General features: G+C 40.4%; 1 long non-coding RNA gene across 1 annotated transcript; it reads right to left on the bottom strand.

The window, feature by feature from the left end:
• Positions 1-42,809: 42,809 nt before the first annotated feature.
• LOC311606205 lies at positions 42,810-57,536 on the bottom strand. Its single transcript, XR_014782262.1, has 5 exons — positions 57,096-57,536; positions 48,479-48,705; positions 46,766-47,071; positions 45,897-45,989; positions 42,810-42,979 (listed from the first exon to the last, which is right to left on the bottom strand). It is a non-coding gene; the product is annotated as an uncharacterized lncRNA (long non-coding RNA).
• Between the last annotated feature and the right edge of the window lie 14,553 nt (positions 57,537-72,089).

The raw sequence follows: 72,089 nt of genomic DNA, 5'->3' as shown, positions 1-72,089 counted from the left end.
ATCCGGGTCTTTATCTCAGTCAAAGTTCAATGCTACACATCTGGATTACTGAGGAGACAGAATTAGGATAACTCAAAAAAAAAAAAAAAAAAAAGACTAAGTAGAGGAGCCGTCTGTTTTTGGAAATAGAGTAACAGAGCTGATTCCACAGATTCTTACACTGTTAACTTTGACTTTGGGTGGGAACTTGGGAGGTAACCCCAAAAACATGGAGACGACAAATGACAGCAATGCTTGAGAATGGCATTACTGAAGGGAGGACATTCATATAACCCCAACCCATGGGTGGTCTTCTTAAGGAAGAGCTCTAAAAACAAAAAGGATCAAAATAAACGCAAGGCAAGGAGCCTGTTGTTTACGGTGGCACTCTCATGGAGAGGTGGGGAAAGCAAAGAAGAAAGCTGGCCAGAAACTCCTCGCAGGGGTGAGCTAGCCTGGGATACTAAGTGCAGCAGCAGAAACAGGAAAGACCTTGCGTCAACAAGGTGGGAGGCTAGAACCAACTCTTGAAGAGTTATCTTCTGGCCTTCACACATGTGCACGTATGTATGTATGCACATGTATGTGTGTGTGTGTGCATGTGTGTATCTATGTATGTATGAGTGTGTGTTCCTGTGTGTGTGTGTGTGTGTGTGTGTGTGTGTGTGTGGGTCTGTGTGTTACTCTAAATGTGTGTATACATGTGTGTGCTCCTGTGTGTGTGTGAGTGTGTGTGCTTGTGCATGTGCACACATTTGAGTTCATAAGTGCATGGCAGGAGCAGAGGCAGATGTAGAGAATCTTTACGATTTTTCTACCTTATTACCTTGAGTCAGAGCTTGCTGTTTTGCCTGGCTTGCTCATCAATGAGCTTCTGCCTGACTCTGCCACCCTCACATATCAGTTTTCTCTTGCAGATTTAAAACTTCCTGCTTTGTGATGCATTTTGACAGTCATGAGTAATGGTAAACATTTCACCTGGTCACGAATCTACACTTTTTTTTGTTTCATTTTAATAAAAGGACGCCCATGTCTTGCCTAAAATTGGGGACACTTACTCCTATTATTCTACTGAGTAAATTCTCTATGCTCTTAAGCTTTTATTTCTCCCTCTCCAAGAGCTGACAAAGTGAGGATGCTAGGTCACTTTATAGACCCAGTGATCTCAAATACGCACTTTATTCTCCACTGTCTTCCTTTCCCTATCTGACAGAGATATCCCTGCAGAATGATGCTCACACCTCAGCATTCCTTCTCTCACTTGACCGCCTTCCAGAACTCCCACTCAGTCTTCCCTGGACTTCACTACATCTGTTCCACCACACTATCTCCGTTTGATTCCCGACTCTATCTCCTTGTTGTGTTTCTCATTTATATCCTGGATTGTTTAGCTATTTTAATTTAAATATTCATTCCCTACTCTTCTGGGCATCAGTCATCACTTTGAGTTCTTCAGCAAGAAATTCATCCTTACTATATGTCTGGAATGAGTCACTGGAGAGTTATGACTTTCAGAGACATGGCCTGTCTCCAACCTCGTGCACCTGGGATGCCCTTCTGTGGGGTGCGGCTTCCTCTCCTTCAGCAGTGTCAGTTGTCAAGCAATCTTGTGGGGTTTTCTGTAGATGCCCATCATGGCAAAAGGGTCTACCTAGCCTCCTTAGCTGTGCTTAGGGACTTTGTGCACAGTGTCAGGTGTGACAGGTGTCACTGAAGGTCACGCAAGAGGGAAGACAGTCCAGGAGGTCCAATGTAGATAACAGTATGGGGTGCATGTTGTGAGGCCATTCGTACAATGGGAGTGGTGACCCGCGTGATGTAATGGGGGTGTCTTCAAGCACTGTTGATGTTAGCCATGTCACTAATAGGTGTCTAATAGGTTCCATGATATTGAGAAGTTGAGTCACATGTCTGCTGAATAGACACTGGTGTGAACCCAGACTCTTCCCCAAGAAGCAGTTAGCAGGGTGGCAGCACCCCTCTAGTCTCCTACGCATTCTTATCTACACAGAAGGATGAGCTAAGGTCCAAGGCCCACAGAGAGGGATCTGTGTGAAAGTGATGGAAGTAGCAGTTTTACAAACTTCTCTCTGCTGCTATGGTAAGCTCCGCCTGTGACCTCAGCCAAAGATACAGCCAGTGTTGTGGCTGGAAAACTTTCTCTCAGGTATCATAGCTGATTCATACTTTAATGAGTAGGGCATGGGCTATACCTGTAGTCACGTGAAACTCCTCTTAGCTTAAGTGTAAGAAAAGGAGCCTATAGGTTGGCACCATGGAAAGTTTCTCTCCAGATGTGTTTAAACTATGTGCCCCATGGGCAAGGTGACAGTTACAATGTCTGTGGTACCCAAGAACACCGAACACTCTCTAATGAGTAAGAAAGCAATGGAATCAGAGAATTCCTCCCACACCTTGATGGAGAGGTGACATAGACATAATTCGGGAGGCGGGGGGCAGGCACAGTGGGAGCTACGTGAGTAATTGCCTTGAATAGGGCTCCGCTCTGAAACTAGCACAGTGGCTGGGCCCCTGGCCTCAAGTTTTGGTTTTTCTGATGATAGTGATAGGTTCTGATGCTAGGTCAATATCCAGTAGATCAAATTCCGCTCCTTTACATTGAAGCTTTACGTTGAAAGGTACATGTAAAAGTGGACCTTCTGGATTTATCTGTGCACTCACGGTGTCTCCAGTACTTAATTAAAAGAACAGGGGTTCCTTTAAGACAACAGTTTAAACAAACTTCCTTTTGCTTTGTCTATAATGACACAGCTACTCTTCCATTGTTGACAAGCATTGCCGGCTAGGTTATTTTAGGGTGCCGTCACCCCAAGCATGTTGTCTTAGTTTGGGTTTTTACTGCAGCAATGAAACACCATGGCGAAAGTAACTTGTGGAGAAAAGGGTTTATTTGCCTTACATGTCCACAGCACTATTCATGATCTAAGGAAGCCAGGATGAAAAACCAAACATGGAGGCAGGAGCTAACACAGAAGCCATTGAGGCATGCTGCGTATTGACTTGTTCCTCATGGCTTAGCCAGCCTGCTTCCTAGAACCCAGGACCATCAGCCAAGGGGTGGCACCACCCAAATGGACTGGGCCCTCCCCCAGCAATCACTAATTAGAAAAATGTCCCACAGGCTTGACTCCATCCAGATCTTAGAGAGGCATTTTTTTTTTGAAGCTCCCTCCCTTGGGATGACTTTAGCTTGTGTCAAGTTGACATAAAACTAGCCAGCACAATTGACCTTTGGTCATCTTGACACAAAAACACATCACCACTAAGCTACAGCTTTCTCTTTCTTATTCATCCCTAGGATCTCACAATAAAAAACATAAATAGCTTTTTAAAAAGTCCCACAGTCTTTACGCATTCAAACACATTAATGTTTTAAAATTATCAATAGGGCCTAATAATGTTTATTACTTTAGTATGCCCGGCTAGCCATCAATTAAGACACAGACACTTGTTATATTTTAAAATAGCCTTAGTTAACCTGGGCCAGGGCAGACATTAATCCTCTAAACCACTTCTCATAGTGGGGCAGGTACCCCATACCTGCCCTAAACCCATGTCGTCTGCTTCTGATAACTTCTACCAAGCTACCTCCCACCCATAATCCCAAATACTTGCTAATGTTCTTCATCTGGGCCAAATCCTCCATCCATACTGGTCAAGTGCTCCTCTTCCATCTAACTCATGGTTTTCTTTTCCTTTTCGTGTTCTCCTCCTCCTCCTTCTTCTTCCCAGGATTCCTCTCTCTCTCCCTGAGCCTGGGAAACTTAGCCACACCTATCTCATCTGCCCAGTCCAGATGGGATGGCTTTTTATTGATTAGCATAAAAATCCATCAGACCATCCCCCAACACATTAAAAGTTCAGTGCCTTAAAAATATCTCATCTTAAAAAAAGAAAAAAGAAAAAGAAAAAGAAAGCCCAAACTCTCTTTTAAAAGTCCAAAATCTGTCCACTGTGGGCCCCTACAAAAAGTAAAATACATTAAATGCTTCTCTACTTCAAAAGGGAAGAGTCAGGGCACAGTCACAATCAGATCAAAGCCAAACCAAACTTCCAACAGTATAAATAACACAGTGTCCAATGTCTGGGATCCACTCAGGACTGTTTGGGCTTCTTTAAAGAGCTGGCTTCATTTCTTCAGCACATACAGTCTGTCTTCTAGACTTTTGCATGCTCTACTCCCAGGCTGATGCTGTTTTTGGTGATCATGCCATGACACTGGCATCTCCAAAATGCTGGGGTCCATGCTGTGACTGGGCTGGACTTTTACCAATAACATCTCATAGGTTCTCTTCACGGTGCCAAGTCTCTACTTCTCCCCTTGAGCCCCCCTCAATCCTGGGCCCTCAACTGCTACTGAGGCTGCACCTTCACCGATATTCTCCCCTTGCCTCTCACAGTGCTAAGCCTCAGCGGCTCGCCGTGATTCCTTGATGCTTTCAAAGCAGTACTACCTATACTATGAAGTTCAGCTGTCATCATAAGGATCAGCCTAGACCTCATTTGGAACACAGGTTCTATGTGCTGACTCAAAAATGTGGTCTCTCTCTCTCTCTCTCTCTCTCTCTCTCTCTCTCTCTCTCTCTCTCTTTTTTTTTTTTTTTTGGTTTTTGGTTTTTGGTTTTTCGAGACAAGGCTTCTCTGTGTAGATTTGGCTGTCCTAGACTGACTTGGTAGACCAGGCTGGTCTTGAACTCACAGCGATCCATCTGCCTCTGCCTCCCAAGTGCTGGGATGAAAGGTGTGCGCCACCACCGCCCAGCTGTGGTCTCTTCTGAAACCTCATTATCAGGACCAAGAACATGTCGCTAGATAAGTTCATGAGCAGAAAACTGCTGCACTGGCACAGTATTAAACCGTGGCTTCTAATAACTTGTTGTTATACCCAATATGGTGGCTTGAATAAGAATGAATCCTAGAGGCTTTCATATTTAAATAACTGGTCCCCACCTGGAGGAACTGTTTAAGAAAGATGTTAGGAGGTACAGCTTTTTTGAAGGAGATGCATCACATAGCTGGACTTTGAGGCTTCAAATGCCTCCCACTCTCCGCAGTGTCTTCTCTATCTTCTTCTAACAGTTTAGAGATGTGAGCGCTCAGATACTACTGCCACCGTGCCATGCCTTCACTCCACAACCATGGATTCCACCCTCAGAAGTCATAAGCCCAAGCCAGCCAGACAAAATCCCAAACCCCACAGAGGTAGGAAAGCAAAAGAAAGCGTTGACTTTCTTTTATAAGTTACATTGGCCATTTTTTTAACACAACAATAGAAAAGTAGCCAATACACCTCTGAATATTCATCAGAGAAGTTTCTATTTGCAGTAAGTGATGATTAATACAGAGACCCCCCCACACACACACAACTGGTCAAGATGTAGCAAACAGGAGACTGTGGTGTGTTCATCCCTCAAAGGGATACCTAAAACACATACTCCTCCTCCCAAGCCTCAGGAACCATCACAAAGGAGGGACCAGAAAGACACAAGAGCCAGAGGCTGTGGAGAAGTACCACCAAATAGTGTTTTTTTTTTAAGATGCAACAGGATTTTACATATAAACTTACAGAGTTATGACATCACTCATAAGATCTTGCAGGCTCAAGCCAGCCAGACAAAATCCCAAACCCCACAGAGGTAGGAAAGCAAGCAAGAAGTCCTACTTCTAGCCGAAGAACAATTGGCAGTTCTTCTGAGAGTGCATGGCGTCTAGTACCTAGTATGGTGATCAAGCCCTGGAGATTGGCCCCAGAGTAGTTGGGTAGTACTAACTGGAAATGATGAGTTTATACACATACACACACACACACACACACACACACACACACACACACACACACACACATAAACTCGAAGTCAACTGGGTAGGAAGGTAGGATGGATATAATCTAAGTATCGTATGTGTATTTCTGAGAGAATTAATAAAATATCATTAGAAAGAAAATACTTGTATAGTATAGATACAACCTGGACTCCAAACATTTCGTGCCAAATTTTTCTTTGGCTTCTAAAATGTCCTGTTAACAGTGCATTAGGTGATATTTTAATGAATGCTTGGGACAGTGTGTTGTCAAGCAGATAACCTGTAAAGACCACATGAAGTGAGCTACTCCAGGGTGAAACAGACTTAAATGGTTACCATGCCGTGACTTCACAACATTATGCTCTAATTATAAGTCACCACTTTGATTTCTTTGTGAAAACAGGTGCTTTTTATTAAAAAGAAAACATTTCCCAAAAGTGTCAGAAGTTGGGGACAAAAACGGCAACTTTCTTTTTAAACACTACTAAAACCACCATGGCCCCAAATTATGGGCTTTATTCAACAGTTGTATCAATATCATTTCATCATTTATAGGAGATTTACATATTTGTATAAGATTGTTATATAATAAAACAAGATAAATGTGGGGCATACGTGAACTATATGCTATGTATAACTTATATTTGATTAAATTATTCTAAAACTAACTTATTTAAGATAGCTTTTAAATGACATTTAGCTATGTAACTGCCCTCACCATCAACACATAGGATATTTCCATTGCACCTAAAAATTACTTGTACCTTTTACTCAGTTCTTGTATCTGATCCAAGTCCATCTATACCATTGGCTTGCCCTAGTTTTGCTTCTCATAGAAAGTCATCTCCATATGGTAATGTAGGATAAGGTATAAGGTGTGCAGTCTTTTGTGTGGGAGAGAGAGAGATGATTTAGAAACATGTTCTTATAAACACATTCACAGTTTCATGTCCAGCCCCTTATACATCCATATAATTGGGTGACTTCTATTGTAAGGCACAGCTTCATGTAGACATCCCTTCATTTCCCTTGGGTGAAGCTTAGTCTTATATCAACTGTTTTCCAACTTGGGACTACTGTGTTGGGTTTTGATACACAAAAGTTCCAGTGCCCCATGCTTTTGCCAGGAATTACTACTGAAAATATTTATGCAACATGAATTCCATCACTGACACACATACTCTTGAATGAAAAATACACATATCAGTATATATACATATTTGTGTATGTATGTGTGTGCACATATAATAATAAAGTTTTGTACTTAAATAGTTATGATTTCTTTTTAATAGACACGCATTGAATAAATAATCGCACATATTTTATTAGATTTGACGAATGTACACTGTGAAATATTAACACCAGTAGTTAGTATATCCATTGGTGCAAACATATGGTGGGGGAGGAGGCCCCCTTCTGTCAGAGGTCTAAGGGAGGGGAACAGGGCAGAAGAGGGAGGGAGGGTGGGAATGGAAAGATAGAAGCAAGGGGATAACAATCAGGAATGTAATCTGAATAAATTATAATAAATTAAAGTTTAAAAAATTCAAGATCTTCTCTTCTGATTATTTTGAAAAGTACATTATTTTCAACTATAGCTAGCCTGCTGCAGAACAGAACAAGAGGACTTATTCCTCCTGCACAATTGCAGCTTTGTATCTATTGAATCACTTGTCTCCTCTTGTCGCTCACTCCACTGCATCTAGTCTCTGGTCAGCACTAGCCTACTTTCAACTTTTAAGATGTCAGCTTCCTTAGATTCTACATAGGACTGAGGTTGTGCAACAACTGTCACCCTGCACCATTCCATTCAGTGTTCGCATCCTCCACATCCATGCCCAGTGCCACAGATGACAGGATTGCCTCTGAATGGTTGAAGAAAATACTATTGCATTATTAGTTTTTGAATGATTTTATTTTATATGTATGAATGTTTCTCTGCATGCATGTATGTACAGCACATGTGTGTCTGGTGCTCATGGAAACCATAAGTGGCCATAGGATGCCCAGGACTGAAATTTAGAGAGTTGTAAGCCACAGTATAGGTGCTTAGAATCAAACCTAGGTCTACTGTAAGTGTAGCAAATGCTTTCACTGATGAGCCCTCTCTCCAGCCCTTGGAATGCAATGTTTAATGCCAGAGATTTCTACTTTAAATTACCTTATGTCCTTTTGTAACTATGAAATAATCATAAATGTGTGTGTATGCCTAATGGTTAAAAGAACATGTCATGTCATTTGTATGATGAATGCAATTTACTTTTAGGTTTATTGTTGTATGCACAATATTATAAATAAAAATTACAAAACACACTAAATAAAAGTAACCTATGATTAAGAGAGAGGGGAACAGGCATGCTCAGAACTGCAAATGATCCAGGTATTGAAATGATCAGATAGGACTTTCAAATGACTATGGATTATATATGCTAAAATATCTAACATAAAAGGAAAATAAGCAAGAGAAGAGATTGGGGGGGCACATTCAGCAGACAAGTGTAAGCATAAACGTTTTGAGTGTAAATAATGAAAGTAAAAAAACGTGCAGGTGAAATATCAGAAATAAAGAAATCTTTAATAGGTTTACCAGCTGACTAGGCACAGAAGACAGGACCATCACTGAACAAATTAAGACAATAGAAATCATAAAAGTGAAAACACAACTCAAAAATGGAGGGAAAGAGCAGAGCATCCAGGCACTCTGAGACAATACCACAGTGCCCAACATGCAGAACTGATGTCCTTGGCAGAGAAAACGGAAAGACTACAGAAAGGATAATCTTAAGTAATGGTGAAGAGTTTTTCTCTAAATCTATCATGATGGCCTGAGTGAGAAATATTGCCCAACATGACATTTAACTGAATGCTTCATTTCCACTTGGTGGCACTGTTTGGGAAGGTCAGGGAACAGTTAGGGAGTGGAGCCCAGCTGGAGGAAGTACTCATAGTGAGGAAGGAGGACTTTGAGAGTTTATACCTAGCCCATCTCTCCCTCACCCCTGACCCCTGCTACATTTTCCATTTGAAGATGTAACCAGCCAACTCTCTGTGTGGACCACATGCTGCCACACCTGTCCCACCACAACAGACTCCCCCTCCATAACTGTAAGCCAAAATAAACTCTCCCATAAGTTGCCTTTGGCCAAACAACTCATTTGGATTGAGCCACATACAACATAAAAAGGACACAGCTCAAAATTCCCTTTGGCCTATATGACACTGATCATATTAAAATTGAGAATCCAGGGAAAGAATTCATGTGAGCACATGTTTCCTTAATATGTTCTTGGGGTATGATTTTTAAGAATGTATTTCTTGCCTGAGATTTGCTAATATATATCACTTTCAGTCTTGGTGAATGAATGACCAGTAGAGAAGAATATTGAATGGCTGAGAAACACTTGAAGAAATACTGAACATCCTTAGTCATCAGAGAAATGCAAATCAAAATGGCTCTGAGATTCCATCTTACATTCATCTGAATGACTAAGATAAAAAACTCAAGTGACAGCACATGCTGGCAAGGATGTGGAGAAAGGGGAACACTCCTTCGTTCCTGGCAGGAGTGCAAACTTGTACAATCACTTTGGAAATCAATCTGACGCTTTCTCAGAAAATTGGGAATAGGGCTGCCTCAAGACCCAGCTATTCCACTCCTTGACATATACCTGAAAGATGATCCACCACACAACAAGGACATTTGCTCAACTATGTTCATAGCAGCCTTATTCACAATAGCCAGAATCTGGAAACAACCTAGATGTCCCTCAATCGAAGAATGGATAAAGAAACTGTGGTACATTTACACTATGGTATACTACTCAGCTATTAAAAATAGGGAAATCCTGAAATTTGCAGGCAAATGGATGGAACTAGAAGAAGTCACCCTGAGTGAGGTAACCCAGACCCAGAAAGAGGCACATGGTATATATTCACTTATAAGTGCATGTTAGCCCAACATGGAGGTCCTCTGAGAATCTTCACTCAGTGGGAGATTGGGACAGATGCTGGGACTTGCTATTGGGACTCCAGGTGAGAGGGGTATGGAAGAATGGGGTGATAGAAAGACCCAGAGGGTCCAGGAACCCCACAAGAAGCCCACCAAGGCTGGCAGATCTGGACCCAGAGAGGCATATACAAACTACTGTGCCAACCAAGGCAATGCATGCAGTGCACCTAGACTCCGTGTTCAAATCTAGCCAATGGACAGTGCATTCTCCATGGTTGTGGGGAGAACGGGGACAGCCTCTGACATGAACTCTGGTGCCCCCATTTGACCACATCTCCTTGGTGGGGAGGCCTGGTGGCACTCAGAGGAAGGGGAAGCAGGCTATCAGGATGAGACCTAATAGCCTGTAGTCATATGGTGGAGGAGGAGGTCCCCTTCTGCCAGAGGTCTAGGGAAGGGGACTAGGGTGAAAGAGAGAGGGAGGGGAGAATGGGAAGATACAAGTGAGGGGATAACAATTGGGATGTAATCTGAATAAATTGTTTTTAAAAATATAAGCGAAGGAACAATGCTTATTATACAGGTCTCTTGTATAGACTCTCAACTCAGGGTTTCTCCGTGAGTTTCTTGAGAGATAACTAAAGCTTTCTTGAGAGATAACTAAAAGAGAGTTCAGAGCAAGACATGGTGGTGCACGTCTGTAATCCCAGTACTCGGGAGGCAGAGGCAGGCAGATCTCTGTGAGTTCGAGGCCAGCCTGGTCTGCAAAGCGAGCCTAGGACAGCCAAATACACAGAGAAACCCTGTCTCAAAAAGAAAGGAAGGAAGGAAGGAAAGAAGGAAAAGTCTGAATTGCTACAGTCACCTTTCCTTTCTCTCATCTTCGGTTCTCTCTGGCAAGCAGCTTCTAGCTCAGCAGAGCTTCACGTCGACTTTCTTCTGAAATCTGTACTCACTCAGAAACACGAAGACCCTCTACCCTCCAGAGACACCCAGCTAAGCACTCCATCCCGACATAGTGCTGACTTGAGCTGTCAGCTCTTGAGTGGTCTCTGGAGTGACACCGCTATGATTTCAAGCCTTTTTCAACTGAGTTCTTTATAGAAATTATTTCTCCACACGTATCACAAATGCAATACTATCTCTTAAGTAAAAGTCATAAGCCAGTAGCACAAAATGAATTATAAATGGTTAGTACAATTTGAAGGTATCAAGTTCCTTACAAAAATCCCAGTGGGGTAATAAGTGATGTTTTAAAATGTTAACTTAGCAAATATAAAAGAAATGAGAATAATAAGCATGTTGTTGGCTTCTTCAATGCTGACAGCTGGGAATGCACACCCTTCACAAAGGAATTTTGATGATATCAATAGACACACAATTAATTCTTCATATGACCCCATGAAAGAATCCACAATACAGACAAGCATAAAGTCTGTGTATGTTTAACCTAGGATTACTTTTAATTAGGAAACTATTTTAGATTTCCTGTGTGGTCATAGTTAATTAAATCATAGTTTATAAGTAAGGCAGAAAATTAGGTAAGCTTTAGAATCCAATTTATCAAGCATCTTTCCTATGGATTTAAACAAGCGTCAACAGAAGAATCTTAAAGCCACACCATGAATTCAACTACTCTAAAAAATAAACTAGTTAGACTCTTGGGAAGTGTTCCAGATAATATTGTGTGTTAGGTGTATGGTTATTTTTCTTTGCATTTTTATAGATTTAATTATTTCGCATATTTGGTTCTGAGAATAAGATTGTTTGGTAGTCAGAACTAAATCAGAGGTGAAGCTGTGACTTACATTACCACTAGTAATAGCAATGCATTTATCCAGAATGAGAGTGCAATGGCTTAATAGTGTAAACTCCACAGGATCTAGACTCCCAAGGGGCCAAGCCTCCAGGTACACCTGCCAGGGGTAACCTTCTTTGAGAAAGCCTCTGGTCACAATTTTTTTTTTTGTTGTTTTGGTTTTTTTAAGATTCATTTATTTATTATGTATACAGTGTTTCGCCTGCATGTCAGAAGAGGGCATCAGATCTCATTGTAGATGGTTGTGAGCCAACATGTGGTTGCTGGGAATTGAACTCAGGACCTTCAGAAGAGCAGCCAGTGCTCTTAACCTCTGAGCCATCTCTCCAGCCCATCTGGCCACAATTTAGAGGCCATAGTATAAAAGAAAGACATATTCTATATGTGGATGGCACCAATGGCACATAAATGCAGAGGGAAGCAACCTGAGAAAACTAGGAAGAGCAAACCAGTAAGAGGCACTCCTCCACAGCTTCTGCTTCCGTTCCTGCCTCAGGTTCCTGCCTTGCAGTCCTGCTCTTGCTTGTCTTGGTGATAGAGAATGGCCTTTCAGGTCTAGAGCGAAATGAGCCTTTTTGTCACCAAGGTACTTTGGCCATGGTGTTCAGTCACAACAACTATAACTAAGACAAGCTGCCCTTGCTAGAGTATTGTATTGTAGAAACAGGACAAGGAATTAAGACACATAGATAATGCTGACTAGTTTAATTTTCAGATAATAAGTGTGTACGGCTTGCTGAAAACTCCAAATGGTGTGACTTTGAGGAGTCTTACCATGAAACAAGACTAAAACATACGCAGACAAACTTTTATTTGGAAATTGATAACATTCTTCAAATATGACAGTATTCAAAGGTCAGTCACAATTATGAACTGGTAATCTATCCAAAACCTCTCCTCTCTTCATCTTTGTCTTCATTGGCCCAGAGGAGCGGGTTTGTTCATTGTCTTTGCGATGTTTTACGAATATTTTTTTTACATTCGTTTATTTTACATTTGTGTGTCTGTGCACATGTGTGTATACACAAGTCCATGTATACACATGTCCTCATGTGTTTCCTGTGGAGGTCATAAAACAACTTCCTGAAGTTGGTTGTCTGCCCATGTGAATGCAAGGCGTCCCTTTGGGCGCTCCAGGCCTGGCAGCAAGCATCCTTCTCACTGAGCCGTTTTTTTGTCAGCCCTACAGCCCCTCGTTAACTTTTTCTCACTTCATCTAAAGTAAACTTTTTCCTTCATACTTTACAAATCCGTCACAGGGCCACCCAAAAAGCTCGTAACTTTGTTAAATTTTTCCATCTGAATCCTACAGTTGGGAACCTGAACACAAATCTGTACTCAGCTCTCTGATCCTATCTCCCCCTCCCTCAATGCCTCCTCTCTAGTTGCCCCGCAGAGTATGTTGAAAATAGGGAGAAATAGTAATTATTGTTTGATTTAATACTGTTTGTCTAGTCACTCAGAGGTAACTAATCTACATTTTCTCTCTCTTTATATTGCTCTGTAACACACTCCGTTTTCTACCTAATGAGTATTTGGGCACTCACTTGCTAGTGTCACTTTCCTGTCCTTTCATAGAGGGTTTTCACCCTGCGGGTTCCCTGGCAGCCACCTCCCATCACTATGGTGCCCTCCCTCAGATTTGACATAACGGGCGTAAGCAGCTGCGCCACAGTTCTTGTTCTGGCTCAATGAGAGCACAAACGGACTTGGCAGAGGGAGCAGGCCAGAGGGAGCTGTCAGTAAGGGCCCTGCCTTCCTCTGAGCTCTGTACAGGGCCCCCCCTGTCCCACACCAAAATGGGGGCGGTGCTTCCGAAAGCTGACAAAGCACCGGCTCCACACCAAGCAATGAATGCCTTGGACTTGGCTCTGAACCTGATTTCTTATTTAACTGAGAGAGACAGAAGAAGGACAAAAACACCGATCAGTACACAGCGGAGTCTCCTCGGCCCTTGGAAACATTTCAGAACGATTTAAATCTTCCCTTTACAGGGGCAGACAAGAGGGGACTTAGTGCAGATGAAACTGGGAGAGATTTTCTGGCCACATTGGATCAATACAGCATGGATACAGCTTTATAATTCTTAAAGTACGCTACGTTTCAAAGCCAAGGTATAAAATTACGTATTTCCAACACCATTCAGCAAACACTCAAACACAAATAAAAGTTGAAATAGACATGCACTGGATCCATACAGCTGTACATAAGAATCTGAAAACTGAGAACGAGTGTTTTGCAACAAGCAGTTCCTGTAAGCAACATGCAAGTAAAAAGAATTATATTTATGAAACAGTAATGGGTATTCTGTAGCAGAAAAGAGAAGTTATTTGAGGCAGCAGATTTATTTAAGTGAAAATGTCTACTCTATTACGCCATTGTATTATGAATCAGAAAAGGGTATTTTAAAAAGAAAAACAACTTTTATCTCTTTGTAAGAAAGCACAAACTGTTGTCACTTTTTTAAAAAAAAATCCTGATAATAGCTGTAGGAGGAGCAAGCGAGGAGGCCCTTTGCGAGAGGGCTAGTGACTTCCTTCTCAGCCACAGCCCATGAAACAGACACCTGAACTTGAGGACTCCTGACAGGACAGGAAGTGAAGTCCCCCCCCCCTCTCTCACACACACCCTTTTTTTTTTTTAAATAATACTGTGAAATCAGAACATTTATTTTGTAGCTAAGAGATTTTGTGGGTTTTTTTTCCTTTTTTTTAATTGAAAATACGTGTTTTCACTCACATAATATATCTCCATTTATGGTTTCCCCTCCCTCTCATCTTTCCAATTCCTCTCCACCCCCCCCCTTCGATTTGTAGCCACTCTATTCCATCTTCTAAGAGATAATAATAAAATAAAACATAATATAATAGGATAAAACGAAACCCAGCCCATTGGAAATTCTCTCTCATCTTTTATGTTATCATTTTCATTCACAGATTTGGACTCACAGAGGTAATAAGTAAACTAAAACACAGAGACGGGGGACATGGGGGGCATGGGGGTATAGGGGATATGGGAGTATGGGGGATGGGGGGATGGGGGGAAGGGGGAGGGAGAGAGAGAGAGACTAGCATCACGCAGAATTTTACACCTGCTTAACAATGTTTGGAGTGTGGTGTAAGTACTTTCCTCTCACATAGCCTTTGTTAATTAAAAAAATAAAAATCCCAACCCAGCAGTCCCCGATTTTAAGTAGGGGACTTAATGCACCCAAGTGTTTGAAAGGGTTCTTAACTCCTGTCCCACTGTTTCTTGTACCCTCTAACATGCTTGTAACTGTGCTTTCTGTCTACTTTTGTTTGTCCCTGCTCGGCTTTTATCTGTGTATTTAAAAATAATATTCCTGATTGTGTCATGGTTCTTCTTGCTATAGGTAGTTTATTGCATATATGTATAATAATATAAATACATATATATATATAAATTAAAAATATTTAATAAAATTTTTTAAAGAATTTGAAAGGATAATAATTGGCTCATTGTCTTCACAATAATAGTGTATTTATATATTCTTTATTGGTTTTTTTGTTTGTTTGTTTGTTTGTTTTCGAGACAGGGTCTCTCTGTGTTAGCCTTGGCTGTCCTGGACTCACTTTGTAGACCAGGCTGGCCTTGAACTCACAGCGATCCGCCCGCCTCTGCCTCCCAAGTGCTGGGATTAAAGGCATGCGCCACCACGCCCGGCTCATATTTTTTTAATTAAATAAACCTATTGTACTTAAAAACTATTTCTGTGCATTCTTCTGAGACTTTTAAATTCATCTCTCAGACTTTACCAAATTTTTCAGATACACAAAACTTATGCACACCTTTAGTTTTGGTTCACCCACCCACTACCTCCTCCTCCATCCTCCTAAAACCCTCCTCATGCAATCCTTCCCCTGCTATTCGCCTTCTCCCATGTCACATGGATCCTCCCACCTCTCCGTGTTTACTTTGTAATTGGGTTGTGAAATAGTAAGCTTCTATCCAGCACTTCTTACACGATTCCAAAACGCCTTCTAAATCTTCAGGTTTATACCTGGGCTGGCTAGTTTTGTGTCAACTTGGCACAAGCTAGAGTTACCTGAGATGAGAAAACCTGAAATGAGAAAATGCCTCTACTGTTCTGGCTTTAGGGCATTTTCTTAATTGATGATTGATGGGAGAGGGCTGGGCGCTTTTTAGGTGGTTCCAGCTTTGTCTGGTGGTCCTGGGTTCTATTAGAAAGCAGGCTGAGCAAGCCCTGATATACAAGTCATTAAATAGCTGCTCTCCTTGGCCTCCACATCAGCTCCTGCCTCCAGGTACCTTCCCTCTTTAATTTCCTTGTCTGACTTCTTTTGGTAATGGATGTGGAAGAGGAAGCCAAATAAACCCTTTCCTTCACGGTTTGCTTTTGGGCATTGTGTTCCAACACAGCAATAGAAATCCTAACAAGGCAGAGCCCAAACCCCTTAACTGCTCTCACCTTTAGTTCCAGAGGCTTCTTTGCAAAGGACAGATCTCAGTGCAGAGGTGCATAATGGGTTAAAATGCTAAGACTAAGTGAGTGGGTCAGCCTTCTATCATATCTGTCAAATACACACACACACACACACATACACACACAGGTACGCACACACACACACACACACATGCGCACGCACGCACACATGCACACCAGGGAACATGGTGAAAGAGAAAGAAGACAGACTGTAAGAGCCAGAGGGTAGAACGGAGCACTGTGAAACGCTGTCTTATGGGCAGGATACGGCTAATGCATTCATGCACTTGCACCAGTTGTGGTTGGACACCCTTATTTGAGGCGTAAATTAAATGAGGCTAAAGATGCACAATTTAAATCAACGGGTAGCCTGAGATTGAACTTTATCTTAGAGGAAAATGCTAAGAACAACATTATCTGAAAGTGTCCTAATATACCTTGCCAGTATCTCAGAACAAATGATGGTATTGGGGCAAAAAGTTGAGAAACAGGTATTTTCTTCTGTAAATGAGTAAAATTATTTCACTAAAGAGAAAAATACACACTAGTGTTATTTGAGAAGAGAAAATACATAGCTGTGAGGATATGTGAGAGAAATTGTCATTTTTATCTTGAATCTTTTCTGGTTTTTGATTAGTGGGAAATATTACCAAACCTATGTAAAAACAAAAGGAACGCACTTCGCAAAATTAGCACTTAAAAATAACAGAAGGTATTTGTATTGGACTAAGTTTTGAGGAAGCTTTTATATGAGTCTGTCTATTTTATTAAACATAACTGTTTGATTGTAGTAATTTAAATCTGTCTGCTTTGAAACAATTGATGAAATTGTTACTGCTTATTTTGCATGATAACACTTACATATCAAAATTAAACAACCTCAGATAACCTAAAAATGAGAGTGAAAGTGCAAGCATTTCACTATCTGGAGGAAAAAAAATCTCGACATTAGCGGTTTTGTTTCAAATTAGCTAACAAAGTACTAGGAGCTAGCCAGCACTAGAAGCCGCACCTGCCCCTCCACAGACATAAGGACAGAGTGAGAGTCAGCAAGGGTGCATAAACATCAGAGTTGGACTGCTGTGTCCAAAGAGGATAAAGGAGTCCAAAAGCCAGAAAATTGGGTCTGAGCAAGTTGCAAAATCATCCTACATCCCAGGTCATCTTGTCCTTGGATTTGAAGAACATTTTTCTGCATGAGCTGAAATCTTGGCTTCCTAAGAGGACAGTTGAACATAAAAATCATAGAAATAGAAGATAGTTTCATCCTATCTTCTCCATTTCACAACTGCACAGAGGACTTTGTTTTTTTTAATATTTTATTTATTTATTCATATTACATCTCAATTGTTAGCCCATCCCTTGTATCCTCCCATTCCTCCCTCCCTGCCGCTTCCCCCCTACTCCCCTCCCCTATATCTCTGACTGAGGGGCACCTCCTCCTCTTATATATGCTCATAGGGTATTGAGTCTCTTCTTGGTGACCTGTTATCCTTCCTCTGAGTGCCACCAGGCCTCCCCATCAAGGGGACATGGTCAGAAATGGGGCACCAGAGTGTGTATGAAAGTCAGACCTCACTCTCCACTCAATGGTGGAGAATGTCCCGTTCATCGGCTAGATCTGGGTAGGGGTTCGAAGTTTATGCCTATATTTTCCTTGGCTGGTGCCATTGTTTGAACAGGACCCCAGGACCCAGATCCGCCCGTCATAATGTTCTTCTTGTACGTTTCCAAGACCCTCTGGATCCTTCTATTTCCCCATTCCAGAGGAGAGACTTTGTAAAGGTTAATTAAATGGCCCAAAGTGGTCACAAAGCAAGGTTACAAAGTGGGCCTCTGAGTGAAGTCCTGCATTTGTGGAATTATCATTGGCCACAACAGAAGGAACCAGCTCCCATCAACGCCAGTGACCTCAGATAAACTTGGCTTGGTGGCATTTAGTCCACAGTTAAGTGACAGCCCCTAACGGTTCCTTCGTAGAGTTAACTATAGAGTTACAGGCTTGTGTATGAGACTGGTTGTTAATCTGGCTAGTTGCTTACACTGTAGTAGCTCTGAGGGTTTATACCTTTATTGACTGCTAAGAGGGGAATGTAAAATATGACATAGATCAAAAATATATATTTTTTAGTTTTATGTTACTATAGTATGTACTATATAGTTAGGGCTCCAGTGGTTTGTATCTATGTGGCACATATACAGTTTTTTCTCATGCCATTGTTTTTTAAACAACATAATATAATGACTGCATAGAGTTTACATTGAATTACAGATGTGAAGTACATAGAAGACAGTGCATAGGTTATATGCAAAAGTGACATCATTTTATATGAGGAAAATGAGCATGTGTGAATGACTATTAGTGTCCATTGGAGGTCCTGGGATTAACACTGGGGGATGGATTTTATTACATTCACTTATTTGTGTGTGTGTGTGTGTGTGTGTGTGTGTGTGTGTGTGTGTGTGCATGTGTGTCTGTGTGTGTGCACGCATGCTATGGAGTGTATATGGAATCAAAATACAAGCTGTGTAAATTGCATCTCTTTCCCACAAAGTGGCTCCAAAGGATGGAACTCAGGTGATCAGGCTTAGCACCAAGCAGCTTTACCTGCTCAGCTATCTCACCAGCCCTGGGAAATAAATTTCTTCAAGATTAATGAACTTACAGAGTATCATATGCATGGAAGCTTATCATGATAATAATGCTGTTTCAACTCTTACTATTGTAGAATATTATTCTAAAACCTTCAACAGGACTTTCAAGTTCATCTACAATATGAATTAAATATGAATTTTAAAGAGCTTGTTCTCTGTTTTAGACTCTATACATTCGTCTTCCTATATTTAATACTATTCTTTCTGATAGGAATGTTCATCTTCCACTTCTCATACATAATCACTTTATAATCATTCCTTATAAAATTATCTCTAATCTTTTTAAATTCATTTCTGTTTCCTTTTTATCATTCAGTAATTCATTCCTTAATTTGGGAGTATTTGTAGAGTATCTGTTACGTGTTAGAAACGATAGATTACAATGGAGATGTAACTGAATCTTAAAATTTGACTGCTTTTTGTAACTTATTCTTGACTATGCATACATGGGAAATATTTTTAACATTTAATGAATATGTACAATATAATCTCTTCTTTCTCCAATTGTAATTTACAGAATTTTTCCTTCAAAACTTGATAAGTAAATATTTTTCCATTGTTTGAATTTCTCTCAAAGCTCTCAAGTTCTTTACAAATAGTAAATGAATTTCATGTTTCAAAAGGGTGCATTTTACAGCACCAAGATTAGGTGTCAGTAAGGCATACCCAGACCCAGGAGAAGTCTGCTAACTGCAAGTTTACCCAGCAGCCTTCTAGGCCTTGAACTTTCTTTGATGAGGGTATGAGGGAATGCCATGTGAAAGCTTGACAGACACTGACTATTTACGTTCATCTTATATTGGTCTTGTCAGTCCGTCCTATATGTCCCATATTAATCCTTTTTCTATGGATTACAGAAGCTATGGAATTAGAACCAGTTTTTAAATTTTAACTTTATATCCTATCTTCTTTCTTTCTAAATACAGCCCTTGGCACAGATGAAAAGAAAAACTTTCATGTTTGGCTCCTCCAGATAAAGAAAAGTCTCCCAAGGAGCAAGAAAAGTCACAGGGAAAGATTCTTATGAATTTCTTTTCAAAAGTATTGTTCAATTTTTTTTTAATTTTGTAGCTTGAGCTTTCATAATAATCTTCCATTTAGACCACACTCTTTCGATGTATATAAGCGACACAATGAAGATGTTAGATAAGGCGTTTTCTTGGTTGTGTGAAAGTGAAAATCGGCGAAAGTTCAAGGCTAACAACCTCCTCTGTTAAGATTTTCCTAGTCCTTATCTTCTCCAATTTATCATTAAACCTATTTTATTGAGACATCTCTCAAGGGACCAATGCTCATTGTTATGGAGAAACTCTTGAATTTCTTTCATTTATAAGGAATGAAGTATTGTTTCCTTCCTTGTTAGCACAAGACAACAGAGCACACATCGCACATACTTGGTGCTTGGGAAATAAAGATTTATGGGACAGCTTCACATCCTACAAAGTCACAATGAATTCCACATGCAAAAAGGAAAACAAAGATGTCTCATGAGAACTGAGTTCAGAGAAGATTGTCAAAATGATGACTACATTTGGTTATTTCACAATTTTATTTAATGGTCACTTCAGTCTACTGTGATAAATTGGGACTCAATAACTAATTCAATGTGTACCATCATGTCCTGTATATTTATTTCTATAGACCTGCCCTTTTAATTAGATCGAGTTTAAAAGTTCTGCAATAAATATCCAACTTTGGTTTTTATCACCTATATCAATTATTTTCTGTTCAAATAATTTCTCCTTTACCCCCATCTACTTAGAAAAATAAATTTTTAGCAAATTTAAGAAGCCGTTATTTTTGAAAAAAGTTCTACAAAAAGTAAGCAGCAGTAAAATAGCAAATAAAATATACCACAAGCTCGAAAGGCGAAGGGTGCTTCTCTATAGGCTCAACATGACCCAATATCTAAATTTTGACCTAATTCTTACTCTAAGTTATTCTAATGTATTAGCCATTTGCAGAAAATACTTGAAACTTAAAAATAAGATTATCAATGTCAAACGACAGTTGTTCTGTAAGACTGAGATAATGGCCTGGGAGATGGCTCCCTCAGTGAGTGAGTGTACTGAGTGACACACTTAGTACACTGTCTGCTGTATGAACAGGAAGCCTTGGTATGGATTCCCCCAACACCCATGTAGAACAGTCAGATCTGGTTACTTTTATCCATAAACCTAGTGAACAGTAGGATGAGACAGGAGGATGCCCCAGAATAAGCCGGTTAGTCTGTCTAACCAATCTGTGGGGTACTGGGTTCAGTGATGAACCTTGTTTCAGCAGATGATTCAGACAGACTAATCAAGGGAGACACCCAACACCACACCACCCGATGGCCTCCCCAGGCAAGCACACACATGTACATCATACACACTCACAGGTACACACACACACTCACATGTACACACATGAGCTCAGATATATACACCAATAATAGTTGAATACAATCTTTGGTGAAAACAAAAATTATGAGCAATATCAAGCTGTCAGAAGTCCAGAGATATGCACTGGGGCTTGTCATTGTTTCTATGTTGCTAAGACTTCAACTGTAAATTTCTATCCCTAAATATGTCATACCTTCAGAGAAGAGTGTATCTAATGTTTGTTTCCTTACGTGTATGTGTGGCTTGCACATAGTTATCCTATATACAACCCTAATAGTACTTTTAAAAAACAGGTAGAATGCTATTTAGTGGAAAATATAATAAAGCATTACATGGCACAATAGTCTTTGAATTAAGGAAGTCTCAACTGAAAATTTTAAAAATGTTTAAATGTGGTAGAAATACAATGTGACATTAAAAGTCACGAAAACTAGAGCAATACATTGGGGGATATTCATATTTAAATTCTTATAAAAAGGATTAAATCAATAATCTATATTAATACACATAACTATAATTATAAAAATAAAATTCAAAACAAACAGAAGGAAGGAACTGACAAAGAAAACAGAAGACAGTAAAGTAGAAAACAGACACGCTTTTAAGCAACAAAATTAAAGTCTGGCTCTTTAAGAATATCAGTAAAGTTGATAAACCTTCAGCCAGACTAACCAGAGGAAAAGACAGTAGAAACGATCACACCATGGCAGAAGGCATCCTTGCAGACTCTTTACACAGTGAGCAAAACTGTACTAACTTAAACCACAAGTTTGCAAACTTAGATGACACTTTCCAGAGTGTATCAAACTAAAAGGCAGTGAAAGAAAGACTAGACTGATAGGACCATCCTATATCCACTGATTAAATACATCTTGGGTTTAAAACGTCCCAATAAGAAAATATCAGATCCAGATGTTTCATATGTAAATTTGAGAACATTTGAAAGAGAAAAGAATGGGGAACAGCACAGACAGGAAGTGGGGAGCAATACAGACAGGGGATACTAGGGGGCACAGATAAGGAGATCATAGGGGCATACAGATAGGAGATAATGGGGGTACACAATAGTGGGGGGCACAAACAGGAGGGGTGCTAAAAGCAAACAGGTGTAGAATAGAATAAAACGATAATTTCTAACTGCCTGAATACACTAAAGGCCTACCCCAAACTTTTAGGACACGCTACTGGAGGCTTTCGTATCCTCAACCCAGTTAACTCCCACCCTCCCTGGTCAGTGCTTAAGCCACAGACTGCGGTACAGGCACCTTTCCAGTGAGTGCAGGAGAAAACACAGACGGACAGCTCCACCCACAGGCTTTAGAGAAAGTACTTGAGCTTTATGTACCTAAGGAAACACAGACAGGAAGCACTCAGGACAAAGCTTGGCTTTGTGGGATTGGCAAAACAAATTAACACTGATTTGGGGCTGGGATGCAGCTCGATGGTTCTGTGCTTCCTCGCAGGCCCAGGGCTTATCTTAGCACCACCGACCTAGAAGCCAATGCCCGCCCTCCCAACAGCGAGGAACTGAGCAAGTGCATCCCTACAAGAGATTGAAGATCAGACACCCCACCTAGGCAGACAAAACAAGGCTACTCAACAGAATCCCTTGGAAGCGCATCCTTAAGCAAACGCTTCCTGAGATGAGGAGACCAGAAAAGCAGTTCAGGAAACACGGAAGAATAAAGTGGAAGTGTTACCTGAGCAAACAGAAATAAGAATTTCCTATTATCTGATCTGATCCCAGGGAAATTTAGACTTATCAATGAAAAGTAGTTAATTTAGTAAGAGTTACAGAATCAAGATAAGTATTTTTAAGAAAGGTGAACAAGTTACAAGGAAACAGATGGACAGCCAGGAAAGCAACACAGGGACAGAGTGAGAAGTTCAGCAAATTTGCAGGGGCAACTGAAGAGAGACAGACAGAAAGTGTGGAGCCAGGGAACACAGTGAGTAAAGGAATACAACATGGAGAGCTTTCTTTGTAAAATCAGAAGGAAAAAAATCTGTTAGTTCAACAGTAAGTTCACATTTTCACCATGGCACATACACCCACACATGTACTTCATGCGCACATAACAACAACAACAACAACAACAACAGTATACTTACAAATTAAAATTAATAACATTTTGATGCACCACTAAGTTGACAATTACATCTAAGTAAGCCAATGGTGCTTAAGAAAATGAAGAAATTTTGTATGGTGGTTCCAAATAATCAAATGTAAGAGAAATATGAACACAGGCAAAGTGTTCATTAAAGTGAAATATGGAAAAAATTTTCCATATTTCCATATTCAATTTCTAGCAATGAATCTCAGCAATATTTTAGCTTCTAAAAACCACCAGTTGCCAGTATGAGTTAGTGTGGCTTTTGAGTTTTGGGAGAGTGCTATGGCATTTCCTTATTAGATATGTTTGTATTCACTAATCTAAGAAACTTGGGACTTAGATGTAGCTTAGTAGTCAAAATATTCACTTAACATCTCCTGATCCAGGGTTCAATCCCCAGAATCTACATAAAACAGCATAATAAAAAGAATATAGGGCAGTTAGCTATATTGATAAAAAAAAGTAATAACATATATACACATTGAAATTTGTTTTCTTTTAATGGAGGTTCACCATGCTTACTGACATTTGAATGACACATCACTATTAGCTCTGGAGCTTTTTAAAAAGCAATAAACATTTCAACTTTAACTACTTAAGTCCAGGGTGGAGTAGGACTTCTAGCACCCTCTGGGTGAGTCCATGGTCTAGATGTAAGATATTCCCCAACCCTGTGGCAAAAACAAAACAAAAAACAGAAAACCCTGTGAACTGTTTTTTGTTTTTGTTTTTGATACTTACTTTCATTATTCCTTTGAAATTGTTTCTGTTTTGCAACCTTTTAATTATCACCTCATTTTTGTTGGTTAATTTTATTTTCCTTAAATTTTGAGATGAATACCTAAGGATATTGATCCATTTATTTTTTAAAAGTATCCGAAACGATTATTCAAAACATGTCTCTCACATCTAATCACACTAGGTAGTTAGAATTGTTAAAGCTTAATTTCTAAGTAATGAGGGGTTAAATTTGATTTTTGACTTAATGTTTACATAGTCCTGATGTGGGGGTTGTTGCTTGTTTTGTATTATATCATTTTGTTTGAGGCAAGATCTTGCTATCTAGGCCAGAGGGGGCTAGAATCCACTGTCCTAACTCAGCCTGCTGAGTGCTAGGATTACTAGTGTGTCCCTTCATGCACTCACTATTGAAGGTCACATATTTTAAACTTTCTGGCGGTTCTTTTTTTTTTTTTTAGGCAGACTAACCCTTTTTTATTAATATCTTTATATTTCATCATTGTCAATAAATATAACCATTATTAAGAACTTTGGCTTAAGATCTGGCAGCTCAAGAAATAATATGAAGAACTGACAAACGATATTGCATAATTCTTTGTAAAAATTCTACAAAGTGAAGAAAACAACTCTATGAAGAGACAGCTTGAAAAATAGAAATCGAATAATAGAAAATAGAAAAATATCTATTTGCTAGCTATACATTTTATTACTATCTAGAATATACAAAATCATTAAATTAAAAAAAAAAAACACCTCGAACAACTCATTTAATCAATGGACTAATCAAATGAATAGGCAGTTCCCAAAAGATAAAATATAAATGGACAATTAATACATGAGAAATATTCTACCACCTAAGCCCATGAAAGTAAGTAGATTAAAACTACCCCGACAGCTCATCTCACTACATCCAGAACAGCTGTTACAAAGAAAACTAATGACAGATACTGACTGGTAAGGATGGACGGTAGGGGATCATAAGCGAATCCTTTTATTTGCTGCTTGGAATGTAAATTAGTCTAAGCACAATACAGAAGTTCTTTATAGCACTAAATATAGGCTTATCTCTGACAAAGCTACACCATGTCTGGGTATAGGTTCAAAGGACTCTAACGTGTCAGGGAGATACTTGGAAATTCATGTTGACTTCAGAGCTATGACCGACGGCTAGGGTATGAAATCAGTGGAGGTGTCCACCAACAGGTAAATGGATAAGAAAATGTGATACCCACCCACCATGCACGCCACACACACACACACACACACACACACACACACACACATACACACACACACACACACACGCTAATCTATGAGAATGAAGTTATGTCATTTGCTGGAAAAATGATTCAACTTAAGACCATCATATTAAACTAAGCCAGACTCAGAAATATAAATATAGCAATTTTTCTCTCATTTGTTTGTTATCCTAGATTTCATATAGATAGGTATAACTGAAGATGGATAAAAAAGGTGAGCATGTGAATTATGAATAGGCCCAGTGTACATGATTGATTTGAAAATAAATTATTTACAAACCAAGCACTGTGTGCAATGAATATGCATCAATAAGTGCATTTTCAAGGTTATAAATATGCTCTAAAATGACTCTAGTGATGGTTATACAACTTTTAAATACACTAACAACCAATTAATCATATGTTTTTAAACTCAATATGAATTGTATCTCAATCTTTAAAAATGGTCACAAACAATAAGTAGTTGAGTGACATTCTTACATAAAAGCATTTATCTTTGAAACTGTCCTGACACCTCAGTGGAGGTGATAATGACTGATAATAATAAGCAAAGGGGAAATCAGAAAAGTATTTCTGTCTATATTCAACATTTCTAATACCAAACTGATGGAGGGCTTAATAAAAACTTTTATTTGCTTTTATGAAATTTCGTATACATCTTCAAGCTAAGAGTGATTCGATTCATAACTAGCAGATAAAAATTCTAACTATGCCCACCAAATCAAGTCTACCAAGTAAATTGATCAAACTTCTTTACCCTGACCAACCTACTGCTTGCATGTCTATTAAAGACATTGAAGAAATAGAGAGTCACAGTGGATGCCTTACATTTTACCAGTTTCCTCTGATGTTATTGAAATGGGATTAGAGGAACATAGGTAGTCATGGAAAGTGAAGGCAGATTCCTTGAGATGATGGCATCTTGTTCCCAGAAGGCATTTTGAGTTGAAACAGTGGAAAGGCATGGGGGCCAGGTATCTAAACAAGACCATTATGGGTAGGGAAGGACCTAGAGGCCCTATGAAGCAAACCAAGGCAGTCTCTGTTTGGTAGATATTTAACCTTAGCTCTCTCTATCCAAGAGGGATAAAGCCATTGTTCTTCCTCTCTCTGCAGGTGAACCTTCTGTCTTTCCCTGGTTCCTCAATTCTCTGTCCATGTCAGGGCACTAATGTCAGCAATCCATTAGGTAACTCCCAGCACCCTGTTACAGCATTTTAAATACATATCGTTTCACACAAAATTCGTTAATGTCATAATGAGATTCTAGAGCCCACCATTTTCTTTGGCATCCCTAAGCCTGCTGTGCTACAGTCACTAAAAGCTCTGTGCTCAGTCCACGGGGTTTTATTTTGTATGCTCCTAAAATTACCTCTGCTGTCATCAAACTTCCCCCTTGCCTCCTCCTATGCATTTATCAGTGCATTATTGCTTTTTTTAATTAAACAGTTTATCACTTTGCCTAGGTGCTTCTTGTTCATAGACATATTTTGTGATTTTTTCCAACAGTAGTATTAAATTATACAAATTTAGTCCTGTTCATGAACATGCGCATAACCATGCATTTGAATGTATGTCCATTGCTCTTTCTTGGTTATCCCTTCCCTTGTTTTACTTTATGTGTAGCTTATTGTGAAAATGCTATATATGTTCCTGATTGGAAAAGGTTTTTCATCACTAATCAATTTATTCATTTACTTCCCCTCCCTCCTTTCCTCCCAGCCCTTCTCTCTCACTGCCCTTCCTCCCCACACCCTCCTCCCTTTCTCCTCAGAGAAGGAGAGACCTCCCATGGATATCAGCCCTCCTAGGCATATCAAGTTGTAGTAGGACTAGACATATCTTCTTCTATGAGGCTAGACAAGGCTGTCCAGTTAGGGGAAAGGGATCCAAAGGCAGGAAACAGAGTCAGAGACAACATCTGCTCCTGCTTTTAGAGTTCCCACGTAAGGACCAAACTGTACATTTTTTATTTATGGGAAAACATCCTAGGACAGACAGTCCCATGCATACTCTCTCTGGTTGGTGGTTCCATCTCTGTGAGCTCCTATGGGCCCAAGTTAGTTGATTCCGTAGGTTTTCTTGTGGTGTCCTTGACCTCTCTGACTCCTTTTTAAACAATGATATCATGAAATTTGCAGGCAAATGGGTGGAACTAGAAAAGATCATCTTGAGTGAGGTAAGCCAGACCCAGAAAAACAAACATTGGTTATGTTCTCACTTATAAGTGGATATTAGCCTTAAAGTACAGGACATCCATGCTACAGTCCACAGACCCAAAGAAGCTAGGGAGGATGCTTGAATTTCACTCAGAATGGGAAATGAAATAGACATCTGAGGTGGATGGAGGGAAGGCACAGGGTGGGAGGGGGGTAGAGAGGGGAGCAGGAGGGACCAAGTTTAGAGAGGATAGGGGGAAAGAGAGCTGGAATCAGTCAGGGATTGAGGGAGAATCTTTGGGACAAGCTAGAAATCTAGGAAATGGAAACTCCCAGGAATCTATGAGGGTGATGCCAGCTTAGACTCCTAGCAACAGGGTACATGGAACATGAAGCGGTCACCTTCTGTAGCCAGGCAAGACTTCCAATGGAGGGATGGAGATACAAACCCAACCACAAAACCTCTGACACCCAAATTTTCCTGCCTATAAGAGGTTCAAAGACAAAGAGGGAGCAGAAAGTGGGGGAATGGCCAACCAATGGCTGGCTCAACTTGAGTCCCATCACATAAGCCCATCCCTGACACTGTTATTAATGGTCTTCTGGATCTGCAGACAGGAGTCTAGCACAACAGTCATCTGAGTGGCGTCACCCAGCAGCTGATGAAACAGATTCAGAGACCCACGGCCAAACATTAGGCAGAGCTCAGGGAATCTTGTGGAAGAGAGGGAAGAATGATTGGAAAGGTTTGTTTTTTTTTTTAACTTAAGAATAGAAAATATTATGTGCAGAAGGCTAGGAGTGTATTAAGTACATACACAACCTCCAGATATCTTCACATGGCGCAGTCTAGAAGGTCAGCATGAATTTCCAAACCAAGGAGATGCCAAGACAATTGATAGCTACTGGGAAGGGCTGACCATGCTGCAGTGGAAGGCCATATAGCCAAGTCCACGAGTGCACGGTCAACCATACTCTTTGGGTGGAAGAAGAAAAGGAAGAGGAGGAGGAGGAGGAGGAGGAGGAGGAGGAGGAAGAGGAAGAGTAGGAGGAGGAGGAGAAGGAGGAGGAGGAGGAGAAAAGGAAGAAGAAAGAAAGGAGGAGACAAATTTCAATAAGTACAGAGGGGCATGGATATGAGCAGAGTGAATATGTCCAAAACACATTGTACAGATTTCTCAAAGATCTAATTTTTAAAAATACATTACAGGATCAAGTTTTAAAAGGACTCTGATGTTCTCAGACAGAAGTAAGGCTACAGGCTGCTATTTAAAATGAGCCACAAATTCTGTATTGGTCCCAGATTTCTTCTCAGTCTTGGGTCAGTACTTCCGTGTGTGTGTGTGTGTGTGTGTGTGTGTGTGTGTGTGTGTGTGTGTGTGTTTCAATATATTTTTATATGAACTCTAGCACATGGAGTTCTTCTCAAAAACTGTGAGTTTTTTCAAAATGCATTTTTCAAAAATGCATCCATTCTGTTTGTGAAGGTCTGTGCTGGCAGCCATATAGAAGCTTGATTGGGGTCTTTCTAAACCTCCTTTCTAAACAGTACACTTCTTAGTGGTTGCCCATTCCCTTACCCAGTTTACTTACTGAGAGAATTCCCTCAAAGATTCCTAGAGCTGGTACATTTTTTTTTCCTTACTATATATTCCTTGCTTAGTTTAACCAGTATTTGTTGAAGGTGGACGTTTTGTCAGTGGTGGTTATCCCAGGAAGGGTAGGCTCTGGGAAATGTGAACTGAACTGCTTGCTGTGCTACTGATCTTCTGTTTTGCAAAGAGTGAGAGAGAAAGAACATGATATTGGGTGGACAAGGTGTGTAATCTTTCTCTTGATGAGTAGACGGCTGTCAAGTCACATGTTGGTTTCTAAGAGGAGCCTATGTGTGGGTGGGGAGGGGCTCTTCTAAGCTGTGGGTTACAGGGGCCTCATATTAGCAAGAAAGTATCTGAGTTACAGCTGTAGGATGGATACATTTGTCTGGCCTGCCAGACTTGCAGAGCAAGCCCACTCTGAACCATTCATCTGGTACCTTAAGGCATCCTTTCTTGTTGAAATGTGAAGTGCTCAGTTCCTGAGTATAATTTTAGTAAAAAGAGAGGTGAGAAACATTAGATCATGGAGACATTATGAAAAGTAGACATTAATTAGGTAAAAGGAGAGCAGGGAGCCTATAGCTCATGACTGTAACAAAGGTCACGGCTGTGTGCCATGACTTGTACATGCCTAGGACATGTAGCCATAAACAAGGTGTGGCCATGTGTTCCAGGGTGAGTCCAGGCACAGGCTTTTCTTAACACTTGAATTTTACTGGAGGAAAAGAAAAACCTGGGCATAAGCCAAATTTCCTCAGAGGAAAGGTAAAATGCGTGTGGGAAACTCAGTTGCCCCATTTCAGCTCTGATGACAGAATACCAACTAGGAAAGAATGTTATTATATATGACCTCTGCATATGCGGGAACAGGAGGCTGGGGCAGCGTGGGAAAGTGAAAGAAGGTGTATATTGTTTGGTTGTCTGTCTCTAGGTAGTTAATCCCTTTCTTTGAAAAATTCAAACTGAGTTGACAGCTACAATAAGTAACAGGCTTGATGCTAGAACTCAAAATCAGATTAAAGTACATTTATTTTTTGCTTCAGGGTTTCAATAACTAGTGTGTGTTTGTGTGTGTGTGTGTGTGTGTGTGTGTGTGTGTTGTCTCTGTGTCTGTGAGCATGTGAGATATGTGTGTGTGGTGTGTGAGTGTGCACGTGCATAGTGTGTGCATGATGTGTTGTTTGTATGTATGTAAATGGTGTGTGTTGTATGTGTAAATGTGTGCACATGAAATGTGTCTGTATGTGTGTGTGCATGCATGGTGTGAGTGTGTGTGTGTGTGTGTTGTATGGGGTATGTGTGTATGTGCATGTATGCACATGAGATGTATATGTATATGAGGTGTGTGTATGTGTGTGTGCACATGCTTGCATGTGTTGTATGTCTGTGTGGTATGTGAATGTATTCTGTGTGTTTGTCTGGTAAGTTTGTCTGTGTGTGCATGCATGTACATGTGATGTGTGTTTGTGTGTGTGTATGCCTGCATGTGTGTACATGCTCCTGTGACTGTTTGTGTGGTGTGTGAGTGTATGTGCATATGCATGGTGTGTGTGTGGTATATATGTCTGTGCATATGATGTGAGTGGTGTGTATATGTGTGGTGTGTGTGTGTGTGTACGCATGTGTGCACATGAGATATGTGTGTATGTGGTGTGTGTGTTTATGTGTGTGCATGCCTCTGTGTGTGTGTGTGTGTGTGTGTGTGTGTGTGTGTTCCCCTCTGTCTTGCTATAAGTCATAACAATTTGAAATAAAAGCCAATTCTCAAAAGAGATCAGGGGTTGAAACGTAGCTTATCCTATAGGGTCTTATTCTGGCATCTTAGACATATGTCTTTGCCAAGACCCATTCTGCAGAAGCCAGAGAAAAAGCACATAAAATTGTCCAGGTGCTGAGCATATATCATCTATGACTCCGGTTCACCATTTTTGGCAAGATATTTCAGTATCTGCATCAACTGTGTTGAACATTACCGTTAGTTGTATTCATGTTTCAGACACAAAGACTATGAAGATAGTCTCTAAGCCTGTGTGCCTCCACACTGATAGCACTCTCATCAGGCACTAAAGTATGTCTCCAAACATTTATTTGTGTATAAGTATATATATTATAAATGTATTTATTTTTCTAATCAATACTGAGTTAGTGAATGATGTCAACAAAGGTGGCAAATTACAGAAACCCCAAAGTCCTATTCTTTGAATAAACAAAACCACTGTGAAATTGCCAGCAATACCATTAAACATGAAATGAAATCATCTCATTGAAAGAAAAGAAAAAAATTAATGAAATCTCAAGCAAGCGCAGCTCACTATCTGGTATACCAACATAAAAATAGAGGATCTCAGAAAAAGAGGCAAAAGATGCAAAAAGAAACATGTAAAAAAAAATAATGGTCTCAAACTTTTCAAATGATTTTATAACATATTAGTATGAACACTGAACAAGACCTTCAGGAGTTACAGCTAGAATAAAGCTGAGGAGATCTGCACGTAAACATGTTATAAACAGTCATTTGAAGAGATATAAAAATGGAAAGGCATTTTGAAATAAATGTATTGTCAATAAAGACACAACGCAGTAGAGGTATGGGCTGAGAGATAGTCCTGTGGGCAAAATGTTTGGCAGGCAAGCTAAACTGAGTTTGGACCTTCAGAATCCACGAAAATAAATAAATAAATAAATAAATAAATAAATAAATAAGCCAGTTGAAGCAGTGCAAGTGTGTGTGCAACCCATGTGCTCCTAGGGGAGATGGGAGGGGGAAAGTGAGACTAGGAGAGGCTTGTAGGCCAGCTAGCCCGGGAGAAGGAACATAAAACACCAAGAGACTCCATCCCAAGCAAGACTGAAGGGCAGGGTCTGAAGCTGTCCTGTAACCTCCACTCACTGTGACATGCACGTGCCTGCGTTAACATGCACACACACACGCACCACATACATACAAACACACGAGTTAAAACAACATCAGTGGTTAACAACAATACATCCACTTTAGGTAAAATGGCGACCAGGAGGGACACACAGCTTGACACGCCTCCTTTTAAAAAGGAGGGACAGTGTTAATCAGGAAAATGTCTTCAGCAGATGTTCCCACAAGCCAGTCTGATGGAGGCGGTTCCCCCAGTGGAGAAATGACTGCCAAATATGTCCAGGCTCCTGTCACGTTGACAACAATTAGTGCACCAGGCACACATCATAGAAAACCAAACTCAGATAAGGATCTAGTGTCCAGAACCCAGAGTCCTTACATCTCAACAATCAAGAGACAAACGGTCCAATGGAAAACTGAGCAGAGCTGAACCAACATCTCTTTAAAGAACATGTCCAAACACTCAGCAATCACATGAGAACCAACTAGCACTACAATGAAAGAAAGAAAGACAGAAAGAAAAAAGAAAAAGAAAGAAAGAAGGAAGGAAGGAAGGAAAGAAACTAGAGCTAGAATCCCCTCCCTGCTCACCAGCATCCATAGTGACGGAAGTTACTATGTACGCAGTCAGGGAAGAAAATGCTCCAGCAATCTAACTCAGCCTTGGATCCTCCGTGCTACCATACTCACCACCCCCCCAAGGCAGAATATGTCCGCAGGTGTAATAATGGCATCATAATACCATTGTTCTAGGGGTAATGAGTTGCTTTCTTATCATCTCTAAAGCCTACTTATAGGAACAAATGCATTCCTGGCACTGTAGCACACTCTCCCTACGGGGCCCTCTGCTGTGTTTTGTTAAATTAGCATATATTTAAATTGCCTTCTACGTGTTTACATTTATTCCTATAGATAGGTGCAGCTCTCAGCCTTAGTCACAGAAACTGCTCTTATCTCCCTCCCACGCCATCCACTGCTGTTCTTTCCTACCAGTTCCCTTCTGATATTTATGTCTTTTTGTCTTGTGACTGCATTTAGCCAGGGCTGTCTGTGTTACCGTGAGGTTGAAACTATCTACCGGGGCTCAGTAGGTTCACCAGGGACCACACAGCTGAAGACAGTGAATGTACTTTTCCCCAGGAGATCAACCAATAGTGCGTAAGGGCCCCATCAGTACCCAGTTAACGACTGACTGCGGATAAGCCCAGTTTTATGCAGGCTCGGTGCAGGCAACCAACCGTGAGTACTGTGAATTGCAATGGCCACGTCATGCTCAGAAGATAGCATTTCATGGCCATTGTCGGTATTTTCTGAGTCTTATGGTTTTTTTTTTTTTTTTTTTTTGCCCCCTTTCAGGATATTCCCTGAACCTTAGAAGAGAATGGTATAAATATCCTGTTCATTTACGTCTTCCTCAGAAAACAATGTCTAGATTGCTTCCATGTTTTGGCAATAAAGAATAAAGCGGTGGTGGCCCACGCCTTTAATCCCAGCACTTGGGAGGCAGAGGCAGGCGGATCGCTGTGAGTTTGAAGCCAGCCTGGTCTACAAAGTGAGTCTAGGACAGCCAAGGCTACACAGAGAGACCCTGTCTCAAAAAACAAAACAAAACAAAACAAAACAAAAAAAACTTGTTCTATAGTTTTACTATGTGCTGGGCTGGTCAAATGTTGTAAAGTCCTATAGATAAACGTCATAGCACAGGGTCCCTGGACTGTGTAGTAAAGGCTGTACTAGAATTCACTATATAGACCAGGCTGGCCTGGAACTTACGGAGATCCGCCTGCAGAGGCCTCCTGGGTGCTGGGATTAAAGGCGTGCATGTGACCATGCCTAGGTGCATGTTTATATTTTGAATAGGTAGCAGACTGTCTCCCTAATAATATCACTTTTTATTCCATCAGGAATGGCTAATAGTTGCTGTTGATTCATATCCTAAGCAGAGTTGACTGTGTCAGTGCTCTGGATTTTGCCCACTGTATGAACTCTGTGGTAGTATTTCATTGTTGCAATGCGCATGTTTTTTGATGGCATGTGGTATGGAAAACCCTCTCACATGTTTGCTTGTTACCTTTGTATTTTCTTTGTCATGATTTTTGTTCAAGTGTTAAACTAAGATATTAAAAGTGTGTCTGTTTTATTATTACTGGGTTTTAAATTTTCAATTTGTGGCATAGGAGAGTAATGGTGCGTTATTTTATCTTTTGCAAATATTTTCCTGAAGTCTTGAGTGTTCTCTTCCCCTGTCTTCATTCATCAAAGTAGTCAGTTTAATTTTAAAAAATTTATCACTAACTGTATAGTTTGGACCTTGGTTTTATCTAAAGAGGCACCGCTGTATCCAACAATCCAAAGTCCTAAATGCCTTCTCCTAGGAGTCTCATGTTTTTTATAGTGTTGTATAACTTAATTTGCACTAAAGGTGTGATGCGTTGTGCTACCTAGGCTTGTTTTTAATCAATTTGCCAAAAGCTAGAGCCACCTAAGAAGAGGAGACATCAATTAAAAAATTGCCTCCATCATATTGGCCTGTAGGCAAGTTCATGGAGGTTTTTTTTTTGTTGTTTTTTTTTTTGTTTTTTGTTTTTGTCTAATGATTGATGTGAAAGGGCTCAGGCCACACTGAACAGGTGGTCCTGGGTTTCACACACACACACACACACACACACACACATACACGCATACACACACACACACACACACACACACACACACACACACCACGCAGTGGGGAGCAAGTCAGTAAACAGGATTCTTCATGGGCTCTGCTTCAGTGCCTATATCCAGGTTCCTTCCCCACTCACTTGAGTTCCTACCTTGGCCTCTCCTAGTCCTGTTCCATGATCTGGACAGGTAAGGCAGCCAAATGAGGTCTTTCCTTCCCAACGTGCTTTTGGTCATTTTTTATGACATCAACAGAAACTGTACTAGAACAGTGCTGAATCTGTGTTATGTTGTTGTCCTCCGATATTCCTTGAATGATTGTCTTTGGAGCCTTGCACTCTTTGCTTATTAGTGAGAGATCAGTTGACTCTGTTTGTGAGGCTTTTTTTGAGGGTGTCCTGGTTTGTTTTTGTTTTTGACTGTTAACGTGACTTGAGCTAGATTAATCTGAGAAGAGAAACCTCAGTTGGGAAGATTCCTCCCTCGGATTAGGTAAGTTTTGGGAGGCATATCTTTTAAATTAGTGACTTATATGTGAGGACTCAGCTAACTGGGGGACGTGCCAACCCTGGCCGGGTCGGGTGGTCTCAGGGCGTGTAAAAAGCTAGGCTGAGCTAGCCCTAGAGAGCAGGCCAGTACACAGCACTCCTCCACAGTTCCTGCTTTAGTGCCCGCCTCTAAATTCCTGACTCCATTCCTTGCCCAACTTCCTCCCATGATGAAAGCGGAAATAACCATTTCATCCCCAAGTTGCTTTTGGACATGGTGATTTTTACCAAAGGAAACAAACAAAACTAAGACCAGAGGGATCTTCAGTCTATCCCACTGATATGTTTAATTTGTCCATCAATTCGCACATATTCTCTACTTCCTTGACTTTTGTAAGAAGTCATGGGGCACACGATGGCATTCAGTGCTGTTCTGCCTCCTACAGGTCGGCCACTTTCCTCTGTGAAGTCCAGAAGCACATGTTTTATTGTCCACATACGTTTTCTGTGACTCTATTGATCTGGCACCGAATCCATATATAACATTTAGGCAAGACTGACGTGTAAACAACACCGAGTGATCTTCTCCGCGAACTTGGGACAGCTTCTATTTATTTACTTAATTTTTCATTTCATGTATCAGATTTTTGTGAGTTTTTTTTTATACAGATCTTCTACCAATTTTGATATATTTGTACTTAAAGATTTCAAGTGACAAGTGCTAGTGTAAATAATAATTATTTAGGCTTTTCTTTTTTATTTAAAAATTCCATACATAAAATTTAATCATGTACAATCCTCTTTTCCAGCCCCTCCTAGATAACCATCTCCTTACCCATATAACTTTATTTTTTTTTCCTTTCCATTTTTTAAAAATATCAAATTCCACCTGTCCATTGATGTTCAGGAAAACAACTGTTTTTGTATGCTTACTCTGCACTATGAACCATTGCTATAAACCCTGATTTCTTCCATTTTAACACCATTTAATGCTGAAATAATCTATATTGCAAAAGATGAAAAATAAAATTAATTGGTAGTTTTCCCCTGGGCCCCTTCAGTTTGTATTCTTATGTTACACAGCCATAGCACTACTTATCAGACCCGAAAAGTTGACAGGATGGCAATATTGTGATATTATAATATAATAAACTGATATGCAGGTGTATTCAGAGTCTCCTAGGGCTGCTCATTTACTTCCCTGCATCAAGAAACCACTCAGCTGTTATTACTTTTATTAAAATCAATGGATCTTCCCAAGAAACCCAGGATCAGCACCTCTACATCACCTCCACTTTACTTTTCTCTCCACCTTATAACTATTTCCTCCAATTTTTTTTTTTGTTATTTTATGAGTATTGATCACAACTCCAACTACCTATGGTTGGCCTTTGAAAGTGTATGGTCAAAGCACATCAGATACTTGAAACTCATATTAAACAATATGTGCTAATTAAAAAACAAGAAGTTAATTATTTCTCCTTTTAAAAATAGTAAAACTGGATAACTTACACTTCCTTTCACTACCTTTTATCAGTCTACATCTTAAATTTATTGAGTTATAATTTATATTATTAAAGTTTATTGTTTTATGTTTATTATAGTATTCCTCTTTTAACTCTCAGTATATTTTTATCCATCTAAATGGTCCATTGACTACCCTGTTTTCTGGGTGGTTGGTTTTAGTTTTTCTAGGATGCTGGTTGTCTTCTGCCTCACCTCGTCCTCTTGTTCTCTTTATACTTCAGAATTCACCAGTACCAAAGTTCACACAACCTCCACTCTTCTTTGTGTATTTCCTGCCCCCCTCATTCCTCCATATTTCCAATGCTCTTCCTCCACAATTCCTTCATGCTCAAATTTTCTGTTGCCTTTTTGCAGTTCAAACTCTTGTTCACCACTTCACATGCATGAGCTATTTTTCTTTAGATGCAAAGAGTACCGCTTTGCCTCTCTGGTGTGTCAAAGTAAAGAACCAAGCAAAAGAAATAAACCTTGGAGATATGTGAATAAAGTACAATGTGAAATTGACTCAAAACTCATTCCTCTAGGAAACTGGGACAGAGGGGAGGACATCCTATTGGGACTCTAGATGAGAGAAGCATGGGAGAATGGCAAAGTTGAAGGATCCAGAGGATCCTAGAAACATACAAGTAGAACATTATGATAGGCAGATTTGGGCCCAGGGGTCCCACTCAAACTATGGTACCAGCCAAGGACAATACAGGCTGTAAACTTCAAACTTCTACCCAGATCTAGCCAATGGTCAGAACATTCTCCACAGTAGAGTGGAGAGTGGGGTCCGACTTTCTCACGTACTCTGGTGCCTCACATTTGACCACGTCCCCTGGAGGGGGAGACCTGGTGGCACTCAGAGGAAGGATAGCAGGCTACCAAGAAGAGACTTGATACCTTATGAGCATAAAGAGGGGGAGGAAGTCCCCCTCAGTCACAGTCATAGGGGAGGGGAGTAAGGGGAAAATGGGAGAGAGGGAGGAATGGGAGGATACAAGGGAGGGGATAACCATTGAGATGTAATATGAATAAATTAATAAAATAAAATTTAAAAAAGAATTAATTAGCTGTACTTTGACATTGAAACTGAGGTTCACATGTACCAAAAATCATGTACCTTAATATTAAGTTAATCTTAATAGAAATCAATAAAATAACCAAGTATTCTACCACTATCACTAAGTCTTCTTAGACCAATGAGTCAATTTTTTTCTGACAAATGATTTCTTTCTTGTTCATCAGCCTACTTGTGTATTTATTTCACTAAACTGAATCAATTGAAAATAGCCTCAAACTCTGTGTAAAAGTACAAGAGCTTGTGTGTTCAATCTTGTGTCCCATACATAAATTTGGGAGGTGATTGCATAGCTATCATTTTGATTGTGGATGGTTGTCTGTGGCCGTTGTGTGCATGGAGTACGTTTCTTTTTTTCTTTTTCAACCATGACAGGGGTTATTTTATAACTAGTATTCACACCCTATGCTGATGTATTTGGTATGTGTAGAAGGAAATATTTGTTGCTTAAAATTTGAAAGGAGAGATACCACCTTGTAAGAGCTAATTCTAGGGTAAGCATAAAGCCCATTATCAGAAAGACTGAAGTAAAATATATTTGCTACAGAGCTGAAGAACACGAAACAGCATACAAGGAAACGGCAGAACATGCCAATTGTGAGTTCTGCTGTTCTAAGATGCAGAAATAAATACACTGAAAGGCTAGTCCTGGCTCCTGGGATTTCCTTTTCTCTCAGTCCAACTCTTTGGACTCCAGTCAACCCCAGCAGCTGGTATCCCAGACAAGCCTTAGTAGGTCAGGTTAGAACCCTGCCTTTCCCACTCAGCCCTTCATCTGTACTCACCACACACAGGGTCATTTCAATGAGACTTTAAGAATCAGAACTCTGCCCATTCTCCGTTTTGGGAAAGATTCATCTTTGTTTCTCAAAAGACAATGGCCGTGCTCTTTTTTTCCTCTTGGTTGAACTCTTGGCAACCTACAAAGAGCAGAGCATCTGCTGTGGTCCCAGTTTCCCACTGAACTTAATTTGCTCTTATTGTATACATCAACTCTCCAAATGTGTCTGAAACGTACTTCGAGCTTGTGAATGGGCTCTGTGAGCTTCGTGGCTTGAATGTGTGTCCATCATAAGCTGAGTGAATTTAGGAACTGGAGATATGGCCTATAGACACGAATGAGGAGGCTGGTCAGCATCAGAAGCAGTGGCTCGGAGCAGCTGGCCGCCACTGCTCCCAGATTTCCCTTAAAGTAACTTTCCTCTTCCTTTCTGTCTTACATGAGTGTTCAGTTATGGCAGAGATATTTGGTGGGTTCTTTTTTTTAAAATATATTTTATTAATTTATTCATATTACTTCTCAATTGTTAGCCCATCCCTTGTATCCTCCCATTCCTCTCTCCCTCCCTCCCATTTCCCTTTACTCCCCTCCCCTATGACTGTGACTGAGGGGGACCTCCTCCCCCTGTATATGCTCATAGGGTATCAAGCCTCTTCTTGGTAGTCTGGTATCCTTCCTCTGAGGGTCACCAGTCCTCCCCATCCAGGAATCCAAGAGATGGAGGAACAAATCTCAGATCTAGAAGATTTGGTGGGTTCTTAATGTGTAAGAAGGCTGCAGATGGCGGTAGGGGTATAAAGTCAGAAAGTACATGACCCCAGTCCACAATGAATTCCAACTTAGGAAAGAATATGTTAAAACTTGATATTTACTTGCTCCAGTAAATACATATTTATCCTTTACTGTGTGCCAGGATGCCAACAGATCATCTTGTACATCCCTTTTTGTCACACCACACCTTCGTTAGTCTCATGTGACTGTCCACTTTGCGTTTGGTATATTTCAGAATCTAGCCATGGCTGCCACAGCCCTGCCCTCCAGCTTTTGGTATCTCCACAGTGAGCTGTTAACAGACTCCCCTGACTGACTAATATCCTTCCGGTTTTTTTCCTCTCTTATCTGTTCCCTTCATAGCACCCCCAGGGTAAATCTGTTAAGGTTCAATTAGCCAGGTAGACACCTTTGTTCAATGGTGTCTGTATCTGAATAAACAGGGACGTTCTACAACATCAAAGTATGTGAGGGAAAATAACACAGGGAAATGGAATAGAAGAGTCAATACCTCAATGACTTCCAGACAGATTAAAAGCAGAACTCAAATCTCTTTTCTCCTTGGCCCACATGATCTTTCCAGGGCTGGGTCACTATTTTATTTCCAATTGTCCCTGGGTTAGTTTCCAGTTGCCCCTGTCTTGTCCTCTCCTCTCCAACCATTGTGGCCTCTTCCCTAGTTTTCAAAGCTCTACACCAAGTATGCTCACAACTTGATTCTCTGTCAGTTGTAGGGATATCTCTGCCTGGAGTTTTCTTCTTTCACATAGGCGCAGGGATCACCACACACACTCACTCATGTCTTCTTTTCAGCGTCACTTCCTCAGAAGACCTCGTGTAACAGCTTAAAAGCCATAATCTCTTCTATTCCATTTCCCTGTGTTATTTTTCCCTCACATACTTTGATGTTGTAGAGCGTCCCTGTTTATTCAGATACAGGTTCAGCTTTTGCCCTCCAGGAGTTAAGATGTAAACCTCCCTCCGCTGATAAAAAAAATACCCCGGATACTCAAGTTACATGGAGGCGTCTCAGTTTCTCTCATTTTCAGGTGTCTCACTTTGGGACCTGGGATGGCGGCACAGTGTAGCGTGGTAAAGGTGGAAGGCAGAGGTAGTTGCTTATCTCTCGAAGAAAGGGTTGGTCCTCTGCAAGAGTACACCCCTTAGGCACTGCCTTCTTCCTATGAGGTATTGTCTCATACGGGTTCCATCAACTCTCATTTGTATGATGAACTGAGAACCAAGCATTGCTGTTAAAAGGATAGTAAACTCTAGAGGGCTTCTCTACTTCAGCTAGTTCCCAAAATAATTGAGACAGAGATTTTCATTTTTATTTATAACAGTTTAAACACAGTAACTGGGCAGGTATCGACTCTATAAGCTATTTTGCTATTTCTTAGATACATTCATCAAGTTACTTGTCATAATTGTCCCTGCCTGGCCTGTTTCTGTTCCACCAGGCCAGCCCTCGTGGCCATGCAGTGATGGTCCATACTATCCCATGGCAACTTCCTTCTCTCCAGCTCCTTCTCCTGGCGCTACCTCTTCTGCTTCTTCTGTCTTCCTCCCAGCCTCATGGTCCCTCTCAGGGATCCCAAACCCAGGAACCTAAGCTCCACCTACTTCTCTTCTGCCCGGCTATAGGCTTCAGCAACTTTATTAACCAACTAACTTTAACTTAGGTAAAGCAAGGTTTACACAACAAAGACCAGTGTACATGAGGATGTACTTGTCTCAACTGCAACCGATCCTGGGGGCCAGTATTTAGCATTAGAATGCATAGCACCAGACCAATCCCCAATGAAGCATTCAACATGCAGGCCTTTGGGAGACACTTAGATAAACTGCATATATAACTTCTTATGGAGCTGTCTTATTGACTGTCCTACCTCTGGCTTCTAAAGCAACACTGGGTCTTAGGAACTATTCAGTGAGGATTTAAATAGACTCACAAAATAAACAAATGGTTGAGTGCTAGAACTTCAATAACTTCACAGACAGGCCACCTGTCCTGCTGGTCATCTCTGACATTAACGGTTGAATTTGAAAATGAACTTGCAAAGAAATATTGTATCCCTAAGCCAAAATACAGGGATGAGCACAACATGCATAAAGAACACACACAATCATGTAATCTACCCTTTTAGGCTGAGAACCTCTAGAAACTATACCCTGCAGGAGAGAATAGACATCCCAAGCAGAGGGATGTTCTCCCTTCCTTTCTGCTTCCATCTTCTTCCTTGCTAGGGACTACAGTAGGCATGTCTGGAAGGCAGGAAGAAGAAGCCACATATGGAATGTCATATATGCAATACACGGAGAAAGCCTCATTGAATACAAAGGATCCCTGGTGGGAAAACCAGGATGAGGGAATGTTGAAGATAGAGAACAGAAATGTTCAGATGCTCCTGCAGGAGCTCTGGTGACTGTCAGTTGCTAAGTGTCCACAGTGACAAGAGCAATAAAAAAGACTCAGTTGGCCAGAGAGGTGATGGAAGGGGTCCACAGGATGTGAAGGCTGTGAGATATGGTTGGTGATGGAAGAAAGATGGGAGAGCTACTGAGCTGACTGAATAGATGGTGGTTCCATTAACAGAAGAGAAAGAAGAGAGACATGAGAACAGAGAAAACTGAATTTTGAAACTCTGGGATGGAGTTCCCAAAGATAGCTACCTCTCCACCTAACATACAGTTTGTTAGATCTGGAGATCAAATATTTACATTCAGAGCACATAAAAAATAAACGCATAGATAAAAGTAACTAGTAGATTCCCATGTGTGTATGTATGCATTACACAAACTCAAAAAGTATTATTTTATTGTCAGCCTAATCTTATCAGTATCCTCCATGTGACCCTAGACCTAGGCTGGAGCAATGTATCAGAAGTTAAAGCATCTGCTGCTTTTACAAAGGACTCCAGTTAAATTCCAGTATCCCCATGATGGCTCACAACTTCCTGTAACTCCAAGTCTAGCCGACTAATACCCCCTTCTGCTTTCATGGGCACCAAGCACAGATGCAGTGCACATACATACGTGTAGGCATAAGACTCTTACACATAAAATAAAATATAAATATTTTAAACTATAGGAATATTCTCAATGTCATTCTCACATCATGTCATCATGGTAATAATACCATAATGTAAATTTATTAGCAAATATCTTATTATGTGGAATTTCCACCATTGACTTATGCATGGCTTTTTAAATTGAATCAGAATTGAAGCATCCAGAATGCCTGCTAAGGTTCATTTAAAACCCGTTTTTCTATTTCCATCTAATATAATTTTATTGCTTCTTCCTTCTCTTCCTCCTTGCATCCCTTTTCCTCCCTCTTTCACTTCGCCAATTTAAAGTTTATGTTTTCCACACATTGTATTTATTCTGTATTTGCTGAATGTGCCAAATGATCCACTGCCTTTGTAGTTCCTATTAACTAAGTGCTACATCTATATATTTTCTAAAATTCAAGTTTATGCTTTCAACAAGAAATTTCATAGAAAACCCAGACATGTTTTTCTACAACCAGCAAAAGATAACCTGTTTACAACCTATTTCTTGATATTAGCAACAATTGATGATCAGTACCTGGGTCTGTTATCTTATTAAATTAAAAGATGCCAACATTCAATCTTATCAATGCTTTCTTTTCTGTACATTGGTTTTTTTTTTTTTTTTTTTTTTTTGGCCTGGATTTCTGAGAGATTGCATCCACTGAAACCGGGGTTACAGGTCCTTGTGTGGAGCCATGCGGACATCGGGGATCGAACCCGGGTTCTCTGGTTCTCTGCTAGAACAAACAATGTTCATAACCACTGAGCCATCTCCCCAGCCATCAACGCTTTCTTAGCAAAACTTTTTGTTTCTGTGAAGAAAAAAATAAAATAAATTATTCATGTGTAATAATATAAATGTATATGTTAAAAAGAAGCATAATAAAAAATGAAAAAAATAGCCATGTTAGGTTTGAATTAAAACATCCAGGTAGAGGATATGGAGTGAGCCCTGAGAAACATCAGCACTAAAGGAGGACAAGGAACTTGGGAGTGCAAATCCTTCAAGGAAGGAGAATAATGTCAAAGAAACCAACGGAAGACCCTTCTAGATGCTCTGGAAGTTTCTAGTGGTAGTACCAGATGTCACAAAACTATTAGGAAGACAAGGAACAAGAAAATTTTGTCGGCACAGTTCACAGTATCAGGTCAGAAGGAATAAAAAGGAATACTCACTTAGTACCTAGTCTGACACCCAGCCTTGACAGGATGGGTGGAACATTTTATGCCGGAAAGGTATCCTTTCCAAATGTAAATTGAAAAAAATGCATACTAATTCTCCCAATGAGGAACCCATGAGTGGCAATAAATCTAGTCAGCCCAACTGTGACTACAGATAAAATGAGCACCTGAAAGTAATGAATGGAGCATCCAGAGGAGGTTCAGGGAAGAGACCCCGATATTAAATGGAAAAGTCCCTGCTAAGTGCCAGCCAATGACACTGGCAGATAGCCCAATGTGGGGCATGGGGGAAGAGGGTAGGTTTCAGGCCTTCTGATAAGCAATTTAAATATTCCTGTTGAAAAGTCACTGTGCAATATAGGAATAAGGTAACAGGAAAGTAATACTTCTAGGTTTAAAAAAGAGAGAGACTAGGGCTGGAAGGATGGCTCAGCCATTAAAATGCTGGTCTCTCAGTATCACCACCCTGAGCATCTAAATCTGATATCTGCAACATAAGAAATGAAAGGAAAAAACTTACTGCATAAAGTTGTCCTCTGACCTCCGACATGTGTGCACTCAGCCATATATATTAATAATAATTAAATATTTTGAAGTCTAATCTCACTATGATTTTTCCCACATGAAGCAAGCACTGGGGAGAAAGGTATTGGTAATAGCCAGGCTCAGCTTCTTGCCAAAACTGAACTCACTCATCTTACACTAAAGCCATTTGAGAGGTTTTGGGTTGATTTGGCTTGGTTTTGGCTTTCTCCTAAGCTATATAAAACAGAGATTGCGTTTCTCACATTATACTTGGAGCTCTATATATGCAGGTTCCTCATTTATAGATTCAGCCAACTACGGATGGGGGTTGCTTAGAAAGAGCACAGGGAATTGTATTTCTATGTAATAGCAAGAAGATGATAATTACAATAATAAATCATCTGAGAAAGCATTAAAAATGCCAACTGCTAGAAATAAATCTAGCACAGTAGAGGGAAAACTATAAAACCTTGTTGCCATATGATAAAAAAAAAAACATACAAACAGGGAAATATTTCCTATTTATTGTCCTAAAGGAACAGGGTTGTAAATATCTTGATTTTCCTCTGGAGGATCTGAACACCCAGGGAAATTCCTAGCAGATTTTTTTATGATGTTGAAGCTGACAAACTGATTCTAAAAACTTCTCTGGAAAGACAAAAAATAAGGATGAGATAAGACAATCATAAAAAATGTTGTTGAGACCTATTGTAAAACTATAGACACTGAGGCTATAGTCACTTTTTTGGTAAAGTATTTACCAGAGAAATGCAAGGACCTGGGTTTCTTCCCCACCTCCAAATCCACATTAAAACAACAGGTACGCAGAGTGGCGCACACCTTTAATTCCACCAGTTGGAAGGCAGAGTCAGGCAGATCTTTGTGAGTTCGAAGGCAGCCTGGTCTACATAGTCAGCTCCAGGACAGCCATAGCTACACAGTGAGACCCTGTCTTGAATAAAACAAAACAAAAGGTCAAGAATGATGGCTCCTGCATATAAGCAGCCTTGTGTTGGGGAAGCAGAGCCAGGAAGGTTCCTAGGGTTCACTACCCAGCCTGCCTACCCAAGTCAGCAAGCACCAGCCAATGAGAAACTCTGGCTCAAAAAACAAAGTTTTTTCCTCTTTCCTGTACACACATGAGCACACACATTATACAAACACATTATATGGTATAAAGAAAGACAAACTGGCCACTATAATGGATAGAGTCCAGAAATAGACTCATATAATGGAGACTCATAATGGACACAGTGTAGGCTCCTATGAGAAAATGCTATCTTAGGTTACTTCCCTTATAAACACACGAACACACACACACACAGAGAGAGAAAGAGAGAGAGAGAGAGAGAGAGAGAGAGAGAGAGAGAGAGAGAGAGAGAGACAGACAGACAGACAGACAGACAGACAGACAGACAGACAGAGACAGAGAGAAAGAGAGACAGAGACAGGCACAGATAGACAGACAGAGCTAGAGACAGAGACAGAGAGACAGAGAGAGGCACAGAGAGAGGGACAGAGACAGACAAAGACAGACAGAGAGACAGAGAAAGAGAAAGAGATACAGAGAGAGTGACAAAGAGACATTATTAAAAACAATTTAAACCCACAGAGATTTCTTTAAGAGAACACAAAACTCAGTAGCCATGAAAAGGGAATTAACAACTTGGACTGTGTGAAGAAAAATATATTTATCAAAAGACACAAATTACAAGAAAAAACCCCACAGAGGAGATGTTCATTACATATATGCCATGAATTACATGCTCAGTGTTTCAAGAACTATAGCAGGTAATTGTGGGTTTATCTGGGTTAAGATTTGGCTGGGCACAACTTCCTCAACGCTAACTTGATTGCTGTTCTTCGCTTCTGGGCTTCTTATACCTCATTGCTCTTGGCTAACCTTTACTGTCCCTCGTAAATATTGATACTTAAATCCTTGCTAGTTTTTCTCATTCATTTTGTGTTTTTACTACACAGGTTTAATACTAGTGCAGAGAACTTTCTGCTGAAAACGTGTACCTTTTACATTGATTGCAGGAAGAAGTCACACAAAGTGAAGGCACGTCTCTCCTCCCATGATCTCCGGACAGAAGGGAAGTGCTGGATAAAGACCTAATCAAAGAGACATGTAATTCAGTGCAGTCTTTTAATTTGTTTATGTCAGGGACCACCCTCTTTCAAAAATGCTACATTAGTCCCCATATCTAGAAGGCTACTACCTGGTATCCCCTGATTGTCCCTAAAACAATCCTTTAGATGATCACCTCAGGCCAAGTCTTCTCACTGGTTCCAGAACCCAGGTGCCTACAATAGAACCAAATTCACTGAAACTGAGACCTCAGGTTGGTCCCCAGGCTCTTCCATGGCTATTAGTTGCTCAAGCACAGTACCTGGAAAATAATGTCATTCATGAACCCTGACCTATAGGTGCATATTTAGAGCCCCTGAGCACGTTCTCAGATGGATGCTGTCCTCACGCTCCCCCATAGGTGTCTGGCTGTCCTCAGAGAGTCTGTACAGGTGTCCACTTTCCCTTCATGTGTGCTGATGTTGCAGCTCTATCCTGGACACTCATTATAGTGTCCTTGGTTCTTTACTTAGCTCTGCAACATTCATTACCTCTTACAAGTTGGATACTGAATCAATTCTGTTGTTTCAGAGCCTGATCTTGCTGCATTCTCATGGGGTGAAAAGACTCCCCTGTCTTTATGAAGGTTTAGTGCAGGTTGACTTTATTTTTTTTATTATTCATTTTTCTTTTATGTCATTTTACATCCCAATAGTAGCACCCTCCCTCCTCTCTGGTTGGTCCCTCCCTCCCCCTGCCTCTTTTCCCTATGCCCCCTCCCCTACTCCTCAGAAAATGGGAACTCCCCCTATCAACCTACCTCAGCACATCAAGTCACATCAGGACTAAGGAAATCTTCTTCCACTGAGGCTAGGCAAGGCAGCCCTGGCAGGGGGTCATGATTGAAAGGAACTTCAGACCAATTTCCCTTATGAACATTGATGCAAAAATACTCAGTAAAATACAAACGGAATCCAAGAACACATTAAAAATATCATGAGGTCCCATTTATTAGTTATTGATCTTAGGACTTAAGATCACCATGACCAAGCAGGCTTTCATCCCAGGTATGCAGGGGTGATTCAATATACAGAAATCCATCAATATAATCCACCATATAGACAAACTGAAAGAAAAACCCACATGATCCTCTCCTTAGATGACAAGAGAACATTTGAAAAAATCCAACATCCCTTCATGTTAAAAAGTCTTAGAAAGATCAGGGATACAAGGCACATATCTAAACATTTAAAAAGGTAATATACATCAAGCCTATAACCAACATCAAATTAAATGGAGAGAAACTTAAAGCAATTTAACCAAAATCAGAGACAAGACATGTCTCCAGACTCTCTCTCCATATCTGGTTAATATAGTTCTTGAAATACTATCTAGAGCAATAAGACAACTAAGGGAGATCAAAGGAATACAAATTGAAAAGGAAGAAATCAACATATCTCTATTAGCAGATGATACGATAGAATACATAAGTGACCCCCCAAAAAATCTACCAGAGAACTCCTACAGCTGATAAACACCTTCAGCAAAGTGGCTGGATACAAGGTTAACTTAAAAAAAAAATCAGTAGCCCTCCTGTATGCAAAAGACAAAAGGGCTCAGAAAGAAATGGGGGGAACAGCAGGTTGACTTTAAAGGACTCCATCTACTGTGTGTTTCTGTCTTTTGAGGAATAGAACATTTGCTGGAGTGACGTCCTTGTACTCAGACCCCCCACTTTCCTCACTGATGACCTGTAATTATGGTTAATGCAAAAATTATCATTTCAGATTTGGCGCGTGGGCTTTTTTCCCTTGTTGTTTTTTTGTTTGTCTGTTTTTGTTTTTGTTTTTGAGAGAGTGTCTTATTGTGTAGATCAGGCTGTCCTTGAAGTCATCACCATGACGGAGACTCATGAGAGCTGGAACCCAGCTCACCTGGGTCAGTTATTTCTGTGTCAGTTGGTACCATTAATCACATTAATAATATTAAGCAACCATGTGAATTATCTATTCCAAATATTTTTATTACTCTACTTAGAAACCCTAGTTAACCTATTAGTAGTTTTAAATTACAGTAGTCTCCTTTATATGGGTCACTAGTTAAAGATAAAATAGATTCAGCAGTCTTCTAGAAATTTTTTTTCTTTTTTGCATGAGTGTGGTGTGTGTGCTTGTGCATATGCATGTTTTCATAAGTGCACATGCACATGTGTGTGCAGGTACATGTGTGTGTGACTATTAATGTATTGGCCAGAAGCTGATAAAAAGTGTGTCAGATATGTGAGGTCTTTCACAATACTCTCCACTTTGTTTATTAAGGCAGGGTCTCTAATGGAACCAAGAGCATGCCAATTGAACTATCAAGACAGCTTGCTCTGGGGATCCCCTGTCTGTTTCCCAGCTGCTGAGATTGCTGGCATCTGCCATATCTGCCTAGCATTTATCTGGGGATCTGAGCTTTAGTCCCCATACTTGTGTCAATAAATACTCTATCAACTGAACCATCTCCCTTGCCCAGTAACGACTTTTCTTACCTTTGACTTGAAGAGATTGCTCTTGGGAAAGAAAGGATGAGCAATTGATTCCGTGTGTGGCCAGGGAACAGAGCTGCTATCGATCCAGTTTCATCTGTCCTTGGAAGCTTAGGTTTTCCTCCAGAGCTGGAGTGTTACACCCCATTCTGGCTTATCCACAGGTTGCATGGACATACAACTATAGGGTGCTCGTTAGACTCCAAGTGTTCTTCACAGGCCCCATGCCACTACCATGAGATGATAAAAAAAAAAACTATTAGGAGGTGGGGCCTAGTGGTAGCCAATCACATCACGAGAGCATGTCCAAGGAGAAGACACTGGATCCCTGGTCCTCTCCCCTCTCTCTATTTGCTCCTCAGTCACCATTAGAAAACTAGACCCATTCCGTTCACATACACTACCCAAAATGATGTTATGTTTCATCCCAGGCCCAAAGGCAAAAGGGCCTGTGACTATGAGCCCAGATTCTGAAACTTTAAATTAAAATAAATTATTCCTCCCCATAGATTGATTCCCTTGGGTATTTTGTAATAACACCAAAAACTGACTGACGGGTATACTTTAGTGTACTCTTACCATCTCAGGTCCCATGAGACAGATCAATGAATGGAGTGAAGTAAAAGACAGCAGGGTCACCCTTGTATGTGTATGAACTTTGGTGCTAATATAAGTTTTAACTTTTCAACTTTTTCTCCTGGTCATTATCACTGTGTGGTGTAAGTGTGTGGATGGGCTACGACACCTAACTGCCATATTGGCCAATCAGAGCCAGAGCATGTACTAGCTCTAGAATTTTCTGGAGCTTTTGCTTACAAAGACAAGGCAATAAGCTTCTCTAATGTAGATACAAATATCTGTGTCATAGGGCTGCTATGAGTATTCAATGAGGGAAAACTTGTAAGGGCTAGCTCAGCATCTGTTCAGTGAAAAAGCAGTTACTACATGAGATATTAAAGCTGTAAGCAAAACTTTCATAATCGCCAATAACCAAAATGTTTGCATGCTGTTCTTGGGATGCACAGCGTGCATATTAACAAGCTTGTTCAAAACGTCTTCATTTAATAATTAACAAAGCTGTTTCTTTACTAGCTGGCTGTCAGGTTTTGGAATGGAGTAAATCAAGCATTCTTCTAGCAGGCTTTCTCTTCCAAGTCAGAGGTGCCAAGTTTCAAGCAAGCACCTGAATTCCAAGTGACATTCACACATAGCCCCAGGAAAAAGTACTTCATGATCACTCATCTTTAGCCCTCCCTGATTCCGCCTATTTCATTTTTTTTTTTTACGGAGAGAAAAGCCTGACATTAAGCAATGCACTGGGGAGTCTAGAGAAAACTTCAAGTGTGTTAGAAACTTGTACTTGTTATTGTTTGAGTAGAATATTCAATTTCAAACTGTTGTAACGGAGCAGGTCATTGCACACCTGAGCATGTCCGTGGAATGTGAAAACCGATGCCAAGCATTCCAGCTATCTGCCCATAGTTCACGTATGTATCTGTGCAAACATTATCCCATAACCCATGATCTCAGGGTTTAAATATGTGGAGGGATATTATGCCCAAGAGAGTCATCCTCTGTCTGTGGTCACAGGATAAACATTTGTAAATATGTTTATTCAGATTGAATGCTTAAAGGTCAATAAACAAGCAGCCCAAGAGAAGTCACAGTATCAATGATAGCATCCTCTTTTTTTTTTTTTTTGAGATAGTGTACACAGTAGCAATTGAGTTTATTCAGTGGTTTCCAGAAATCTACATCCATCCACAAGATGTAACACTGTAGCCCCCTGTGGTGGCTAAAACATAGTAATTCCATCAAAGCAGGAAAGAGCAGTGGCATTTTGGCTATGTGGCGGGTAAACTTGGACCTCTTGTTTTATATTCATTCAGTTAAGTAACAGATACATTTCTTATATCAAGTAATGGCCTTTTAGGTTGCCCATTTTTATTTATAATCAGTATTTTCCTATGTGATTACTAATCTCACTACAGATATTGTGAGTCAACTGCAAGTCAGAACCTGCAGCGTACATACTCTAATACTTAAATAGACTCTAGAGGCAAATTAATCTTCCTCAGGTGTAGACTATAGAAAAGTTAAACTCTTAAAAAAATGGAAGTGGGATGAATGGGAGCATGTTTGTCAGAGAATATAACTTTAGTTACTAAAAATAAATTTGGGAACTGTGTTACACTACATGGTAACTCCAATTAATAGCAATGTTATGGTCTTCAAAACTACTGAGTAAACTTTAAGTATTATCATCACAAACAATAAACATATTAAGGTAACCTTACATTTACCAGCTTGATTTGGATATATGATATAGTTAGTGGTCCCAAAGGAGCATTTGTTGAGATGGCATTTGGGGCATGGGACTTGGGAACATTAAGAGCAATGGCTTGGCAGGACATCCTTGGATATTGGTTTTATACCCTTTAAGGTTTCTAGGATATCAAATTTTTCTCCATTCCTGTTTGTTTCTTTCCTGTCCACTACAAACAAGGGGCTTTCACATGTTCCCACCATGGTGTTCTACTTTAAGAAAGTCTCAAAAGCGAGAGGATCAACAAACGATAGACAAACACTTTCAAACCTCTAAGGCTAAGAGTCCGTGACATATAAATTGTGGGTCTTTTAAAGTTGTTAATCCCAGATATTTTGTTTTAGTAACACAGAACTGACCAACACATTTGGCTCCTCCACAATGTATACATATTTGAATTTTTCATATTGTAGATGATAAAAAATACTTTTTATTTGTGACTTTACAATTGATTCTAAAAATATATTTGGCAAAACAAAAATAATGACAAATTACTGATATTGCAGATTATTTATACAATATCAGGGAAACAAAATTGAGGTAATAACAAATGCAGCACCCTCCAGGAAAGAGCCATCTCTGTAGGAAGATAGTGGAGAACGGAGACAATGTAGTGACCCAAAGAGTATGTGCTGGGGCAAGGTGCCATGGCAAGCTAGTGTTAGAGGAACAGCAAAAGGAGGTCACAGAAACAAGCTTGACCAGTTGGTCTGCTGAGGTACAACCTCCTCCTGCCTTGCAGGAGGATTTGCCCTTCATGATTGTGGAGTGGAGAGGTTGAAAATTCAAGTTTGTACAACAGGCTACATTTTTAAAAAAACAGATGCTGCTTCAGCCTTTATGATGACTGTTTGTCTTCAGATTTTTTTCTTGCATTTTGACATATAACTGAAATGATGGGGTAGATTCAGAGCCACATGAACTTCACCTTTAAGCCACTCTTTAAAGAAAGCAACTCTTAACAATTCTTTCTTAGCTTCAAAGTTTGTGGTAGGTACATATTTAAAAACACAGACACAATATGGCTTGGAAAGATGCTATTAGAAGACTCACTGATTAGCACTAATGGGGAAGGACATACTGACAGTGGACTTCTACCCTACATTCAAAAGGACCTACAGCCATTCCTTCTTAAACTGTTTATTTAAAAGAAATAATGAATGAGAAGAAACTCTCTAAAATTCTTTTCTAAGAAGCCAGGATCACTCTAATACTAAAACCAAACCAAATAAAGACACAACAAAAAAAGAAAAATGCAGATCCATATCCCTGATGACTATAGATTCAAAACGTCCAATAAAATACTTGCAAGGAGAATATAGAAACCCACCAAAAAGATTATCCACCATGACCAAATTGGCTTTATATATAAAAAAAATGCAGGAAGGATTCAACACACATAAGTCAATAAATGTAATAAATCATAGAAACAAAAGACAAAATTCTCATGGTTACCTCAATAGATGCAAAAAGGCATTTGACAAAATCAAATATGGCTTTATAGTTGAAGTCCTAGAGAAAGTAGGACTAGAGTGAACGTATCTCAACATGATAAAAGTTATATATGATAAACTAAGAGCCAACATCATCCTAAATGCAAAAAATGAAACAATCCCACTGAAATTAGAAATGAGACAGGGCTGTCCACTCCCCACACTCCTTTTCACTACTGTGTTTGGAGCAGTAACTGGAGCAACAAGGCAAGAAAAACATGGACACAAATAGGAAGAGGAATCAAGTTATCCTTTTTTGTGGGTCACATATTATACATTAGAGGCGCAAAAATTCAACCGGTAAACTTCTGGAAATGATCATCAAATTCAGCAAAGTGGCAGGATACAGAATGAACTTGCACAAATCAATACCTTTTCTATAGACCAAAAACAAATGTACAGAGAAAGGAACCATGGGTATGCTCACATTCATAATAACTTCTCAAATAAAACAAACCATCTAGGAATAAAGCTAACCAAGCAGGCTATGAACTTTTACAAAGAAGTTAACCTGAGAGACGACAGAGAGACAGAGAGACAGACAGATCTTATGCTCTTAGAGTGGTATAACAAATATAACCAAAATGACCATTTTACCAAAATTTATTTATAGACTCAATGCAATACCAATCAAAATCACCATTTGGGAGCGCAAGATACACTGCAGACACATAGTAATAAAAACAAAATGGTACAGACACAAAACCAGACATGTAGACCAATAGAACCAAATTAAAGACCCAAACTTAACCATGTGTGACTTTAGCCACTTAATGTTTAGCAAAGATACCAAAACATATGCTAGGAAAAAGAATGTATCTTCAAGAAATAATGATAGGAAATCTGGATGTGGCTTCAACCCCATGTAAGGAACTATATGCAACAAAAGAATGCTGGAATTAGGAGAAAGAGTCTCCCCTAGAGAAGAACACACCAATTGGTTACCCAATAACAAAAGGTCAGCCCTGAAAACACATATACAAGTGACATTATACAAAATGAACAGGGTGTATTTCTGTACTTAGGAATATGTACGTGTGTATGTGTGTGTATTCATATACATATATTGTTTAACACACACCAATTATTAATGAAAAAAGGCCATTATGTGGAAGTGTTTGGAGGGAAATAAGTGGAGAAGGGGAAAAGATGTAATTATATTACAATCTCAAAATAAAAAAATAATTTAAATTAATTATTTGTTAAATATTTAAGTCATAACATATACTTTGAAATGGTTTAGTTTTTAAAAGTGTTTTTTCTCATAAGGGTTTATGAGGTTTAAGATTAAAGTTTTGGTATTTTGACACTACTCTGTGTGAGCCATTTGTTTACCGTTTTGGAAAATAAGTTAATAACTTTACAAATATTTTACCAAAACTTTTATCTTTATTTAAAAACTAAAAGAACAGAGATGAATAGTTGTCCCAAATACACTATTTTTATTTCATGTAACACATTACAATTTTGTGTAAACCTTAAGTTATCTTTGTAAGCCTTGAAAAAAAGGGATTTTTTTAAAGTGACCATTTCCCCCAAATGTTTAGATTTGTATCTTGTATAGGCTTGGTTAAGATATGAACCATGAAAAACCTGTTGCTGTTTTTTAAAGAGACAGTAGAAATAAAAATAAATACTTGTAAACTGCTTATATTTATGTACAAAATATACTTATATGCATATATCAAAAGTACAGAAGTGTACTGTGCTTCTAATCCCCAGAATAAATATTCTCCCATCCCAGAGGAAGGCAATTACCCATAGGAAAAATTGTACCCTAAAACAATGTAATCCTTTCTTAAAATTGATTTCTATCCTCAAGCAACAGAGACCATCTTGTAGAACCAGAATTAAGATAAGGACCAAAGAGGTACCATTTTTTACCAGCACTGCATGATTACATATATCTCACTTTTTGAAAATATTTTTAAAAGGCTGGGTGGTGGTGGCACACGCCTTTAATCCCAGCACTTGGGAGGCAGAGGCAGGCAGACCGCTGTGAGTTCAAGGCCAGCCTGGTCTACAAAAGCGAGTCCAGCAAAGTCAAAGCTACACAGAGAAACCCTGTCTCAAAAAAAAAAAAAAAGTCTCAGGCCAAAGTCACCTCTAGTTGTTTCCCCAATTGTTCACACTGATTAAATAGCCTCTCCTTGACTTTCACTGTTACTCTGTCCTTTTAACAGAGACTATTAAACACTGAAGAAGGACAAATAGATTTTTCCTTTGTCCAAATTATCTACACAGGACTCAGGCAGGGAAGTGAAGAAAATATCAGTGACCATTTTTAAAACTCAAGATTGAGTCCTGCTGCAGTGATAGACAACTTTAATCCCAGGACTCAGGGAGTAGAAGCAGTGGATTGCTCTGAGTTCAAGGCCAACCTGGTCTACAAACTGAGTCCAAGACAGCCAAGGCTACACAGAGATACCCTGTCTCAGGGAAGGAAGAAAAATGACTATAGGCTGAGAGGGGTAGTTCAGAAGTGGTGGTTCTCAATGATCTGGAGAAAAAACATGTAGAAGATCTTCCAGACCAAGAACTCAAAACAATGCTTATAACTATGTTCAAAGAGCTCAAAAAGTTACAAGAAAACATAGAGCTGACTGAAATAAAATCAATCCAAGGTATGAAAATTGGCTTTAATAGAGACAAAATTGCTGAAGAAAAGCCAAAATGAAAGTATGAAAGAAGTGAAAAACTCTTTAAGCCAAGTGAAAACTCAGTGGAATGTCTAACCAACAGAAGAGGCCATGTGAGAATCAGAGATGTGGGGCTGGAAGCTGAAGTAGAGGAATCAATCACTCATGCCTGGATGCAAAGCTCTTTCTCTAGGCTTAGGAAATTTTCTTATATGGTTTTTTTTTTTTGGAAATATTATCTATGTCCTCACTATACCACTCTTCTTTTGGCATCATCCCTCAGTTTTCTCACGGCATCCTCTCATGGCTCCCCCAGGTTCTGTTCATACATTTGCAAGTTCTAATTCACCACCCTGACAAGACATTATCACCAGTCTAACAGTAACAAAAATATCATACCATAGGAGTTAACCAGACACTTTCTGAATGAATTTAAGGCCCTCTCCAAAAGATGAAACGCATGCCTGCTACCATCATCAGAACCAACCAAACATACAAACCAAAAGGACAACAGAAACTATTGCCAGACATACGTCCTAGGATGCTGGTCTCTACTTTTCATCTTATTTGAGATGAAGTTTTGGTTTTCTCTACTGAGCATGGAAGGCTAGCTGGTCTGCAAGCTGCCAGGTCTCAATCTCCACCTCCTATCTCTTAGTAAGGGCACACTGGAATTGTTGTCATGCGAACAACTGTGCCTGGGTTTAAAATGAACTCAGGATTTTGAGATTTATTCATTTAGCCATCACCCCATACTCTAATTTAGAATTCTTTTTGGAGTCTGGAACCCAGAGTTCTGTGGTATATATGTCTTTACATCAGGAGATGCTCAGAGGCTCAGTCCTGCTGGTTAGAAGCTAAATAAACTGACTCAGAAAAGATCCTCACATCCATCTTTCCACAGTAAGAAAATCAAAGGGACACTAGCTATAAAAGCAGCCAATGTCTCCTAAAACCCAGATCTGGATCATTTCTAATAAAAGTTAATTGGGCTGTAATTCTGTTCTACAAATAAACAATCAAGACAAGCAAGATGAAGTCACAGGAAAATTGCAGGGCTATTAGAAAAGTCCTACCTCTGACATTTTGATGTTTTTAAAAGGCATAAAAAGCAAAACTTTAAACTTATTTTGTAACTGTAGTAAAGACTGACATGAGAGAATTCCTTCAAAAATAGAAATGAGCATGAGTAGACTGCTTTGTTGAGCTATAATACCTGACAGACCACTTTGAAAGTCTTAGAGAATAAAAATGAAACAATCCAAAGTAAACTTCTGGCCCTGAGGTCAGATGGGTGACCCTCTCACCTCCCAATCTCCTTGCTTGTATACATTGTAGACAGGAGGACCACTGAAGAAGGGGTTTCCCTGTCTTGCAATGGACAGGCAAGACAGTGAGAAAGCCCTCGGTTCTGATCAACGAGTGAGTCAGAAAAAGAAAAAGTGCCTGGTATTCTGCCATATCCTAAATCACCAAGGAGAGTTAAGGCCAATAAAATCACTTTAAGTGACACATCTTCATCCCCACAGGACAGTCACTCATGGGTCCCTGGCAGTTATGGGATGACACTATGCTAAAATTGGCTGCTTAGGTCCGATCTCTTCCTCAAAGTCAGTATAACATATGAGTAGATGACATCTCAAAGAACCCAACGAATCTTTCTCTCTCTTTCTCTCTCAGCTCTAGTGATAACCTTTGAGACTCTGACTTATAGAATATTCCTTTCTTCTATGTGATAATCCTTTCCACATAACCAGATTCTGAATGTTGTTCACCTCCTCTTTGACACACTCCCCCAGCGAGGAACCAGATACTCCACTGAAATGGGCAAAACAACTGGACTGAAGTCTACAGAAGCTGAGCTAGCTGGGCCAAACCACTAGAAAGAAACAAAAGAAGACATCAATCCGTAGGTGGCAACGAGTCTCAGGTCTGCCCAGGGCCTGCACCAGCCCTCTCAATGGTCCCGCTCTGCCAGGAAAGGAATAAATGAGCTACTACCCTGCATCACTCCATCCAAGATTTCCACAGCCAGCAAAAGAACTGCTGCCCCTTTGCTTTCTGGTACCTGTGACTCAAATAACATTTTGGTCACCTGTCCTCTTTAAAGCTATTTGCTTTATTAAAGGCGATTTCTTCCAAACTTTCCCAGCATGCCTTACCTTCTCTGCACCAAGGAAAGACAAGACTCTGTCCAGACTTGATTTCGCTTCAGTTCTCCTAACAAACCGAGGATGACTGGCTCCTTTGTTCAGGGACCAAAGAAATCTGTAACAGAGAATTCCATTCACCTGCGCTCAGCTCTAGCCGAAAAGGACACAGAGGCTCAAAGCAAAAACAGGTTTTCCAGGCCACGGGCTCATTATTTGGAGCATAAGGTATCTGTAGAGGGAAGAATGTTGTCTCCTGACAGACTTCAGGCTGCATAAAGTTCTCCATAAGGAAATAACCACTGAGGAGATTTCTAGTGTCCCTGGATAGCAGAGACAGTGACTGTTCAGCACTCCTCCAGCGTCGACACCTCCTCGGGAACTAGGAAAACCCAAGAGGAGCCCAGGACTAAGCTAGCTTTCTCAACAACCCTCTCCCTTTAGCTCTCCTTTCTCTGTCCTTGGTCGCTTGCTTGGTTGTTGTTTGAGACGGCGTTTCATTCAACAGGTCAGGCTGCCCTCAAACTTGCCACCCTCTTGGGAACTGGGATCACAAGCATGTGCCAACACATCCTGCTACAAAAACAAAACAAAACAAAACAAAACAAAAACAAAAGTGCTGCCTCTGTGCATACGAGATCTGACAAGGCTTTGGAGTTTCAATTCAGTTCTGTGGATACCAGGCAAATCCCAGCGTTAACTGGAGTAGTACCCCTAGCCCAGTGGCAAGGTAGATTAGGCCTTCATCCTAGAACAAAACCTACTGCAGTGTTTTCTAATATTCTCACTGACTAGTTTTCATCTCCTGACCAGACACTCTCTTCTTCAACCACCACTGACAGGAGCAGAGGCAGATCAAGCTGCTGATTCGCTTCACCTGTGGACCTGTTGCTCACCCTCATCCTGTTACCACAGCAGCATCATGAGTGCATGCGCCTGCTCTACTCCTAGCAGAGCTACATAATGACTCAGTGAGAAGTTAATCAGTCTTGAGCGTATTAGAAGTCCCTCCTGAAAATGTCCTTTTTCTTTCTTTCTTTCTTTCTTTCTTTCTTTCTTTCTTTCTTTGTTTATTTTTATTTATTTATTTATTTATTTATTTATTTATTTATTTTTACGGATCCCATCACAAAACCAAAGCTGGGAATTATCAAGCAAAACCCTCCAGCAAAAACTAGAGCTTTCCTATAGACCTTCCTATAGTCTTTCACCTGAGGTAAAATGTAGCTATACTCAAACTTACTGCACTGACTGCAGGTTGTGAGCCTTTTAAAAAGAGCAAGCACATATACTGGTGAAAGGTCTGGTTGGAGTTGATCCATAATATGAAATGCTCTGGAAACAAAAGAATCCCCTTCCTAGGGTGGAAGGCCAGTGTAGCATGTGCCGCATGCTAAGACGCCTTGACATGGAGCCCACTTTTGACAGACAGAAACAGAAGGAAGTGCCCGGGTAAGCTCCTCACCACACAAGCTTCACCTGTGTGCTCTCATCTCTCAGGGTTCCAATCTCTGGGAGGATTCCAAAAGTTGATTATAAAATTTTGAGGCACGGCCTCTTGTTTTGAATGGAAAATTAAAGGAAATCTGGCTCCATCTACAACTCTGTGGCTGTCACAATAACTGTTTGGTGACACCAGATGAATTTCTGTGACAGTCACTATGCTCTCTACAGCAGTTGGCTTGTAACAGACAACTTGGATAATTTCTTAAATCAGCACTGCTGTGTAAACTTTAGGAGGGGGAAAAGGTCATTTTCAGGTCTTATGTTGTCTGTCAACAGTCAACCTAGAAACAGAGCAAAAATGTGTGTGGCCAGAGTCCAAGGATCCAAGGCTCCAGGTCCCTTGTACCACCTTCATGTGGAATTTATCCAGCTTTTACTCTCTGTGGAATATTTCTTTTTTTTTTTTAATTTAGTTATTGAATGTTTATTTTATGAAGGTTGGGATATTTATTTACTAAAAAGTTTATCTAACTGGTGGATTTTGTCCTTAAAAACCTAGGTTAATCTTACTTTTATATCCTGCAATTAAAGTATACACTTTACAAAAAAAAATAAAGTATACACTTTACAGGAATAGTTACTTTAAAATCTTAACCCTGTGCCGAAAATAACTGCTCTGTCCTCACACATTATGTTGGGGAAGACTTTAAAGGATCACAAACATCCACAAACTAAAATTATCAAAACATTCAGGAGCCCTGGATAGTCCTTAGACAAAGGAACTTCCACTTGCAATTACGGACATACAGTCCACTCTATTGGAGATGATGGCCGTTACCCTAAGAACGAATGACTGGAAGACCCATACGTGTAGAAGGCTCATGCACAATATTATATCTGGACTTCCTATATGCAAGCATGAAAACATATCATAAAGGACACATCCTCTATTGGTGCTTCCCACAGCATCTTCTCTCTCCATGATTTTCAGCTATGAAATTTCATCTACTAGAGGAGACATCAGAGAAAAACTGTTCTAGAACTTCGCGGGAAGAGATACTGTCAGGCACCATTATCAGAAGCAAGTCCTAGAAACACCCGGGAGTCATCCAGTAGTTCACATATTATAGATAATCGAGAATCCATCACCAAGAGAATGCAAGGGGTCTCCAACCTCAGAGCTGTCAGATCCTCCAGAGCAAACAATACTGAAAGTACTTGGCTGACCTAGACTTGATACCCTATGAGCATATAAAGGGGGAGGAGGTCCCCCTCAGTTACAGTCATAGGGGAGGGGAGTAAGGGGAAATTGGGAGGGAGGGAGGAATGGGAAGATACAAGGGAGGGGATAACCATTTAGAGGTAATATGAATAAATTACATATATATAAAGAGAGACAGCAATGGACCATGGTAAGCTTCTGCCTATGATATTGGACCAAGTGCCCTGTCTAAGTCTTAGGTTATTTTTTTAACCTTCTTGCCTGTAAAAATTCTTGTTGATCCCTTGCCATCATCTATCCATTGTGACTTTTTTCCTTTTATTCCCTCATTATGCCATGCTAGATCACAACAGGCTCACAAGGATGTCTATTTTTTCTATTTATATCCATATAGTGATTCAGATCTTACACAGAGCAATACAATAAGAGAAGGGAATAAAAGGAACACATATAAGAAAATAAGTAAAAGTATTCTTATTTGTAGATGATATTGAACATAATAGAAGACACCCCACAGATTCTATCAAAGACCTCTTAGAGCTAGTAAACATATTTAGCAAAGGGGAAGCATACAACAATTAACAGACAAAAATCAGTAGACTTTCTCCACATCAGTAAGAGAATGAAAGATAAAAAAGGGAAACAGTTCCACTCACAGGAGCCAGAAACAAACAAACCTGGGAGTAAATCTAACTGAAGAATCAAGAGACCTCTACGGAGAAACTTTAAGAAACTGACGGAAAAAAATTGAAGAAGACACTAGAAAATCAAAAGACCTTCCATGCTCATGGGTTGGAAGAGTTATTAATCTTCTGAAAATGGTAATTGTGCCAAAAGCAATTCAGAGATGTGAAGCCACTGTAGTCGAATATAGAGAGAGGCATGAAAGACAGAGGACAGCCAAAGCAGCCATGAGCAAAACACACAGTTTGGGGACATTCAGTAAACTTGACTTCAAATTTTACTACTGAGCCACGGTAATAAAAATAGCATGATACTGGAGTAAAAACAGACACACAGACCAATGGACTAGAATTGAGGATCCTGGCATGTGTCCATGCAACTGGAATTACATGATTTTTGACCAAGATGCCCAAAAATATACATTGGAGAAAAGACAGCATCTTTAACAAAGGTTGCTGAGAAAACTGTATTACAGCATTCAGGGAAAAAAAATGAAACTAGAATCTTACCTCTCCCATTGCACAAAAACCAAGGTCCTCAACTTACGCTTTGAAATTGCTACAGGAAAAAGTAGGGAATGCACTCCAACTTAAAGGCACAGCTTCTGAAGAGCAAAGGAAACTGTTGAACAACAGGTGAATAGAAAGCCCACAAAATGGGGAAAATATTTGCCATCTGTTTATTTGGCACAGAATTGGTGTCTAGAACACATACATGAAAAATTAAATATTGAGACAATAACCCCACTTTTAAAAATGAACTACAAAATGCAAGGGACACTAAAATGAGTAGGAAAGAGGAAGTAATGGATAGAAGTGATTAATATACATTGTATGGATGTATAGAATGTATAAAGGATTGAAAATATTACTTAACTAAATAAACAGCCTACAAAACCAGACAAAAAGTTCTCAAAAGAAACATAAATCACTATTAAACACTTGAAAAGGTGCTTATACTCCTCCTTAGGCATTAGGAAAATGCAGATTAAAAATTCTTTACAATTTCATTTTATCCCAGTCAGGATGGCTGTCATCAAAAATAAAAATGCTGGTGTGGTTGTGCTGGGAGGGAAACTCCTGTACACTGCCACATGCCCCAGCTAATACCACTACCGGGCAGCTACCAAAGCGACTTTTTAGCCTACTAAAGAGACTTGCACATGTATGTTTCTTATAGCTCAATTCACAATAGCTAAGAAATAGAATCAATCTAGATGCCCAAAAGATTAACAAGCAAGAAAAATGTGACATGTGCATGTAGTGGAACATTTCTCAGCTGTAAAGAGAAATGAAATCATGAAATAGGTATATGAGCAAAGCCAGGAAAAATCACGCTCGGTGAGGGAGTGAAACAACTAAGGCCAGAAGGACAAACACGGCATGTGCCATCTCACGTGTGGATCCTAGCTTCGAATCTTTTGTCTTCTATTTGCCTCATAGAACAAGCAGAAGCCGTGCAACAAGCAAAGGATGTTTTAGAGGAGAGAGCATTTCAAGGGGTGGTGGAGAGTAGATTATAACAAAAGCGAAGAGGCGGAATAATGGGTCTGGAAAGTCTTATACAAGGAGGCATGAAGAAGTAGAAGAAAGAGCAGGAGGTCAGGGGTGGACTAACCCAAAAGGAAGGTGTATGAAGAGCCACATCCAAAGCTGCTATATCATGACCCAATTAAAATATGCATATGTTCTCATTTAAATCCTAAAGTAACAACAGAAAAAAAAAAAAGACAGGCAAACAAGCAACCAATAACAGAGCTGTATCTGACTTAAGGACCTTGTTAGTCAGTAGATGACAAACAACTCTGTACAGAGAGGCTTGGAAGGAAGGTCAAAGTCTGCAGACACCCAGAGAAGCAACTGCTAACACGGCCTCCCTCTGAAATGGAGCAGAGGCTGCCCAGGGCTCATGAGGCATTTATGAGATTGTTTTCTGAAACACTCATTTCTTGTAATTTTACAAGTCCTGGGTGGGTAAAAGCAAAGGATGGTAAAAGCTGTTGCGGGTCAGACTTTCCGATGTAAAACCCACTGCGGTTCGTTTTGATAATTTATTGACATGGGTTGGTGAAAGGTGAGAAACTGTGAGTGGAGAGTGTCAATGTGGAGGCCAAATTATTTATATTTGAGAAGGAGAGTTTTAGTAAACAGAACCTTACTCGAAGATCAATTCAAAGAGTCACATCTCCACTGCAGCATCCATTTTCTTTGTACTTTAGTGCAAGATATAAAACTAAAACCAAACCCTACGTGTTGCTGCTAAGATACCTTTTTTTTGCTGATACATAAAATTTGAAAGCATTTACAGATGTTTACTTTTCATAGTTAGTGGGAAATTTTCCCAAGTCTGAAAAAAGCAGACATTCATTCATCCCCTTGTTTTACTTCCTGAACATGTGGTTTCACCCTGAACTTGGTGCCACACTGAAAACGCTTGTGTGAACAATCTTCCATTGAATCAATGTCTAATATTTGTACAGTTGAATGTTCATGTCATCATCTATTTACAAGGTGGAATTATGTAATAGCATAATTAGCTGTCATAAAATCATGGCGCTTGGGCACACATCCGTCCAGTGGCATACATAGCCCTAACTCTCCCGACATATGGTCACTCAGTTCTGGCGTAAGCAACTGCAGTTCCAGGAAGCCAGCTTCACAATCTAAACAGAAATAGTTTCAGGGCATTGATCTCATGTCTTTATAGGTAAACCTTGCTGTGCTTTATACCGATCTACTGTTTGTGTTAGAGACAGCTCTTTGGAGCAAAAGTGATCACCATCATTTGCAATCTTCTTCAGTCATGTGTAAGAGCAAAAAGCAAGTGGTGAGGGTATCTGAGAAAGGATGCTGAATAGTTGCTGGGATCCAGGAAATACCATGACCTACGCAACAAGTAGGATCAACTCCTGGAGTTTTGCTGGTCTAATGAACTACATCTTAGAAATGCTCAGATCTTCTCTCTGCAGTATGATCGGTAACATCTAACACCACATCTGCCTCTGTAAATGAGTTCCAGTGAGACTCCACCAGTCTCTAGGTATCTGTTGGTTAAATAATGAATACTAAAAGAGGCCTGTGAGTTATAAGAAAAAAGAAGTGGTGACTCTGTGTCAATATGCCTATCAACAGGCTCTGCTGTGACCTGTGCAAACTCCAACCAACTCCAGCACTTGATAAAGGTCACAAGCCTATGATGATAGGCTCCTCACCTGTTCCTAGGTTCCTACTTCCTCATAGAACCTACACTGTCCCTGTCACATGACTGAAGACTGGAGACCTGTGACCCCACCTCTCCTCAGTCTCCTGAATAAACTCAGAGTGGCCTTGGCACCGATATGAAGTTACCCAGCTGTAAATCCAGACCCCGACTGTGCCCAGATTCCAGTTGTGAACTTCCTTCCACACATGAGTCAACTAGCCAAGCCACGATAGCCTCACTGTCCTGCATACAAATCAGCAGCAGTCATTTCCAATATGGAACTCCCAGCTTCACTTAGCAGATCTAAAACCATCTAAGCCAGGTAACCTCAAGATTCAATGGCGCCCTCAGTGTGGGTGTGATGAGAAACAAACACAGAAGTTTCAGCACACAAAGCAACTCCAGATACACAAGGGCCACTGTGAGATGAAAGGAATATGAAAAACTGAGACAATATATCTCTTGGAGAAAATATCAACTCCGAAGTAATGGGTTCTCATCAGAGCAACTTAGATGAAACTACAGACAAAGAATTCCAAGAACAAATGTAGATAAGTTCCAAGACTTCAAAGAGAGTATGAATAAACTTCATGAAGAACGTACAGATGACAGAAATAAGCTCTTGAATGATTCCGAGAGAGCACAACAACCTCAAAGAAAGACAGAAGTCAACTCAGGGACCATTAGAATTCAACAAACTCCTAAGAATGTTGAAGAGTAGCCAAACAGAAATGAAACTTGAAACAGAAAGTTCAGCTATACGAACAAAGAAGCTCAGTAGGAAGCTTGGCCAAGAGGTAGGTCACATGGAAGACAGACAGCAGAGCTTGAGAACAAGGCAGAGAAATCGAGTCATTCAATCAAACAAACCAGAAAATTAAAAAACTGAGGGACTGCCATGGGTGACGTCTTTGGGACATCATAAAAAGATCAAGTCTACAAGTTACAGGCATGGAAGAAGGAGAATTCCATGTCAACAGTGTAGAAATTATTTCCAACAAAATTAGAAGAAAGAAAAAAGATATTCCCAAGTCTAGAGAAAGAGATGCCCACCCAGGCAAAAGAGACAGAAACCTCAAGTAGACAGTGGCAAAAAAGAGGCTTTATGAGTCCAAACAATGAATTTAGAGAACAGAGAAAGCTACCAAAAGCTGCAAGACAGCAGCAACAAAGTACATACAAAACAGAACATCAAAATAACCCTTGACATTTCAACAGAAGCTCTAAAAGTCAGAGGCTTTGGAAAGACATATTTCAAGTTCCAAAAGTCCATGGCCAGCCTTGCAGACCACTCTACAAAACTACCTATGAGAAGTAAAGGAGAAATAAATGCTGTGTGTGGTAAAGTAGAGGCAAAAGGAACACAAGAACACTAAAATAGCTCTACAGTGAGTACTGGAAGGAACATTGTAGATTGTTCCCCAACATTATGTACAGACCAACATTTTACTAATTAAAGGAAAACTGTGATAACAGCAAACACTGATGAACCCAGAAAATGGCAGGAATTAAAACAGATGTTCCAATAAGAGTAAAAATTAATGTTCTCAAAAAATAATGTTCTCAAATATCCAATTAGAAAACACAGAAATAAATTTCACCATAAATGACATGCACTACCTGAGGATAAAGTAGTTAGCAAAGATGTTACCAGAAGACGGAAGCAGAAAGCAAGCGGCCTTTGTATTCTAATATCTGACAATACAGGCTCAAACTCGAACTAGTCAGAAAAGATAAAGGAACCCACTTCACACTAATTAAAGAAAATCCATGAAAAAAATTTACACGTCTAAACACACACATGCAGAACATAAACGCTGCCAGTTTTATGAAGTGAATGCTACTGGATATAAAATCATGGATTAATTCCAACACACACACACACACACACACACACACACACACACACATAAACAGAGAAACATCAGAGTCAAAAGACATCATAAATCAAATGAACCCAACAGACAGTTATAGGGCATTTTGCCCAAAAACTACAGAATGCACATTCTTCTCAGCCACCCATGGGACTTACTGTAAAACACATCACATATTAACAGACAAAAATGTCTCAACAAATATAGGCAAAATTACATAACTTCTTGTGTCCGATCAGACATTATAAAGCTTAAAATCAATGCCAAGACAAACAAACAAAAAGTGAAGCTGTGGAGATTAAACGATACACTACAGAATGATGACTAAGAAATAATGAAAGAAATAAAAAATAGATATGAATGAAAATTCAAAGCACAATAGACCAAAACTATGAGATACAATGAAGGGAATCTTAAGAGTGAGACTTAGAGCTCCAAGTGCCTATGTTGAAACGTATCAGAGTATTCTCAAGTAAGTAAATGATTGATGTACGGTAAGGCCTTAGGTAAACAAGAACAAACCAAACCCCCAAATCGTAGATGGAAAAATAATGAATGGGGCAGAGAACAATGGAATAGAAATGAAAACAAAAATTAAAAAAAAAACAAGGATCAATAAAACCAAATTTGGTTTTTTGAAATAGTAAATAAGATTTGCAAATCCTTAGGCAAACTAGTCACACACACACACACACACACACACACACACACACACACACACACAAGATAATACCCAAAATAAAATTACAAAGGGGAAAAAAACCATAAGATATATAGGAGAATCTCAAAAACCATAAGAGTATATAGCTTTAAAACCTATATTACATGAATTTGGAAAATCCACAAGAAATGAATAAGTTCCTAGATTCCATGTTACATACCAAAGTAAGATGAGATAAAAATTGAAGCAGTAATGTCATTCTCCCCTGAGGCTGGAGAAATTATTCAGTGGTTAAAAGCACTTACGGTTCCTCCGTACCTACCACCCCAAGACACTGTGCGAATCAGTATGGAAGCTTCTCAAAAAGCTAGATAGAACTGCAGTATGACGTAGCTATGCCACCCCTGTTCAGATGCTCAAAGCACTCCCTACGACAGAGGTATCGGACCATATGTATTGCTGCTCTTCATAATAGCTAGGGCATAAAGTTGGCACAGGCTTCCATCAAATAATAAATCACCAAAAGCTGATACTTACACAGTAGTATTCTATTCAGCAGCAAAGAAAAACTAAAACTATGAATTTTGCCAGAAAATGAATGGTACTGGAAAATATTAAACTAAACATGGTAACCCGAAGCCAGAGAGAAAAGTACCGTGTGTTCTTGCTAATATATGAATCTTTTTTATTTAAATTTATTTTTTAAAATTTATTCAATTCACATCCCAATAGTAGCTCCCTCCCTCTTCTCCTCTATGCCCCTCTCCTAGTCCTCAGAAGTGGGGAGCCCTCCTCCCCTACCAACTGCCCCCCAGCCTATCAAGTCTCATAAGAACTGCCTGCATCTTCTTCTTCTGTGGCTTGGTAAGGCACCCCACCAGGGGGAAGTGATCAAAATTCAGGCAACAGATCCATGGCAGAGACAGTCCATGCACCCCTTACTGGGAGACCCCTACGGAGACTGAGCTGCCTATGGACTACATCTGAGTGGGAGGCCTAGGTCCTCTCTACGCATGATCCGTGTTTGGTGCGTCAGTCTCCATCGCTGTCCTGGGCCCAAAATTGTTGGCTCTGTTGGTCTCGTGGAGCTCCAGTCCCTAGTAGTTTGATGGATGTAAAAGGACCAGGAGAGGACAGGAGCTTCATATACAAATCTTAATTTTAAAATTTGCTTCTGCGTTTAAATCAGAGTGTCTATAGAAACCAAGAGTCAGGAAGACCTATGGGATGTTATATGTGGTGGGTGAAGGGTTTTCAAGGGACAGTAAAATACATGTAATGTGTGTGTGCGGAGTGGGAAGTGATGGGGTGCAAATGTTTGAACAGACATAAGTGTGGGAGCACAGGACAAACGCGGGGTTTGGTGAGAGGATCTACCAAAACTTAGAATGCGTAAGGTTTAAAAAAAAAATCAACACAGGAGTCTACTATTTTATAAGCTAACCAAAACATAAAACACTGGGCATGGTGGCTCACACCTTTACTTCCAGCACTCGGGAGGCAGAGGCAGGGGGATTGATGTGAGTTCCAGGCCAGCCAGGCCTACAAAAGTGAGTCCAGGACAGCCAAGGCTAACAAGGAGAAACCCTGTCTCAAAAAACAAAAAAACAAAACAAAAAACAAAAACCAAAAAACAACACAACAGTAATAAATAATAAAGGAATCATAATTTTAATAGCAGTGTCTTGCATAGATTGACACTGCTGGTCCCAGGAGGCATGATTCAGTTCTGCTTCCTTTTGTTTGTTTTGCTGTTTTTTGTTTTTTGATGACAATTCCAGTGCCAGAGGTGAGATACTTCCCTATGAACTGTCAGCCATGGAGGCTCCAGAGAATCCCAACCAACACAGGCTATCGAGGTTTGTCGTGGTTTAAATGAGAAATGTCCCCTATTAGCGCCAGCATTAGAATCCTTAGTTCCTGGTTGGCTTTACTGTTTGAGGAAGTTTAACAGATATGGTCTTGCCAGAAGAAGCATGTTGCTGGGGTCAGGCTTTGAGGGCTCAGGGCCTCTCTGCACATCTAGCTCACTCTCTGTTTTGTGCTTATATTTGAGAATGTGAGCTATCAGCTTCCTGCCCCAGCCATCATGCCTGCTTGCTGCCACGCCTCCCCTATGAGGAACTCTTCTCCCTGAGAAACTACAAACTTTGGTCATGGTGTTTTATCGCAGCAACAGAAACCAAACTATAGCACGAAAAGTCTTGGTTGTCTGGCAGAACTAAATGGTAAGACCCTCTCCTGAAGACACTACACGCGGTGTGAATACAACCCCCAAACCCAAGGTTCGCTGAAGCAAAGGCTTCCTCCTCACTGTTTAGGGTTCATGGTGCCAAAAGTCACCATGTAGGCTCTTGAGGAAGACGTCTTCAAGGCTTTTCCTCAGCTTTGGCTGTTTCACGCCACAAGAGCAAGCTGTGAAGAAAGATGTGTCCGCTGGTGTAATACTGGCCCAAGTGTTTAGTAGATAACCAACAGCTTTGAGGGTGGATCTGAGTCCGGCTTCCTGGGAAGGGATTCATGCCTGCTTCTATGAACCTGGTGAAAAGCCTATGGCTGGGGAGATCACAGCTGTAGGATAGAACTGACTATAACATCATGCTAAGTTACTGTGCTAATTCAGTCAAAAGGCCTAATATGTGTACTCCCACCCATAGACGAGCGGCACTCTCAACTTAATCGGAGAAGCTTCATTTTTTTTTTCAGGAAGTGCCCGTACATGAAGAGGCTCATAACTGGTCAGGATGCTGAGAATAAATGAGTTTTGAACCCTGAGCCCTGAATGAGATATCTACAGTACCCCTTCCAAAGGTAGGGGTCATCACAGAAATGGGGGCCAAAAGACAGAGAGGGATGCTATGAAACCCTGTCTCCTGGAATGTAATCCTAAACACATTGCACCTCTGGCAGCCTATACAAGTCTCTCTCTCTCTCTCTCTCTCTCTCTCTCTCTCTCTCTCTCTCTCTCTCTCTCTCTCTCACACACACACACACACACACACACGTATATACATATGCACATGCATACACAATACATACATACTCACATACAATGCACATACACACATAAAAACACATACACACACCTATATACACACATATATGCATGTACATGTGTACATGTACATGTATACACATGCATACATGAATACACAGATATACATATACACATAAACACATATACATACATACACATGCAGATAGACACATACACACATATACACAATTACACACACAAATACGAGAGGACTGACTACTGAGAAGAAGGAGAAAATCAGAAGTTGAAGGGGATAAGAGAATAATTAGGCAGCATACATGCAGAATACCTTGTATGCTTATATAAAACTAACAGAATATTTAAAGAATGCCTATGTATTTCTACTAGATTGTTGCACTACAATGAAGTTTTCTAATTTCTCTGATGCCCCTTTGCTCGCCAAAGCACTCCAACATATTAGCTAGACACAGCCCTTGGGTGTAAGCTGCTTCTTGGCAGGGCCTGAATTTGTTTCTCATTTCTCAAGCATCTGGAATAGCACATGTGACAACTTAATGCTAATTTTCATAACAGTGAAGCTGAAGTGCTTTGTGAGTTAATAGGCTACTAGCAATGTATTGTTGGACAATTGTCCTCATACCACAGAAGGGAAATGTCGTTTTCGGAAAACCAGATATGGTGATGTTTGTTGAGTACTTAACTCAGAATATGTGTCATGTTGCTGAGTGGTGTTTATGAAAATCTCATGCGACTGCTCATGTGATGTATGGAAAGTCTTTATCTGGCTTGCAGAACTTTTATTTGTTTATTATTATTATTATTTTATGGGTTTTTAAAAATGGAGTGTGAAAGAAAAAATTAAAAAATAAAAAATAAAATGGAGTGTGGAATCCCACCCCACACTATAACTTGCTATGTTTGTTCACTAAAAGAACAAAATTTTGGCCGCATGGCGGGCGCGGGGCCATGTGGGGTTCGGAAGATGGAGTCCTCAATGAATTCTGAGGAGGATGATTGTGTTCCAGAGTTACACAGAAATGTTCACCCCTGAGAGTGGCCTGATTGGGAGGAAACACTTAGCGCAATGTATTAGAAATACCCAAGTTGAGATCATCCAAGATGGCGTCTATCACACACTATGTCTGATCTGCACAACAACAGGGACTGCACAGTCACCAAAGAACCATACTGAGAGCTCCAAAACAGAGGGCTGGCATCTCCCAGAAAGAAGGAAATCCTGTCAGTCAGGTGGATCGTCCATGCCATTCATCTGCAGGACCATGGGACCATGCTCTGATGAACTCCCAGGGACCCTGGTCTGCCACCGCTGCTGGCTGCCACCACTGCTGCTTTTGGGGTTGCGGCCTGAGGTGGTATGGGCCAAGGAGATGGCGTTCGAGGAGGGGGTGCTGTTCCAGTTGAGCCCACACGAGGACTGCACTGCCCACACCACAGGCCTCACGGGCCTCCTCTCATAGGCCGGGGTTGTGCTCAGTGCCGAGAGCTGGATCTTGCAGAGGTGAAAAAGACTAGGGGCAGCACCGAGGTGGAGGCCCATAGCGGATGGAGCACACAATGGAACCAGAGACTCGGGAGATGTAAATCAACAGAGCCACAAGTTCCCCTGGACAAGCAGCAGAGTTGGGCCAACATCAATGGTTTCTGCAAGCAACTCAACGAAGACTTTGAGGGGCCTCCACTTGCCACCTGCTTGATGGCCCACAAGATCCCGTACCCCCAGGTGTAGGAGGCCATCCAGGCCTTGACGGCCAGCAACAAGCTGGTGAATTGAACAGGAGCAGGAGAGCCAGCCCTGCCCTGGGGACAAGGGAGCAGGCCCTGATCCAGGGCTCTGAATCGACCTCACCCCAAAATCTACGCCATGTACGACCTGCTGGAACACATAAAGGGGCCAGACCTGCAGAGTCAAAGTTTAAGAATCTCCTTGACACACAGCAACAACGGGATATCCGACAGCAGTCCCAGCGAGGATCTGGTAACGATAGTGTAGGCTTTAGACCAACCTCATGACGCGTAGCAATGACCATTTGAAAATAAACATATGTGGATAAAAGGCGTGATACACTACAGCTTCTGTGACAAGATTATTTTGTTTGTCTGTCTGTTTTATTTTACTGGGGGGAGGAGAGGGATTTTGGTGCATGACATGTAAAAGTAAAAAAAAATCCCACTTACGCCCCCCCCCCCCAAAAAAGAACAAGATTTTGATTTTGTGATTACCCAGAGAAAGCCAATAGCAACTTGTGAGCTACGAGTGGTGAACTGGCCGTTTTGATGCGGAGATCGTCGGCTCAGGTGAGCAACATGTGCTGCTCCTTGGTGCTGGGTAAAAGTTTTGGTCCCTTTGGGTTTCACTTTCTGTCAGTAGGAAACGAAGCCTCTTAGGAGAGACGCTTCATTTACATTGCGTCCAAATCTCAGACAACCTTCCCGGTACTAAGGGATCATCATGCAGGGGTCATAGCAGGTACTTATATAGCAATGCTCATTTGCATGTGAGTACCCAACCAGGCTCCAGGGGGCATCTCAGATTTGCTCAAGAAGAAACCCCGTATGACCCAGAATGCATTCTTCAGAGGTCCTCAGTGACTTCCATTCCCACTTCCTGGGACTGTGCTCGATTCTCTCCCTCCGAACTCACAGAGCTCAAGCCTCTCCTCCATGAACGTATAGTGCGACCAGGGGTATCAATGCCTAGATTGCCCAAGGCTGCAGAAGAGTTTCAGCATCACCACCACTCAAGCTGAGCAAGGCCATTAGAGCACGCCAGTAAGCAGCACCCCTCCATGGCCTCTGCATCAGCTGCTGCCTCCGGGTTCTTGTCCTACTTGGGTTCCTGTCCTGACCTCCTTTGATCATAAATTGTGATGTGGACGTGCAAGCTGAATAAGCCCTTTCC

The sequence above is a fragment of the Acomys minous genome (assembly GCF_964271855.1).
Source record: "Acomys minous genome assembly, chromosome: 10".
Classification (NCBI taxonomy): Eukaryota; Metazoa; Chordata; class Mammalia; order Rodentia; family Muridae; genus Acomys; species Acomys minous.
This window is presented reverse-complemented; position numbering and strand designations above follow the sequence as displayed.